The sequence below is a fragment of the Eublepharis macularius genome, chromosome 9 (genome assembly GCF_028583425.1).
Source record: "Eublepharis macularius isolate TG4126 chromosome 9, MPM_Emac_v1.0, whole genome shotgun sequence".
Lineage (NCBI taxonomy): Eukaryota > Metazoa > Chordata > Lepidosauria > Squamata > Eublepharidae > Eublepharis > Eublepharis macularius.
In genome coordinates, this window is record NC_072798.1 from 53,746,383 (window position 1) to 53,818,471 (window position 72,089).

At 42.4% G+C, this 72,089-nt stretch overlaps 1 protein-coding gene and 1 non-coding gene across 2 annotated transcripts; one reads left to right on the plus strand and one right to left on the minus strand.

The window, feature by feature from the left end:
* The first annotated feature begins 5,101 nt into the window (after positions 1-5,101).
* Positions 5,102-34,732, plus strand: SLC6A15 (solute carrier family 6 member 15). The gene is made up of 11 exons (XM_054988807.1): positions 5,102-5,390; positions 8,637-8,794; positions 9,731-9,857; positions 16,880-17,061; positions 23,229-23,339; positions 27,033-27,274; positions 27,384-27,576; positions 30,901-31,093; positions 31,991-32,150; positions 32,424-32,586; positions 34,260-34,732. Exons 1-11 carry the CDS (start codon positions 5,102-5,104, stop codon positions 34,629-34,631), a joined length of 2,190 nt encoding a protein of 729 aa, XP_054844782.1. The 3' UTR covers positions 34,632-34,732.
* A 6,880-nt stretch (positions 34,733-41,612) lies between these two features.
* TRNAW-CCA (transfer RNA tryptophan (anticodon CCA)) lies at positions 41,613-41,684 on the minus strand. The gene has a single exon. It is a non-coding gene; the product is annotated as a tRNA-Trp (tRNA).
* Positions 41,685-72,089: the final 30,405 nt, after the last annotated feature.

Genomic DNA, 72,089 nt, shown 5'->3' on the forward strand with positions numbered 1-72,089 from the left:
TTGCACTTAGTAATGTTGCTGAAATGAGGTTTGATTATGCAACATTATTTTCTTTTTCAATAGTGTTAAGAAAATTGCCTGATAGTTTTGGTAGGTGTCATTGTTGTAATTTCCTCTTACATTAATATGCCATGTTTTCTAAGCATCTCTTCAGTTGATATAATTCAGAAAAAACTCCTTTTGCGATACTGAATTTTATTATCTGACACCATCAAATAATGAAATCAGGTGTTTTATCCTACAGGGTCTAGTACTGAAAAACTGTGTTGGCTAACCCTGCTTCTGAATCTTCCAAGACAACTTTAATGGTCTAGAAATAGTATTGGATGAGTCTAGCTAATTTATCCTTGTCTTATCAAAGTAGGACTAAAGAAGAAACCTGAAAATGATTGGATTTCTTTAAAAACCAACTTTTTAAAAAAGATCAAGCCTGTGTATCTCAGTCCTGAATCTGATAGATGAATATATTTGTAAAATGTAAAGGTGATCCATTATTTTAGCATATGTATTATGAAAGAATCACTACAAGGTCAATGATACTGTCATTTCTATTTCTTGAAGAACATGAGTAAAAACAGCAAAGCTAACCTTCTGTGGAAAAGCTGGCTGTTCATACCCATCTTCCTGTTTAAAAATTTCTGTAGATTTGAAGATACCATGGCTCTCTATATAGATCTCATATAGTATTTCAGCTGAGTTTTCAGGTCTTGTGTGTGTTATGTGCCATCAAGTCACCTCCGACTTATGGCGACTAGAGGTGGGCACAGTCCGCAAAATGGACCTAAATTAGACATGGTCCAGCCTGGTTCATGGATCGTGAACACGCAGTTCACGGGACTCATGTTTTTCATGAACTTTGGTCCATTTGAGCCGGTCTGTCGGTCTGTGGTCTGTGAGTTCAGACATCCTGGTGCCAATCTATCAATTTCCTAGGCAATGGAATGGACACTCGCAGACCTTCTGCAGCCCTTGGAACACAACAATCCTAGCCCTTAAAAACTTGATAGTTGGCTCTGGCTGCCAACAAGAGAGCTCCCATTCTTCTCTATGTGAGCAAGGAGCAAGAATTAATTCCCTAGGCAATGGCTGGGAATGTGTCTGAGTGGTGAGTGAGGAGGCTCTTCCCTCACCCTTTTCTGTTTGATTTTGCTTCATTGCAACTTTTTGGTGCTGCAAGCTAATGCAAGTCAATTGGCATTTGCGACTTCTAGTATCTATTGGAAGTTTCCTGGGGGTGGCCACTTGGGGGGTCTGTAACTCAGCCTCCAAAACGCAATCTTGGCCAAACTTGGAGGGTAGGTGGAGGAGAGCCTGCTGAAGGCTTGCTGTGAGTTTGACATCTCTGAGAATGAAGGGGGTGGTCCTAGGGCCCCTGGAAGTGACAGACCATGGACCGATGAACTGGTCCGTGAAAGAGGTGGGTTCATGGTCTGTGGTCTGTGAAGCACAACGGACCATGGGCCAATGGTCTGTGGGGTTTTTCTAGTCCATGCCCACCTCTAATGGTGACCCTTTGAATGAAAGACCTCCAAAATGTCCTCTAAAACGATTTCAGGTCTTACATCCACCAAACTGAATAACATGGCAATGTGGAGGCACCTAGGCTGCTCCCCTACATACTCAAGACTGGAATAGTGTCTAGCCTTGCTCAGTAATACTCTCATTAGGGGATTAAAGTCAACTGTGTTATCTAGATTTGACTAATCTCAGCACTAAATCACATGATCAGAGTAGTGTAGTCACCATGTAAATTTTATGATTCAGTCACATAGCTTCTCATCTCTACCCCTTTTGGAAGTCAACATATATTCCCTGCAATGAAGCTATCCAACATTGATTAACGTATGGCTTTGATTGGATTGTCATTTAGGTAAATGACAAAGCAATTGTAGGTATATCCCACTACTTATTTGGCTGAGTCCCTTGCTATCATTTTATTTCCACATATAAACTGATAAAAACCGTCCCCAGGCAATGCTACTTTAGCTATAAATGTTTCTATGATCTCAGGAGTATATTTGTCATTGTCAAAGACTCTAACACTGCACAATATAGATGGCAAATATATTGGCCATGTCACATAAATTTCACATAGTATCTATCATCTAAGTAACTGATATATATGCATTATTAAAGATCTGGTGCAGTTTTACAGATTGCTCCAAGTACTTTATACCTTTTCCATTTTGCAGTTTGAATATAAAAATTTACTATGAAGCTCACTGGCTGACCTTAGGCCAATCACATTCTGTCAACTTATCTCACTTTACAGAGTTGCTGTAATTATGGATAGACATGGGCATGATCCAAAAAAAAAATACCGATCAAGCTGATCGTGGATCTGCGCTGGTGGCGACCCCAGATCACCGATTCACTCCGATCAAGTCCCGTTTCCGATCTGGGATTGGGATCGGAGGCCCCCCACACACACTTAGAGCAGATGGGGAAAACGTTTTTAACCAGGTGACGAGCCACCTCCTCTCAGGGAGGGGACGTTTTCACACACACACACACACACACACACACACACACACACACACACACACTTAGAGCAGAGGGGGGGAGTTTTTAACCCGGCGACGAGCCACCTCCCCTCAGGGAGGGAACGTTTTCTCTCTCACACACACATACACGCACGCACGCACTTAGAGCAGAGGGGGGGGGGAGTTTTTAACCTGTCCCTGCCCCTCCAAATAGAGAGAGAGAGAGACACCCCGTCAACAAGTTTCAGTCAGCTTTTTAAAAAAAGCAGGGATAGAATCCTCCATTCCTCCCCAACCAATTTTAAAAGCAAGCAGCCAGTCTTCCAAAAGCATATTTTAAACAGGAAGAAAGTAAAACCAGGATCCACACGGATCCTCGCGGATCCTATGGTTTTTTAAATAGGAAAAACACAAATGAGACATCAAATCACATATCACAGCCAGGTCCACAGACTGAAATATAAAAAACACAGATCCAAAAATATTTGGCGCTGCCACGGTGAAAAACCATGAATCTGAGACACGGATCCTCATGAATTCATATGATTTTTACATTGAAACAAAACAAAAAGGCTGTCATATTTTAGATCTTTGGGTCCTGTTTGTGGCATTAGACATGATCTGGGACAGTATACACTCCCGCTCAGCTCCTCTGAGCCCTCTATTTACCATTGACCCACTGGGCTGAGAAGCCAGGAGGAGAGAGAGATCTCTTTTCAGTGTTAACTCTTTCAACGCACTGAATGAACTCAGGACGGAGCGCAAAACAGCTTCAGTTGATAGCTGCTCCCAAAGCCAGGGGTTTTTGTTTTCTCTCTCTCTTAACCCCTTCCTCTCCCAATCACTTTGCTTATATTTTTCTCAGGAAGCCACCTTTTCACTCACAACTGTTTGCTTTTCCTCACTAAGGGAAATATTATCAAGTTTCAAACAGAGCTCAGGCATTCCCCTGCCTCCGTTGCCAGGGGAATAGATTGTTGGCGCCTGAATGTCTAGCTTCCCGATCCTATTACGATCGCCCCGTCCAGCCCCGGTCCAGCCCCCTCCCGACTGCTGGATTGTTTGCCGTGGAAGACAACGATCCACCAGGTCCCGATTGCGCGAATGCCATTATCATGGGGTTTTTTTGATCGTAATGCAGATCGTGCCCATCTCTAATTATGGATAACCCCATGTATGCTGCCCTTAGTGTATGGAAATGCAGGATATAAATGTGAATTGTAAGAATAATACTTGGCTTTATAAACCCATATAGCAATAGATTAGACCAGAAAAACAGCAAAAAGGAGTTAAAAGGTGCACACTGAAAAACATGTGATACATAGACATTTATTCTAAAAGCAGCTCAGTAAAAACACTTCTCATTCAATGATAATGTAGGGGAAGAACAAAACTGCAATTATTTAGATCTAAGTTAGACCGCCATTGTCTCATGAAAAACTTCAATATAAACATTTTTTTGTTCTTTAAAGACAGAGTTTTCTAATTTACCTCAAGTTGTATGCTTTCTTAGCTTTTAATTGTTCACTAAATATACCACAATGCCATAAAAGGGCTATGCTTTAAGATACTTCAGAAGTGTTAAACTCACAGCTGTTATGTAGGTAAATGATTGCGGAGAGTATAGAAATATACAGATAAACTTATAGGTTGCAGGTAGCTGCATTAATCTGAAGCAAAAGCCAAAAACTGAAGCCATACTTTTACTTCTGAGTCTTACATTTCATAATCATGTAAGAATTGTATTAACATTTTACCATTCTTTAACCATATAATGATAGTTGATAGTTAGATTTTGTGCCAATTCAAAAAATTAATGTTATTCTTAGATGTATCAGTAACAGTGTGTAACCTATCATAAAACTAGTTATCTGCATGTTAAATTTCTCAGCAGTTTTATTTTAAGCAAATATTTAACCTTTGAAATATTTAGATAAAGTAATACGATTGAACAGAAGTTGAACATGGAGGTTTAGCAATTGACCTTTTACATTTTATTTGTGTTAAGAAAAGCATTGAAAAGCAGAGCTATGAACTTTATGTTATAGAATGAAATAGATAAACTGCATATAGCCACTGAAGTTTGGTGAGCCAGTTTGGTGAGCCAGTTTGGTGTAGTGGTTAAGAGCGCGGGACTCTAATCTGGAGAACCGGGTTTGATTCCCCACTCCTCCATTTGAAGCCAGCTGGGTGACCTTGGGCTAGTCATGGCTTTCTGGAGCTCTCTCAGCCCCACCCACCTCATAGGGTGTTTTGTTGTCGGGATAATAATGACATACTTTGTAAACCACTCTGAGTGGGCATTAAGTTGTCCTGAAGGGTGGTATATAAATCGAATGTTGTTGTTGTTGTTGTTGTTATCATCATCATCATCATCATCTTTGGAGTTTCATGTAACTGCTAATTCTTTTACAGGTATTTTATGTTTAGAGCAAGCGCACACAGAAAAAAATTCTCCATTCTGTTGATCGTGCTACACAAAAGGACAAAGTTGACATTCTCTTCATTCAAGTGATTCAAACCAATTTCAAACATTTTTGACTTTGCAAAAGCAAGATACTGACTGAGTAGGCTATCTTAAGTGAACCTAACCTGGCATTGCCATTTCTTTATTGCAAATGCCTAAGAACAGCAAAGTTGTAAAAAGAGAAATAGATGATGATGTCATCGAGTCGGTTAAAGATCTCCTATCAAATGAAGACTCTGTTGAAGATGCTTTCAAGAAGAGTGAGCTGTCAGTTGATGATCAGGAGGATAAAGATGTAGATGTAGAAGAGGGATCTGATGTAGAAGATGAGAGACCAGCTTGGAACAGCAAACTTCAGTATATTCTTGCACAAGTTGGATTTTCTGTAGGGTTGGGGAATGTATGGCGATTTCCATATCTGTGTCAAAAAAACGGTGGAGGTAAGAGTCTGTATTTAATCATTGATCATGCTAGCTGAAGCTCATTTATGCTAGGTAGGCAGCTGATAGCCCTGACTTAGCTCAAGTGAGTCTGATCTCATCAGATCTTAGAAGATAAACAGGGTCGGCCTTGGTTAGTAATTGGATGGGAGATATCCAACGGATACCAGGGTTGCAGAGGCAGGCAGTGGCAAAGCACCTCTGTTAGTCTCTTGCCATGAAAATCCCACAGGGGTTGCCATAAGCCAGCTATGACTTGAGGGCACTCTCCGCTACAGGCTGCTAATAGGGTACAAGTGGAAGTCCCCTATTTTTTTTTCATTTAAGACCCTTTGGATTTTCTTCTTAAAATCCAAGAAGCAAGCATGTGTCAGGAAGAAAATTGCAGGCATCATGGTGCCATTTTAGTGATTGTTGACCAATAAATATGAAAAGTAAAGATGGCAAAGAGTGACTAGGATTTGGTAGTTAGAATTTCCTACTGTCCCAAATTACTTCTGAGAATTAAAAAAGATGCTCATACTTTAGGATTTTTGTTAAACACACACACACACATATTGCAAAAGGCAACTCTAAACCCCTTTCTCAGTAGAATTTTTCTTTGTCAATAAAATTTAAATATAAACACCCTCAAATAGTTTGGATTACTGACAAATATTATCCTGGTAGCTGCAAAACAGGCCTTTGGTAGCTTCCTGATGCTTCTTACTTATTAGATTTCTCATAATTACAGAATGTTCCTGCCTTTACAGCAAATGAGGGTATTTACAGATCATATTACTTTGCAAGCAACATAAATTTGTGAAAAAAATGTTATCTAGGTATCAGAAACAATGCATCCAAGTTGTGCTAGAAGAAAGTATATTTACATGTTCTAGATGTTCAGATATAATCCCTGCTTATATCTGTATGGGATAAGTTGTATGTTCATAATAGCAAGCTGAATTTTAAAAGATTTACAATGAAATCCTAAGCAGAGTTACTCTGGTCTAAGCCCATTGAAATCAGTGTTTAGGCTTGCACTGTTGGAGTACTTCCTATGATCTACACCAGCCTATTTTATAGAAGGAGAAAAAGGAGTAGGTTCTCTTGAGTTTGGTTTCACTCACTCGATAAATTTCTCTGCCCCTTTTTGCACATTCACAGATAAGGGGACAGTACAAGAATTTGGGTCTACTGGGGCACTCACTTGCATATTGATCTATAGTCAAATTTTAAGCAGCGCAACATCCTTCAAAGTCCATTGAAATCAATTAGTTTAGAATTGCTTAGGATTGGACTGCTAATTATAGGAAAGTAGGGTTGTCAACCTCCAGGTGAAATCCCCCAGAATTACAACTAATCTCCAGGCAATATAGAACACTTCCCCTGGAGAAAATGACAGTTTTGGAAGGTGGACTGTATGGCATTATACCCCTCTGAAGTCCCTCCCCTTCTCAAACCCTGCCCTCCCAAGGCTCCATGTTCCTAATTGCCAGGAATTTCCTAACCTAGAGTTGGCAACTGTATAGTAAAGGCCTCCAATTTGGCTCTTGCAACTGAAATATTTTCTCAAGGGAAGACAATGTGAAATGTCAGCCTTGAGATCTTTCCTGCTAAGAAAAGGATAAACAGCAGCACAAATGCATGCACACATAGAATTGGTGGCAGAGAGTGCCCTCAAGTCATAGCTGACTTATGGTGACCCCTGGTGAGGTTTTCATGGCAAGAGATTAGCAGAGGTGGTTTGTCATTGCCTTCCTCTGCAACCCTGGTCTTCGTTGGAGGTCCCCCATCCAATTATTAACCAAAGCCGACCCTGCTTAGCTTCTGAGATCAGGCTCACCTGGCCCATCCAGGTCAGGGAGCACACAGAATTATATCAATGTAAATTTACCTATTCAAATTTAATAACAAACACAATATTCATGGAAAGCTTTTTGGAGAGGGGGGTAAGAGTTCAAAATTGTTCACCTGCATAATCTCATCAATTGTTAAATCAGCCCTATAAAATAGGGCAGTATTATCTCTACATTATGAAATATATAAGGCCGGGGTGGTGGTGGTACTCAAAATACTGAATTGTCTACTGTACTTTGCATTGTTTATGTCACCTAGTCAGTGGTAAAGAACTAGTTTTTATTGTTAAAAAACTGAACAACGTAAATGGTAGTAGAGAACTGATATATAAATACAATGTGGGTAGAGGCTGCTTTTTATTCACTTGTGTCTTTTAATGGTTCATATCTGTCAGCAGTAATATAGAAGAGCTGATTAACAGTTCATACATAGCTGATTAACCATTCAGCCCTAAGCAGAGTCTCACCCTTCTAAGCTCATTGACTTCAGTGTAGAAGGATCTACTTAGAATATCACTGCAAATTTCACTGCAAATTATTATTTACTATAAAGATTCTTCTCTCTCTCTCTCTCTCTCTCTCTCTCTCACTCATACACACAAACACACACAGCCTAGCATCATTAGGCATTCTATGGTAAGATTTGTTTGGATCAAGATCATATACTTTAGCGTGTCTGGTTGGATTTAAACACTTGAAACTGTTTGATTGGTTGTTAGCTAGGAAGAGCTGTGACTGAGCCAAGGATATCTAGCTGGCTTCAAGTAGACGAGTGGGGAATCAAACCCGGCTCTCCAGATTAGAGTCATGCTTCTCTTAACCATGGCACTAAATTGGGAAAAGGGAGCAAAAAGTATTTCTAGTTTTCACTCTGGGTCCAGATACCATATTCCAGTTCCATAGAACTAGAGCACTGGCTTTTCTTTTGAGCAGAAACCCCAGGAATGAACTCCTTATTCCTGCTGTACTAGATAGTCTCTCTGCCTTTTTGCCAGTTGCAAAACATTCTTGATTCCAAAAGGACTCTGGACCATCTGTTTCAGAAAAGCGCAGGAAGGATTACACTTCTCAACTTTTATTTTGCAAGCTATTTTCCCATGCTTGGGTTGTTCATTTCACTCTGTTATTATCTTCTCTGTTGTTTTATGTGCAATTTCCACCTCTCAATGATCTTACCCATCTTGTTGCTGAACTAAGCTATGGATCTCAAAGTGATCTCTGATTTTCATGCCTTACTATTAAGAAGACTTGCCCCATGTACACTCTGATTTGGGCAGAGTAGGATTCCAGCACTGGCCGTTGTGGTTGACCAGCAAGCCTAGATGCTACCATAGCAGGCAGTTCTACAGATTTGCTATGCATTATATGTTATGTATCTTAATGATTACTCAACATCTTGTCTTGACAGGTGCCTACCTTGTGCCATATTTAATTTTGCTGTTGGTAATAGGGATACCACTCTTTTTCCTGGAGCTTTCAGTGGGCCAGAGAATCCGTCGTGGAAGTATTGGAGTATGGAATTATATCAGCCCCAAACTTGGTGGAATTGGATTTGCAAGCTGTGTAGTAAGTAGCTATAATTTACCTTAAAATGTTATTGGAACTTAAAGTTTGCTTTTCAAGTTGTTACAGGATAAGATTTGTGTTTTGCCGAGTATTGAAGATTTATGTTCTAATACAAAGGAAAGAATCTGTGAAAATACTCATGTAACAGTGAAACTAATTAACACACATTCCAGTTGTTTAGACTAAAGATTAAGGCACTACAGAATAAAACTCTAAAACAGCATGAGTGCCCACAGCAAAAAAAAAAAAAAGATTATGCAAATACTTCCCATTTTTTTTAGCCCTATTACCAGATCATGCGGCTATTATTTGGATTTACAACATGCTGTGCTATGGCAGCTAAAAGTCCACCCTATTCTCAGGAGGTGGAGCAAACCCAAAAAGCTCTTCTATATCTAAGATTAAACAGTCTAGAAGGATTTACTGAAAATACATCCATATACTGCGTATGCTGATGCTGCAGCTGTAGAGGCCACTGAATGGGCCTTTATTGGGCCTATCTCTACCCCCCTTTGTCTGCCATGTTATTTCTTGACTAAGCTTTCTAATTCCCTAACGGTGTTGCACTAGGACAACTACACTAATGATGTCAGTTGTGGCAGCTTTCAGCTCCAGCGCCTGTTCAAGGCAGCCAGTTTGCTCTTGCATTGTGCCTGGACTTCCTATTGGAGAACCAATAAGCTACTATATCAGTTCTGTGGACTGTAAGCTATTACATGTATAAGATTGACGTCCCAGCCATAAACGTTTGCACTTATATATCAACTTGAAACATGGGGTAAATTCATGGTTTTGTGACACGGTACGAGAATAGCCAATATGTTCTGTCCTAAGCTAATAATTGCTGAGGTTTCAGCAATTCTTTCAAAAATTATTTTGAATTTCTATATAGTTACAAAAATAATGATATTTTAAAATGTTCTGCATTTTCCATAGGTGTGCTTTTTTGTGGCACTTTACTACAATGTCATCATTGGCTGGAGTTTGTTTTACTTTTCTCAGTCCTTTCAGCACCCGTTACCATGGGACCAGTGTCCTTTGGTGAAAAATTCTTCTCATCCCTGTAAGTCCTGAATACAATAAATTTTAATTACATATTAATCCAGACTCATTTAATTCAATTTCTGGTTTTTTCCTAGGATTTTGTTTAAGATTTGAATAGTAATCTTTAGTTTTCCCACAGGTATTGTTAAAACATGTTTCTGTTCTTTCCTTCCAAACTACTGTCTGATATACAATGTAAATCGATGGTTGTTGTGGATTTTCCGGGCTGTATAGCCATGGTCTTGGCATTGTAGTTCCTGGCGTTTCGCCAGCAGCTGTGGCTGGCATCTTCAGAGGTGTAGCACCAAAAGACAGAGATCTCTCAGTGTCACAGTGTGACACTGTAATCCACAACAACCACCGTTCTCCGGCCGTGATAGCCTTCAACAATATACAATGTAAATCCTTTATCTAACTGAACAAAATAGAAAGTAGAAAAATGTATACCATTTCTGTTTTTCTAGTTTGTGGTTTGCTTTAAATGATAATATATATTTAAATATAGAGAGACTTTCATAGCTCCTCTGTGCAGTTACTCTTTGACCATTTCCCCTTCCGTGTGTTTTTCAAATAATAGCAACAGAGTTAAAACTATTAGCCTTATTTGATAAAGGTAGCAGTCCTAGGGAGTAAGTCCACTGAATAAGATAGGGCTTATTATTGAGAGCCAAACTGCAAGTTATACCCTGTTTCAGTACTAGATTGCCTGATTCTCCCATGCCATGGGATTTGTAAATGATTCTAATAAGGAAAATATTCATGGGTAATTAACAGTGCAATCCTAAACAGAGTTCCTCCAGTCTAGTGGACTTACAGTGCAATCCTAAGCAGAATTACTCCGGTCTAAGACCATTGAAATTGATGGGCTTAGACTGGAGTAACTCTGCTTAGGTTTGTAGAGTTACGCTGGAGTCACTCTGGTTAGAATTGCATTGCAAATGTGACTATTATTTACAGACAATGTCTTCATGGCATTTTTAAACGGCCAGATTTTTCTGTAAAATGATGTGGGCTGCCGTAACATGTAGTTTGCCTCTGAGTAAGCCTTCTTAGGATTCATCTCGAAGATGGGTATGATGGGACTCATGATAAAGTAAGTCTAAGAAAGCAAAATAAAATATGAGCAGTGCAAACCTAAGCAAAGTTGCAGCCTTCTAAATCCATGCAGGACAGTGCTCTCAAAATTGAGATCAGAGTGTTTATAACTCCAAAATGCTCAAAAGTGGAAACAGGGTAATTGAATAATGTTTATTTAAACTATCTCCAAAGGCAAAATTAAAATTTAAATTGTAAATTTACTTAGCTATTTTTAATAGTAACATTGTGTTGTTTTGCTTGAAATGGTAAGGAGCAAGCTATGAAATCTTTCTGTATTATCCTCCAAGCATTTCCTGTTGCTTTAGTTCACCATCTGAACAAAAGACATAGACGTCAGTAGGTAAAAGTTATATTTAATTTCCCTTGAATGCTTTCTTTATTATGATCAATGAGTTTTCCTGAAACCCTATATGGAACAGTGAAATACCTGTGAATAATCAGACTGTATTATGTTTGCCTAATTCTTGTTAATTTATGAAGCAATCGTTCACAGCCATAATGAAATAATCCTAGTTTGGCATATCATGAAACACAAGTACATGACATCTATCTCTGAGCTTTAATTATCTCTTGGCCACCACATGCTTTGATCTCTAAATAGTAAGAGAAACATCTTAATTGTAATTCTAATAATATTTTTCCTTTGCCTGAAGCAAATATGTAGATAAACATTAAACTGTTGCACAAACTCTCCTTGTGAGGTAATACACTCAAACAGTTTGTTATTCTAAACTGACAGACATTCCTTATATAATATACATAGATTCAGGAATAAGATTTAAGTTTTGGGTGTATTCCACTATCTTTTAAAAGTGACAACTCCTCTGTACATAGTCATTCACATCCTTTGTCTATTATCCTCGTACCATTTACTCTAGAGTATTTCTGTTGATATCATATTGCATAGGAGTTTTCTGTCACACCAGAATTGAACTTCATGTCTCTAAATAAATATAGTTCATTAAAACATTTCTATGCTTATTAGGGCTTTGCTTATCATTTGCATATAGGAGTTTTATAACATATTCCCAGCTCTTAGGAAAGGTTGTTTCCACATGGACGTTTTTCTCCACATTTAATTTAATTTAATTTAATTTAATTTAATTTATTATATTTATATTCCACCCTCCCCGCTTTCGCAGGCTCAGGGCGGATAACAAATACAAACATCACCCAACCATTAAAAACATTTAAAAGCATTAAATAATACATTAAAAACATTTAAAAGCATTAAATATTACAGTTCATACTGCATAGTAGTTCATACATGCCTCTGTGTTTGCATAGGGGCGATAGTTTAACCCCCCTCCACGGGGGGGGGGCACCGCCCGGCATCAACCATATGCCTGGCGGAATAGCTCTGTCTTACAGGCCTGGTGAAATGCAAGCAAATTTTGCCGGGCCCTTGTCTCGCAAGACAGAGCATTCCACCAGGCCGGGGCCAGGACTGAAAAGGCCCTGGCCCTGGTCGACACCAGGCGGGCCTCCCTAGGGCCAGGGACACTTAAAAGATGTTTTCCACCAGAGTGGAGAGTCCTCTGGGGCTCATAAGGTGAGAGACGGTCCCTCAGATACGTCGGTCCCAATCCGCGTAGGGCTTTGTAGGTTAACACCAAAACCTTGAACCTGATTCGGTACTCCACTGGCAGCCAATGCAGCTGGCGTAGCACCGGTGTAATATGCTCCCACACCGGTGCTCCAGCAATGACCCGCGCTGCTGCATTCTGTACCAGCTGTAACCGTTGGATCAGGCCCATGGGAAGCCCAGCGTAGGGCGCGTTACAGTAATCCAACCTAGAGGTGACCATTGCTTGGACCACTGTAGTCAAGTCACGGGGAGACAAATAAGGGGCAAGCTGCCTGGCCTGCCGAAGATGATAAAAGAAAGACCTGGCAACTGCAGTGATCTGGTCCTCCATCTTCAGGGAGGAATCCAGAATCACCCCCAGGCTCCTAACTCTCGGGGCCAGTGTAAGTACTGCCCCATCAAGTGTAGGAAGCCGGGATCCCAAAGCCATCTCCCCACGACCCACATACAGGACCTCCGTCTTCGTGGGATTCAATTTCAGCCGACTTTGTCTCAACCAACCAGCCACAACCTCAAAAGCACTCTCCAGGGCATCGGGGGCCGATCCAGGCCGCCCGTCCAACAGCAGATAAAGCTGGGTGTCATCCGCGTATTGGTGACACCCAAGCCCGAAACTCCGCACCAGCCGGGCGAGGGGGCGCATTTAGATATTAAACAATAATGGAGAGAGTATCACTCCCTGTGGCACACCACATACCAGTGGCCTACGAGATGACACTCTCTCCCCAAGCACCACCCTCTGTCCCCGATCATGGAGAAAGGAGACCAGCCACTGCAGTGCTGTCCCCTGAATCCCCACATCAGCAAGGCGGTGGGTCAAAAGCTCATGATCAACCGTATCAAACGCTGCTGACAGATCCAGCAAAATCAGCAGTGCTGATCCGCCCTGATCCAGATTGGCATCTGCTTTGGAGTGCGGCAACCCCACAATGTCATCCCCTCGTTATTCACTTTCTGAGTTTTCCCCTGCTTTGCTCTGATCTTCTTCAAACATGATTTGATATGATTTTCCAAAAAGATTATGGTAGTCAACTCTCAACTCTAGATTGCAAAATTCCTGGAAATTTGGGGGTGATGCCTGGGGGAGGGTGGGGTTTGGGGAATGGAGGGACCTCAGTGGGGTATAATGTCATAGAATCCACCCTCCAGAGCAGCCATATTCTCCAGGGGAACTGGTCTCTGTAGTCTGGAAATGAGTTGCAATTCTGGGAGATCTCCAGGCTCTACCTGGAAGTTAGCATCCCTACAGTTAATGTAGGGCATGCTGAAGGCTGTTTTCCCTGCCTTCTTGCATAAGCTCCCATGCAGCCATCATAACATTATACTGTCCTAATGATCTTTTCCCATGCTCTGACTTTCAGTTTTCATTAAAAAAAAATAATAAGTTTCTAGGCCTTTTTTGTGATACACTTTCCCCTTTATATTTCTTCAGCGAAATGGGCTAGAGTTATAATTAGAGATGGGCATGATAAAAAAAAAATTGCCAATCCAGCTGATCGTGGATCAGTGCCGGTGACAATCCTGACTAAACGATCCACACCGATCATCTCCCATTCCCGATTCGTGGATCGTGCATCATGAATCGTAGATTGTGGAGGCCAAAGCGGGGTGCGCTGCTATTCCCAGCTATGTGGGAAGGTGGGTGTTGGCAGCGGCCACCGGGCCTGGAGGGCATGGGGAGATGGTGACAAGCCGCCTCCCCTCAGGGGGCAGGGGGTCTGGCCGGTCGCCAGTGGCACCCCCCATGTGCCCACCCACCAGGCCAAAAAGGAGCACGCTGGTGAGAAAAGAACGGTGGGTGATGCCGGCTGCATCTGTGTTTGTGTTTGGCTGTCTGTGTTTGGCCGTCAGAGCTGCCTATCAGGGTTTGCAGGGATGAGATTGGAGTGCCCATGGCTACAGAACACCCCCTTCCCCCTCCCTCCCCTGGGTGTCTTCTCCCAACTGGTGACTGCTTTGCTGCTCCGTGGTTGGAAGGAAGCCCTGCTGATCAAGGAGAGCTGGGCTTCCATTTGGGTTTCCAGGGCGACAGAAGGAGGGGAAACACAGCTCAGGCATTCCCCTGGCTCCGTTGCCCCGGGAATAGATTACTGGCACCTGAGTGTCTGGCTTCCCGATCCGAACACGATCCAGCCTCGATCCAGCCCCCTCCCAATCGCTGGATCGTTGGCCGTGGCCGATCATGATCCGCTGAGTCACGATCACGCGATCCCCATTATCGTGGGTTTTTTTGGATCGTAATGCAGATCGTGCCCATCTCTAGTTATAACGTTATATCACTATAAAGGGGGAGGCTGTAAGGACTTGAAGGTGGAATCTCATTTTCCCTTGTATCCTCCTCTCACACTATTTCCTCGTTCCCTTTTCCTGCTTCCTTCTCTTTTTCCCACCTGCCAACCAAACTACCTTTATCTTCACCTCTGTCTTCAGCTTTCCCTCCTTCCCTCCCCCAGCCGCATTTCCCTGGAAATATCTTTGGCTGCAGGACTGGGCACAGTGGCAAAGTGGCTGCCACCAGGGCATGGCGGCTGCCAGTGGGACTGGGTCAGACTAGGGAAGCCAGGTACCCCTTGGTAAGCATGAGAATTGGGGGGGGGGCAGCAGGCACTTACCTGTGTTCTTGGTGCATATGTGCTCATGGCCCCAGTTGATGATGTCACTTCTGGCATGACTTGGAAGCAACCACATTGCACCAGGAATGATTCTTTAAGAATTGACTCAAAATATAATAGTTTCATTTTCTTTAAGAATTGGCCTTGGCACAATACCATTACATCCAGGTCACACTGGGAGTGACAGAACGGACTAGGACTGCAAACATGCCCATTTCCCCACTCTGCCTCCTCCTGCTGAAGGTCATGCCTCCTTCCACCAATCAGCTGGCAAACAGTGACAAGAGGCATGAATCACCAGGAGTTTGGCCATTGGCAAGCACCTGGCTTCTGTGGGCCACACCCAGTGGCATGTGCTGACCAGGCCCAGTTGCGCAGTGGCTGCTGGGCCAAGTGATGTGGGTAGTGCGTCTTCAGTGGTTGCTGCTAGGCTTGTCCTTAGTGAGTTGTCCTGAATCAAGGGACATGACAGCAGAAGGGGGGATAGGTCCACACTTGCTTTACAGAAACTTGCAAGACTCAGCAATATTGTTGTGGTTGCCTAGCACCCTCCACAATGGCCACTGAGAGCTCAGTTGGCATTTCCTTAAAGGTACAGGTGGTGTTTCTGTTATTTTGAAAAAATGTTAATTCACAGTTGATGGTTTTTTAAAAAAAAAAATCAGATTTTTCTGCAAACTTGAGACTTTTTTCAGGTTTGTAGAGAAATCCCCTGTCTGTCCCCATCTCCATTTTGTAATCTATTGATTCACATTGTATGGCCTAGGATTAGATATATGATAGTAATCTAGCAATTATTTTTTAAAAAGTGGTTTTGGCAGGGAAAATGGCACCTGATGGAGGAAAGTGAACACAAAACTCATGTGTGAATGCTCCATTGCCAGTGCGAATGCCTCTGCAATTTACAGTGACATTGACAAGGAAATGGAAAATCTTGTCCATGTAGATGAAGTCGAAGACTGGCTTATATTCATTACAAAAACTGTATTATCTACATTGAGATGTAACTTAATCCTTAATCCTTCACAATTACCCTAGTGTAAATTCATTGAATTCAGTGGAATTTACTTAATGATAAACGTTCATACAGATCAGGCTTCATGTTATGGTAAATACATGTAGATCAGTAATTGCTCCACAATTCAAAGAAATGACGCTGATAATTAGAGTCAATGCAATGAGAATCAAAAGCAAGGCTCACTTTCATTGCATTAATGCCTAATTGTATATAAATAAACCCTTCCCAAACTCTCATTTTAATAATAAAATAGACACACAGGAATCTCTTTCTTACACAAATAACGTTGCTGTACTAGAAATTTAATGTGTGAAAACAGTTGAAGTTTTCTATGGCATGAAGCTAAATAACATCCATCTGATAATTGCTTGCAGATGAAAGTGATATTAAGGGGAGTGCTAGAGGGGCCATTTTAAAAGATGGCTAATTTATACATGAATCTTAAAGGATTAGGAGCCCTGCTCTCCTATGCGTTTGCTTATTTTGCTACATGGGCATAGAAGGGTTGCATAGTATATTGCAGTTACTTTGCTATGCCAGCTTAGTAAAATAAAAGCTTCTTTAGTTTCCTGAGTTATTAAATTTATAAGTACACATATTTTGTAAATGAGGGCACTAAGCTTTGTAAGAACTTGTCTGAGTTTGCTCTGAATGCTTGGGTAATTACCTGTGTGTTATTTTCTGTCCGAAAGTAACAGATTCTGGGTTTGTTTCTATTTTGGCAGTTGTGGAGCCAGAGTGTGAAAAAAGCTCTGCTACCACCTATTACTGGTACCGAGAAGCACTCAATATCTCCAACTCTCTCTCAGAGAGCGGAGGTCTAAACTGGAAAATGACTATCTGCTTGTTGGCTGCCTGGGTGATGGTGTGCCTAGCAATGATAAAAGGCATCCAGTCTTCAGGCAAGGTGAGTCTGCCTAGGCCTTCTTCACATTTCCCACCTGAATTCTTACTCACCACACCCCTTTACCTAGCCTCTCGTAAAGTCTGTATGGGCAGGCTGGAAGCTATGACTCATTGTGCCTTTTTGTAATCCCAAGTCAGGAAATGTTGGTACATAAGCATTAAAATTGTAGTCTATTAAATACAGAAGTTATCCTTGGATAAAAAGAGTGAGGGAGTGTTGCGGTATGAGAACCTTTTTGTTTCCATTTGCTATAGATTCTGCTGATAATTATATCTCATTTTCAGTGTAATGCCTATACACACATGTAATTTAACAAAGAAGAATGGAATTGCTAGGTGGCTCTCCAAATTGTTTTTCTTTTATGTATCTGGGTTGGATCCACAAACCAATCAAATTGCCAGGTCAAGTGACAAAGATGTGTGTTCAGGATAACCAAGCCACAGGAGATCCCAAGAGAAATGAGGAGTCCATGTGTTGGGTTGTAATCCATAAGGGGATATGCAGGTAACTGACGGTGAACAATCAATTGAAATAACCCACTACCTTTAGACCAGCCACTTTGGACATGCAATTGGGAAGATGCACATGAAAATCCAGGGATCACACCAGAATAAGAAGGCAGGAAGTTATGCAAAGATGTGAGCCAAGGAGGGCTGTAATGTAGAAAGGTGATGTGGCTATACTTGAAGAAGATAGAAGCAGCAGAAATCAGGGCATGGAAAAAGAATAAGGGCTTAGAGCTCATAAGAGCCAGGAAGACGGGGCACAGCACAACAAAATCAAGATAAGAAATCCCACAAGCCTGTGTAAGGACTAATGACCAATTAACTGAATATTTCTCAGCTACTTCCAGGCATCCTAAGAATACTTCCCTGAGAATAAGCTGCATTGAGAATTATTTATTTACTTATTTATAGTATTTAATCTTTCTTCTCAATGAGAACCCACAGTGGCTTACATATTTCTCCTCCATTTTATCCTGACAACAATCCTGTGAGGTATTTTTGTATTTGTAATACAGCAATCTTTTAACTTTGTTCTTTCCTTTTGTAAGTGGATAACTTGAATTGCTGCTATATGCCAATAAAGGCTGACTTGACTTGACTTGACTGTGAGGTAGGCTAGGCTGTGTGTGAGTGGCTCAAGGTCACCCAGCAAGCTTCATGGCAGAGCAGGAATTTGAACCTGGTTCTCCCAGATCCTAGTCTAACACTTTAACCACTACACCAAACTGGTTCTCATGCGGACTTGAGTAGAATTCTGAGTAGAACTGCATAGGATGGTATGGCCCAACCTGCCTTTTGACTTTAAATGACACGAGAGGAATTTTAAAATTCAAAATATGTTACTTAACATAGAGGGAAAGTGTTAGGTGCAATCAGGTGTGGAAAATTTCTGAAGTAACTCAGTATAGATAACTCTGAGGTAAAATCTGTACATGCACAAACTGAGAGGCTTTTGTTCCAGTGTTTTCCCAAACACTCTAGTACACTTTCTTTGAGTATTCTCTTACTTTTTTTGGTTTCCAGAAGGCTTGGTTCCCTCTCTCCAGTACATAGATCCCTTCTATTGATACAGCAGTACTCATCTTGAGTTTTAACTGACCTTTAATATCTCCAAAGATAGTTTCTAACCATGCCAGACCAGGGATCTCTTCATTCTTCAGAGCTAACTCCCTGTTTGAAAGGGCTGGGAAATTCTCCTCTCACTAGATCTTTCCCCTTTCTTTGGCCCGAATGAGAGTCTTCACCTACTTCCAAAACTTCCTTGTCAGCTTTCCCCCAGTTCTCTTGTTTGTGTTATTCAGCCAGGGCTGAATTCTGAAAGTACTCAACTCTTCTCAGCTAGGGCTGAAATCAGACTCCCTTCTCCCCAGCATCCAGTTCAGAAGCCTCTCTCTGTTCAGCTCATGCTACCCAGTCAGATTCCATGGAGTAGCCTGTCACTCCAGGCTCTCTGTTTCTGTGAAGAATTAACCCTTCACAGTCTTTCAGCTGTTTGTATAACACTTCTAAGCTTTTAAAAGTGCAGTCAGAGTCTCTCCATGTGAGACAACTTGGTGTGTGTTTGTCAAGTGTAAGGAAATGAAATGTTAGCCAGAAAGCATAGTTTAAGAGCCAGAGCCAGCAGAGATCACTTCCCAGAGGGTTTATTAATTTAATCTTTGCCTCCCCGAAGGCTCTGTCAATTTCGCCTCTCCTGTCTAAAACTGTGTGGGATCACAACCAAAAGGCAGCGAGGAATGGAAATGGGTTGGAGCTGCCTTCCAGAGCTGGGCTTGGACCTGGAGAGGTTATAATGGACTGAAATTTTCTTTCTGGCATTTCACAGCCCCTTCACACAGCTCCAGTGTATAGCAAAGCCTTTGCCCTGCTGCCAGCTCTTTTTAAACTATCCTTCCCGGCTAACATTGCATCTCTCAACACGTGTTCTTCACATGTCAGATGTCTCGTGTAGAGAGACTCACATTCACAGATGACACTGTTGTCAATCTAAGAATGAGCAAATTGCTCTGGAGATAATTCCACACACATGTTTAAATGGCAGCTCCGTGATAGATAATAAGGTCCCTTCTGAAGCGATCCGTCCCTTCTGGAGCGATCTCCACCGGCTCCACCTTTCAAAACTTCGCTTCCCAGCTAACATTGCATCTCCCAACACTTGACGGCCATGTGCCCTAGCGTCTCATGTAGAGAGACTCTAAGTTACTGTATCTGTTATGACACCTATGGACTCTAAACAAGACAGGCATGCCAGACAAGTTGACAGTTCCAAATGCTTCTGAACCTTATAAACTTTTGTTATTTCTTCAATGTAGATTAATTATACCTATACCAATTGGTCGGGGGGTTGATTAGTTAATATCCAAAATGCACCTCCCTAGTAAATAACAGGAGAAAATGTTTCCAAGTAAGCCTCTCTTCCTAATTTCCCCTGTTCTTTTGTTTGCTTCTCACTTGGTAATGCATGTATACCATGCTAGATCCATCCATGACTGATCTCAACCATGTGGCAGTATGCCTAAAGTCTCGTATTTCGGTTTCCACTGTAATTGGAAAAGAGAATTCTTTAAGAGGCATGCACAAGATATATTTCTATTTGATTGACCTTTGCAGTAAGGTGTCCCAGGTTAAAAAGTAAATGATTGCAGAGGAAATTATATATGCTTCTTGTTCTTTTGCAAGTGGTCCTGACTTGTCAATCAAATGGTGATGTGTTCTCAGAACTATGCATTGAAGTTAACTACTCACATGGGAACTTCTACCATGACCTCCTGCCCTTGGGGCAAGAGAACTGAGTCATTCTGGTATGTGGACTAGTAAAAATAAATAAAGGAGGGTATTTTTTCTACAAAAGCTGCTCCAGCTAAGTACAGTGCATTGGTTGCTTCTCTTTTGCAAGCTTCATTACAGTGGGACTTGAACATGATTAATTCCCCGTGGCTTTCTAAGGATTGTTGGTTTTAGAAAAACTTGTTTCTAGCTTTCATCTTCCCAGGTGTTTAGGTTGTGCAAGAGATCATGGGACACTTCTTAAAATCTTATCTCAGCAATAGGAATGACTGAATATAGCGAGGAATGATTAAAATATAGCTAGTTCTGGAAGAGGATCTATTCAGGGCTTAGATGCAGAGCGTTCTGTGAGCCACCCTTGGGAACATGTTCCACTCTCTGCTCTTTCAAGCAATGCTCTCCTCTTTTCCCGTCCGTGCATTGGCTGTCGTTACATTTCTCTGTACACTGATGCAGATCACACTAAAGCACCAAGATTTCTTACAGTCTGTAAATGCACTTCAAAGTAACAAAGAGTCTCATGGCATCTTAGTGAATAACTTTATTGTGGCATAAGTTTTGGTGAGATTACACTGCACCAGATGAATGTAGTTTTTTCCTCTGCTCCCTCACAGCTTTGTGGTACATTTGTGCACCTCCCAAGGTTTCCCAAGCTTTCTTTCCAATCTTTCCCAAACCTGTTTTGCTGTGAAGTTTTGGGAAAGGTTGCAGCAAAGCTGGCAAGACTGGTATATGGATGGGAAAATCAGATGTTCCCAGTCCTGCCCACATGACGGCCATTTCCCCTCTCCCTGCTGCAGCCATTGCCTCTTCCAAACATGGGAAAGCTTTTTTTCTTTTTAAATCAGCAGTTGGATATTATTATACAATTATAATGATATAACTGTGTACTGAGTTCTCTGAAGCCTCAGCTTTCATGTTTTTAAAAGTAAATTCTAGCTTTTTTGTTGTTATGGAGATATGCATTTCCCCTTATAGCTTTGCAATGAAAGGTATTAGCAACTTTTCTTTTAAAATTACCGCTGGGAAGTCACAGAACCTGATACAGATTGTTATATGATGATAATGATATCCAATTGGCAATTAAAAAAACAACTGAAAAACCTTAGTGATGTGTGTGCTGGGGAGAGTGGCAGCTGCTGGAAGATTAAGCCAAGGAAATCACAGGGAAACCTGCCATGTAAAAGCCCCATTGCTATTGCACTGTATTGGCAACTCCCACAGCAATGGCGAAACTACCCAAGCCTGTCCCTACGTAGAAAAACACCATGTAAACAAAGCTACAAACAGCACGTGTGGGGGAGGGAGGGAATTACTAGAACACCTGATATCCCAGGTGATAGTGTATTATCTATTATTTATTATTAAATTGCACAGCACAATGTATTCATTTTAATTATTTCTAATCCACCTTTCTCACTGAGATTTAAGGCAGATTAGAAAACGTGAGAGTACAGTCAATTTCAAAGACATTTTAATAAACAACGTAATAGGATATATAACTGCAAATTTGCAAAGATTTAAAACTAGCAGGAATCTGATACAGAGTTGAAGAAGTGCTAAACAGAGCATAAGCAATTCTAATACTGACATATTAAACAACATATAAACAATCCAGTAGGATCATACTTACAGCAACAAACAGTACATAGAAGTAAAGTGAGTCTATAGTCCCTTTACTGATGCATCACTTGGGGACCTCTTCCCTACAGTACAGCCCTCCTATCGGAGTAAAAAAAACCCTTGAATAATTCAGTTTTGCATCTTTTGCAGAAAGTCAGGAGAGTGGAAGCCTTCCTGACCTCTTCAACTGGGCCATTCCATAGGGTGGGGGCCACCACAGAGGATGCATGTGTATGAGCAGCTGTTGAATTTACTCATGTGTGAGGTGGCACCTGCAGAAGGCCCTGTTCAGATGAGTGAAGTTGCTGTGGCAGAACATAGAGAAGAAGCAGTCCCATAGATATGCTGGACCAAGGCTATGAAGAGCTTTGTGTGTGATAGCTACACCTTGAATTGAGCTCAGTAGCTGATAGCCAGTGGAGTAACTGCAGAACGGACTAATATTCATGCTCCTCCTAGTTCCCAGTAACAACTGAGCTGCAGCATTCTGCACCAACTAAAGTTTCCAAGTTAACTTAGAGGGGAGATTTATGTACGGTATTACAGTAGTCAAGTCTAGAGGCCAGATTGGTAGGGTGGGGGGCACATCTTCCAGGATATACTGAGGTTGTAGAAAGCATTTTTGCAGCTGCCTAAATTTGTTTTTCCAGCAGTAGCACTGGATCCAGTATAACCCTCAGGCTCTTAATTGAGCCTGCAGGGTCAGAAGAAATCCATTGAAAGTGGGGAGTATGATGTCCTTCAAGATCTCTGCCTTCCCAATGACGATCACTTCTATCTTGTCTGGCTTCGGTTTCAGTTTGTTTGCTTTCAGCCATTTGAACAGCCATGCTGTTAGGTAGCTACGCTGGGTCTCCACAAGATCCAGTCAAAAGAATAAACAGCCTGGTCAGGGTGAGTGGGGACCTCTCTGAACTGCTGATGAATTAGCTAAAGATGGCAAATCTGAATAGTGTACATAATCTTGGAAGGTCCATTGCTGTCTCCTACCGAATCCAAGACTAACAGCATGGCATGGAGACTTCAGCTCAGCAGCTTCTCACTGGAGTCTCCCTTTGAAACTCTTCACTGAAGAATATCAGCTGCTAAGTATACTATTTCCTTTGAAGAATACAAGAAATAAATAATGATAGTTAACAGCATTATCATCTGTGGATTCAAGCTGACTCTATTTGTTGAGGTATCTGGATTTTATAAGCATGAATAGTCAAACGGCGAGAAACAAAGTAACATCCCTTTCATATTTTTCAGATCATGTATTTTAGCTCCCTTTTCCCTTATGTGGTACTTATATGCTTTCTAATCAGAGGGCTGCTCTTAAATGGTTCACTGGATGGCATTCGTCATATGTTCACCCCTAAGGTATGTACCTGGTTGCCACCAACGATTTGCCTTCATTTGACGTGGTTTTACATCTGAATGATTTCTGATCTTGCTTCAGGACCAAAATATATTTAAGTAGCTGAAGATAGGTTATTGATTTAGAGTGTACCTGCTGTGAGAAATTGTTTCAGATCAAGAAAAACTTCATCCTGTTTATACCATTAAACAAGCCTTCCTTCACAGGTAATAGGAACGTCCCTATACAGTGGGTGCTACCCAGGGATATGGGATCTCAGCAAGGAGAAGCAGCTCTTATGTGTGGAGTGCATGTTTAAAGCATCCACACACTTCAACCGTACATTTATGCATTTACCACTCTCCAGTCAAGATCACCATCAAAGCAATAGGATAGTTTACTATGGGATGACTTATCTTCATTAAGTGATCTCGAATATGTTTCCAGACAGCTCCATATGCCAAATAAAATAATTTATGTTAAGTGATACTGTTTTGGTTGTACAGCTGACCATAGTTCCTAAGTGGTACATATCAAAAGTGACAAATAACAAGAGCCATATAAAAGATCAAGCCACTACCATAATGTTCTGCTGTCTTCCGGTATCCTTTTCCCACCACTTCTTTCCTTTCCCAGCAGACATCCCATAACCAATACAATTTCATTTTCCTTAAGAGCCTCATGTTGCCTTGGGTACTGCTGTCCTTTTCCAGTTTGGTCTCCCCTCAGACCCTCCCCTCATGATCCTAGCTATAATTTTGAGAGAAGATTGGACTAGGATGCTTTTAAAAAAGTGGTTCTACATCAAAGAATAATTTCATTTTGACTATCTCTATCTGCATGACTATCTGCTATCTATTTGTAGTTCTAGTCTCTGTTGTCCCATATTGTATGCCTTCTAGATATTTTGACTTTTAAGACACTTTTATTGAACGGCTCAAGATATGCAATTTGTACTGTCTGAGAATCGCATATCCTCAGTTTCATGCATGTGCACACACATGCTTGTAGATTCAATGTGAACCTTCTCGTGTAACAAGGGAAATGAGTTCGTGTGAAAATATCAAGAGAAAGAGGTGGCAAGAGACCAGTGGGAAGTCATGAAATCTGACTCTGTGTTGGAATATTAGAGGAGTTGCTGGCATCTTCTAATAGGTTGTTTTTAGCCACGGTTCTAATTTTCATTGTGGATAGGTCATCTGTCCATAGTCAAGATCACATTTACAAAGTAGTTATAAATCCCTATTAAAAGACACTCCCTTTGTTAAAGACAAGGATTTAGTAGAAGAATGGAAATACTACTCGTTTTTAATGATGAAAAAGCTAGGGGCACGATTAAGAGATTTAGGAAAAGCCACACAGGAAGTCAAAAGCAGCGGCTGAATTGGGCTGAGTTAATCCTAATTCTTTGGCATGTGGGGAATCATGGCCATCTTTCCAACATTCTTTATAAATCTAAGATAACTTTGGCATTGGCTGTGCCTTATCAGATCTTAGGAAAGTTTTTTGGTTGGAAACATAGACAAATATCTATATAAGCACACTGTTACTATTATTATATATTTTATTAACAAATAGCTGATATTGAGGTTGCATAGGTAACGTTTCCTCCACAAAAGCCTTCTGTATCTTTTGTCATAAATTCACCTACCATAATTCTATGCGCCTGTTCCTCATGCTCCCTCATGCACACAATCCCAGAAGCACTAACAATACTAAAAGATCTGTTCCTGGGACTAGGCCTTCTCTGCTACTCTCCATGGCTTTTGGATGAGGCCTGTTCCTCCCTGGGGTATGTTATTCCCACAAGACAATTAGAGAGACGTTGGTAATTTCACTTCTCTTCAGATTTCCTCAAGAGTAACGTATAACAAAGCTCTATATTGTAACTTTTGTGTGTTGTTCAGTATTGAGACCTCGAGATAATTCCATATATGAGGCCTAAAATGAATAATACAATTGCTATGCAAAAAATCTCTATATAAAGAATTATGACTGTGATACAAATAATGTAAATTCCTATTTTTAATTAGTATTCTTTTTAATTATTTGCCTTTAATAATAGTTTGTGTTCTAATCTAAAAATAACCCAGTTGATAAGAAAGGAACGGGTGAGAATGGTGGTAATCCTATATCCTGCTCAACCCTCTTCTTTTGTAATTAGTGGGACTTGCATGCACATGACTGGACACGGGATTGGAGCCATTGCGTTTTAGAAATGAAGTTCTAACGCTGTCGCAAATTGTATGCAACTGTTTATATACAAACAGTGCTGGCTTGTCTGTTATCCGCTGTCACCTGTCCTCTGATTTTAGTTTACAGAATTATCTCATGTATGTTTCAACGGAAATAACCCACGTATTTCAGTGGGGGTAATAGCCCCACTGAAATATGTGGGTTATTTCCGTTTAAACAGAAATAGGTTATTTCCGTTTAAACAGAATAGGATTGCGCTTTTATTCAGTTAGATGGTAGATGGGATTTTAAGGCTTGATCCAAAGCACAGGGAAATAAATAAATTCCATTGAAATCAGTAGTAATTATTTCCATGTGTTTAGAGAATTTAGGAAAATTTTGCTAGGATGTAAATAAGTGCTTCAGAGCAACTGGCAAATAGAAGTATACTCTGTCCAGCAACGGGTGGAAATTCAGAAAGAATTAATAATGTACAGTTAGCGCCATCTAGTGAGCAAACACTTGTATGACCACATGTGTGAGGATTTGTATCTGGGGCACTGTAAATAGTGTCTCTATATTTCCGTGTAGATTTTTTATATTACTAAATGTTTCTATAGAATAATCTGTTTTTAGCTCTGCAAATATGTAGGAGAATATGTAGGAATAGTAGAGCCAAAACTTTTGCTTTCAGAAAAAAAACAGTAATAATGTAAATAACAGTGTTCAGCTTTTTGGTTATCTCTATATAGTACTACTGACACCTAAAATATATTCAAAATTTCACATCTCCTGTTCAAAATGAGTTGTCCCAGTTCCCTTTACTGGAGATTATTATACACAACAAGGGAAGAAGCGAAGCTACAGAAAAACAATTTGAATTTCCAAAAATATCAAGAAATTTTTATACAATTCCAATTTTACCTATTTAGAGGAAGAAATGTTCCAAATGACTAACAGTATTTTTCTCAAACTAATTGTACTGTAATTCTACTTCAAAGTGGTTCTCCTGTTTATCATTGTGTGCTTTCACACTAAAAATGAAGTTCAAGCAGATTTAAGCCCTTCGAAATCCTTTGTAGTCACAGATTGAAAAGAATGTAACTCTGTTTAGAATTGCAATACGGATGTATAATGTATACCACTTGATTTTGGTTACCCTGTCCATCTTGCTTTATCACATGTATTAGTTGCTAGTCTACCAAATAATTGTTGCCATTTCATAAACATTCCAACACTTGAAAGTCATGCAAACAAAAACATTCACAGAATTGGTGACTGTTAAGAAAGAGAAAAAATAATTGATTGTAGAGAACACTGATTGTCAAGAACAGGTGTTCTTGAACAACCTGTAATTCAGATAAAAAAAAAATAATGTCTCTTATTCAATGGTGTATATCTTATATTCAGTTTTGGACTAGACTCTTGGGATTAGGATTGAGGATGATGTGGGTTATCTTCCTGGATTATTTGTTGCCTCTCCATATGGGAGAAAATGCTGTATTTTGTAGCTGACATCTATTGTGTCTAATTTCAAACAGCTTGAAATAATGCTGGAGCCCAAGGTCTGGAGAGAAGCTGCTACTCAGGTGTTCTTTGCCTTAGGGCTTGGATTTGGTGGAGTCATTGCCTTTTCAAGCTACAACAAGAGAGACAACAACTGCCATTTCGATGCTGTTCTGGTGTCCTTCATCAATTTTTTCACTTCTGTGCTGGCAACTTTGGTGGTGTTTGCTGTTCTGGGCTTCAAAGCAAATATCATAAATGAGAAATGCATTATCCAGTATGAATATTCATTTCTTTATCCATTTTTATAGTCTATTTTGTGTAGGAATGTACACGGTGAGTTGTGGGACTGATTATGTGTATCTATATTTCCTTGTGTTTTCCAGAAATTCTGAAAAGATTGTCAAACTTCTGGAGATAGGCAATGTTAGCCGGGCTGTGATACCTCCTCATATTAATTTTGTTAACATCACAGCAGAAGATTATAATTTGGTATATGATATGATCAAGAAAGTAAAAGAAGAAGAGTTTTCTGTTCTTGATCTGAAACCCTGCCTAATTGAAGAGGAACTTGACAAGGTTAGAAAGATTCTTCAGTCTTTGGGGCAACAAGTACAAACAAAAGACAGTTCAAAGTCATTGTGGACCCATGTTTGTTGTAATTGTGTCCAGTTTAGGAAACCAGATATGGGCCCACAGATTATCAACTAACCCTGGCTTGTCTTACCAATTCCCGGTTTGAGCACCATCTCTTTTTCCTTCATTTTGCCACCATGGACCCACAAGCATAGATCCTGGCCTGCTCTATGGTGCCAAACTCAGGGCAAAGTCTTGCCTTGTCACAAACTCCCTTACCATTGGCTATTGGCAATGTGAGGATGGTGCAGCTGCATTCTGAGATCTTCCGCTGCTGGGTTGTTCTACCCGCACAAGCACCCAACCACATACCTGGAGTATTCAGACATGAAGTCCCAAGCCTCACTAATGCTTCTGCAAGAGTCCTTATGCATGCCCCCTTCCCCCCATTTCCACTCACCCAGTGAACACCGAGATGAATTGCATTAAAATAACTTCACTAAACATGCCCATTTTCTCTGTTGTGGCCTCCACCTTGTGGAAAGCCTGCCTGATAAGGTTAGGAAGGCTCCCGCTCTCCTGGCTTTCTGTAAACTATGCAAGAATGAATTATTCAGGATGGCTTTTTTGCACAGTTAGGATGGCTGTATTGTAAGGAAATGGTTCAGAGACAGTTAGGAGGGCTGTATGGTAAAAGAATGATTCAGAGGGATGCTTTGGTAAAGGGACAGGGACAGTCCATCTTTAGGGTCCCTTCCAGCTCTATGTTTCTATGTCTCTGTATGCTGTACATTTCTGCAAGTATGCTCCTACTGGGTAGCTACTGCATCATTTAAAATGGCACGTTTAATGGCTTATGCTTTGTCTCAGCATTGTTCCAGCTCTGTATTGGAATTCTGCTTGTTTTCGGATTTCTGAAATCTATACCCCATTACATTGTTTATTGAATGTCTTAGCTGCTGATCACATTGACTGAGGCTGTCTAATCCACCTTGAGTCCCAGTGAGAAAGGTGGGCCATAACGTAAATAAATAAACAGAGGAAGCAAATAACAAGAAAGAACATCTATGAATACTAACACAAGCACCTGCTGCTCGAAGTTACCAAGGGTTATTCCTAATGCACTCTCTCCTCTTAGAATCCGGCTGGCAAGGGCTGGTCCAATATGGTCCAGGTGGAACCACTGGCATGCTACTCTGATAAGTTTGTGCATCAGGCTGTGTTGGTTATGACTTTGTTTCAGATGAGGTGGGGGTTTGGATGAGGAGAGAGTCAAAAACAACACTCAGGTGCAATTGTGTCATTCTCACTCATGCCATGCCACCTGTTCCTCCTTCCTTTGCTTGTGAGTTGAAGGGGTGCCTTTGGTTTACCTTTCCACCCATCCCTCCACCTCCTGTGTATTGCAACAAGCCATAATTCTCATACAGGACAAAAACACCCTGCTACCTCCTGGAACCTGGTTCATGGTTGCAGAGGAGACGCTAACATTAACAGCCAGACAAAGGTCCTAAACTTGGATAGTGCTCATCTGCTATTAGAGAACTGTTCTTCCCCCATGCACTCATAGAAACAGATCGGTATCAGCTTACTACTTATCTGAGTGCACTGTCTCTGCAAAGAGGTCTTTGGCTAGCCGGACCTTTCTCCTCTTGCGTAATTGTGTTGCTTGCTGGGCATTAAGGACCTCTGCAGGCTCTGCAATGCTGTTCTTTTCTTCTTCTCAACCTTAGTGCAGTTTTCACTATTACTTGGCTGCCCTTCAGCACAGCCTCGAGCTTGGCCAACCGTGACACCCTGCCCTTTTTCCTAGCAGCTCTGAGTTTGTACCTTGGGCCTGGTGCATCCTTGGATTTAAGCACTGTTTTCCAGGGGCTGGTAGAGCCCAATGGCTGGGGGTGATGATAGTTCCTGCGATTCAAGATGCATGTGCTCTGGAAATGGGAGGTGACTGAACAAGAGGGGGGCTGCTTCCTTTACTATGGAGAGGGGGAAAGGGGTTGGACTCTCAAATGCAGCATTAATATGAGCTCCAGTGGTGATGTTTGAGCAGCAATGGAATACTCCATAGTGACATCCAAGTCTTTCATATGGCTAGATTGGCTTCCTCCATAAATTTTCATGTTTGTTTAGAAATATTACATATCTTGTGCCACTCACTGCCCCAATTCTGAATATCTAACTCCTTTGGGAGCTGGTTGAGCTTTCATTGCCTTTGCAGAAGCATAAGATATACTCATATGAAGCCATAAATTCCAAACTTCTTAGTCTTTCCCTTGCCAATGCCAAGCTTTGACTAGTAAGATGGAAGTTGGTAGTTTACTTCTCTATCTTTTCTGTCCTTGTTTTGGCAGAACACCAAAGATTATTAGACTGCTTTAATGTATATTTTCTAGAAGGTCATTTATTTGATGTTAGTTAGAAGAATGTGGGGAAAGATTTGGATTTCACTACTTGTCTTTGCCTAAAACTACATTATAGCCTCCATATTAGAGACATCTGATGACTTTCTCTTGGAATAATAAATGATTTTGATATGTATGCAAACTTCAGATCTCTAACGCTGGATTCCTACATATGGTTGCCACTCTTCAATTCCTTTTATTCTCTCAGTGTGATAATTCATATCACATATTGACACATCTGACGTATGCATATGTCAATATAAAATGAGATGCTATTAATGTGCCAGTAGAATGCAGCCTCATCTGTGGTTTCGGATGTTGCATTATTTGTGTGTAATTATTGTTATTATTTATTTGATTTATAATAAATCAAATTATTATTATTGTTATTATGATATGTGTAAGATGCACATCCATTGAGCTATGGGCTGGAGAAAACAAAAGCTACATAAATAGAGAAAGTAGGTGTATGAATCCCCTGTTCTTCTGAAGCAGCTGCACTGAAATCAGTAGAAATGTTCTATGGCCACTGGTACTTGTGGAGAGCCACATTCATAATTACTATCAGCCAAAAGAGCCACATTTACTCTCATCCCTGGCATGAAGACTGTACCCTAGGAAGACTTGCATCTTACCTGTACCTCTGGTGGCAGCTGTGTCAAGAAGGGAACTAACTGCAACCAAAGTCTCTGCCGGTCAAGGACTTTACCCACTTTCCTGAAACATGGGGCCGGTGTCAAATTGGGCACAGTGTTCAGAAGAGACACGGGTGGCTCTCGCCCCTGAACATCACTGTTGTACAGTGGCAGATGCAAAGATTCAAGCCTATGGTTCTTTGACAAGAAACAATATTTACAATATTCTGTATTAGTTTTGTTTTGCCTTATCATCCCACTTAATCATTCGGCTTGGTTTTTCACAGTCTGTTCAAGGAACTGGCTTAGCGTTCATTGCCTTTACAGAAGCCATGACCCACTTCCCCGCTTCTCCCTTCTGGTCCGTAATGTTCTTTCTCATGCTAGTCAATCTGGGGCTTGGCAGCATGTTTGGAACCATTGAAGGGATCACAACACCGATAGTAGACACCTTCAAAGTGAGAAAAGAAATTCTGACGGGTAAGTTGATGCAGGCATCTCTCTTTATTCTACATGAAAAGTCTTTGACAAAAAATAAGATAATTTTTGTGTTGAAAGTAAATACTAGAAAACAACTTGAATACAGCTTGGCTGTTACAGCTTACTCCTCTAACAGTTTTCCTGCTGTTGGTATTTCTAGTTTCCATTACCTGGAAAACCTTAACTTCCTAAACGTTTGGTTTGGATCCAAAGTATTGCAAATTGAGTGAGGCTCATGGGTGCTCTTTCCCCCTTGGTCCTGCTGCGGTCTTCTAAGTCACCCTCCATATTCTGTTCCTGGATTAGGGGACCCTCACGAAACACCTGGCCACAGAAGGGGAGGGGAGAACAGGAGCTGGGCCAGGAACCTGGGAACTTTAATTCCTGCTCTCACCCTCAGAGAGGAAGGAGGGGCAGCAAACACCCAAACTGCCCCCTTATTTTCCTTGCAAGACTATTTCTTTATTTTCAGATGTATAAAAATGCCCAGCCTTTCCTCTTGGGTTTACAGGTGATTTTCAAGTAATAATTAAAACATTACAAACTAGAAAAAAAGATGTCACTTGTTTATACCTTATCAAATGCCCTGGCAAACAAACAAGACCTGTAGTGTCTCCTGAAGACCTCCAATGAGGGGGGGTTTCCCTGACCTCTTGAGGACACCTGTCCCACCCAGTGGGGGCCCTGGGTCCTGACTGATGCTAGGCGGGCCACTCCAAGTAGTGAACAGTCAGAGGGCAGTGGCTCGAGAACCGTAGTGTGGGAGCAGACTGATCATATGTGAAAGTCATCCTCCTGCAAGGAAGATATATGTAGCAACAATTCATGAAGACTAAATAAATTATATCAAGAATATTAACTCCTCTGCCCTCTCCTTATTTCTGTGCTTTATTCCAGTTGTGTGCTGCCTTCTAGCATTTTGTATTGGCCTAATATTTGTGCAGCGATCTGGTAATTACTTTGTAACTATGTTTGATGACTACTCAGCTACATTGCCTCTGCTAATTGTCGTCATTTTGGAGAATATTGCCATGTCCTATGTTTATGGGATTGACAAGTAAGTATGCACAACCTGAGGAACAAAAATACTCAACACTGTTGACAATTAGAGCTGTTACAGTGCTATTGGTACAATAGATTCTTTCACAAAGGAAAACATTATATAGAACTACTTTAAACTTTCTTTATTACATATATTTAATGAAATTATATAATGTACCTGAGGATACATATTTCTTCAGTGTTTGCCAGTATATTAAATCCTTAAATTTGCTTGAAAGATACGTGAACCCAACAACGTCTGAGCTAATAAGTTTCATTTCTTCACCAGATTTATGGAAGACCTGAAAGATATGCTTGGCTTTTCTCCAAACTCATACTATTACTATGTTTGGAAATATATTTCTCCTATTGTTTTGCTGTCTTTGCTGGTAGCTAGCATTGTCCAAATGCTATTAAGCCCCCCTGGTTACAATGCATGGATTGAGGATAAGGTGAGTGAGCCTGAAACAGCACTAATCAAAAGAAGTTAATTCACAGCTTTCCTTTATGTATGGAAATAACTTTTTCCCAGCTTGTAAAACCTAAGCGTTTTGCCTGAGAAATACATTTCTCCTGAACAGCGAATAAGATCATTTTTGGAAAAGATGTAGCCAGTGTACACTGAAAGATTTTATTTTCTGTTCAGGAAAATATTTCCTAAGAACATTTTCATAGAAGTAAGCCTCACTGAATAGACTTGAATAGGATTCTGAGTAAACCTGCTTAGACTTTTTATGTCCTTCTAGTGATTGTATTTGGTCAATGGGTTTTATATCCTGCTTGCACTATTGTGGCTGTCTATGACCAAGCCACCATCATGTCTGGAAAGTAAGTAACTTGTCTGCGGACTTTGCTTTAGCATACATACTTGGGCCTCTTGGGTAATCTTTAGTCCTGTGTATTGACTGTGTGTTCGTTTGTGAGAGACATTTCTCCTCCTTATAACAGAGCTTGGCAGTAGATGTCCAAGGGAGGATTATTTATAATGTAGATTACCACATCAATTAAAAAGAAAATACACACTGCAGAGTGTATTATAATATATTTTAACAAATATTCTAACACGGAGAGGGGTCCAGCAGCATGTCTCTGAAGGAAGCCCTGCATTTGCCACAGAGTGGATTGATGCCTCTTCCACACTGGGAGTGGCCAAAGGCACTGGCCGTTCCATCCCTTTGTTAGGCTCAGATATGGAGGGGGGAGGGTTCAAGCCTCCTGGATCTTCTGCCTCTTGTTGGACTGCTCTCTGCCCCCTCTGATCTCTCTGGGGCTTTCTGGCAGCGAGAGGAACAGTCTCAACTGATTCTTCCTCAGCCAGGGGTTTCTGGGCCTTATATAGACCAGACCAGTCTCCTTAGGCTTTACCACCCCCAGTTCCCCTCCCACGAGGCCTCTCAACCTCACAAGTCTTTCTCTTCTCCCTGAGGCTAGGGATCAGGGCTGTCCAGTGCCCCCTGGTGGACTGTACTGCTGCTGTATCTGAGCAGCCCAGAAAGGTTACCTGATGGCTGGTGGGGGAGTTCCACCAGCCAGCTGATCAGTGTAGCCATTCTCTTCAGCAATGAAGGGCCTTGCTCCTGGCTTCTTTATGGATGGCACAAACATGAGTGAGGGGCTGATTGGGTGGCTGGCCTTTTGATGGTGCGCAGCAGTGGGGCATGCTCTCCTAACTGGGTGACAAAAACAAACTAGGCTACCCTCAGGTAAGACAGAAGTCTAAAATGGTAAGTAGCCAGAGGGTAAAGAAATATTAATAATCACTCTTGCTCAAGAATTCATGAATCTCTTATTAAGACTATAAGTCTAATAACACATACATGAGTTGTATGTGTTATTAGACTTATAGTCTTAATAAGAGATTCATGAATTCTTGAGCAAGAGTGATTATTAATATTTCTTTACCCTCTGGCTACTTACCATTTTAGACTCCTAAGTGGGTGAGCATCATCATCATCAATAGCGAGGCTGGAGCTAATGAGGGAGGGGGCACGTGTTTTGAATGGTGTGTTTTGGACTATTTGCTACTGCACCATTAATTTCATATTAAATGACAGCTGTGTCTTGCATAGGCTTAGGTAAAGATATACTGATAATGTTTTTTATATATGTCTCTTTAATTACACAGGCAACTGAGGAATTCCAGAACTATCCAAAATGGGGGCTGATTGTGTGTATATCTCTAATTGTTTTGGCTATGCTCCCTGTTCCAATAGTCTTCCTGATTCGCCGCTTCAACCTTATTGATGACAACTCCAATAGCTTAGCAGCTGTTTCGTACAAAAGAGGGCGCATTATAAAGGAGCCTGTGAATCTTGAGGGAGATGATACCAGTCTGATTCATGGCAAGAGTCCAAGTGAGGTGCCATCTCCAAGTTTTGGTAAAAACATATACCGAAAACAGACGGGTTCTCCAGCTGTGGATACTGCTCCTAATGGTCGCTATGGTATTGGTTATCTAATGACAAACATGTCAGACATGCCAGAGTCTGATTTGTAGCTGCAAATCAAAGTTGATGTCTCTCATACCGAACCACTGAACATTTTGTCTCTTAAGAGAAGCGAATAGCTTCACTTACTAGAGTGCAATCTCAGGTGCCCCATGACTATGTACGTCAAAACTTCATAACATGTGGTACAAATAGCTTGAAAATTCCCTTTGGCTCGATTGTCTGGTTTCCATTTTACTGAAGGGAATGCACATAAATACCAATCAATGATGGCCTAGCTTTGTCAAGATTGCCAATTTTTTTAAAAATTATTTTTGCATTTAATTTGAAAGTTTTCTATCTTTAAAGTACAGGTGTTACCTCAGTTTGTAGCAATTTTTTAAGTGAATTCATATTTCTCTACTGCTGTAACTAAAAGGTCCTTCTTTTGTCCCCTACAATTTAACTCCACCCAGTATTGGATGAATTAGCTCCAAAGACTTTGCCAAGCCTGTATTGACTGCACTTATTTGTACATATGTTTTGTAGATATCCTGTACTTTTTTTAAAGCACTCATATTCCCTTAGGCTACTAGCTGAGTAAAACACAAACAAATTGAAACCCTGCAGATTATTTTCTTACATGTAATAGCTGTATAGAGCAATAGTATTAGAAAACCAAGTATGATTATACTGGAAACACAAAATTCCTCAGACTCTGGGGATCTGTGTATGATGTGGTTATATTTTACATACTATATATTTGGTTTTCAGTGTGAAAATTATGTGAGTCAATCCAAGACTCTTCAAGATTGTGCAGATTCTGCATTTTTCTAAGATGTGTGCCTAAAAAATACAAAACAAGAACCCCTTTCCTAATATTTATTGTGGTTACACAATTACATATATTATATTTATATATAATATACTTGTAATGTACATATGTATAGTAATATTGTGTGTAATAGCTTCAAACCTTGAAGCAAGATGGCTTTTTACTTGTTTCTTTCTGTTTTGCTTCTGTTTTATGCAAAGAGGAAATCTTTTTTTCCCCCAGTCAGTGATAATTAAGAACTGTATGGTATTACATTTAATCCAAGAATAAAGAGAGTTGAAAGATTAATTCTATAGTTGTATGTCTATGAAAAGAGTTAGTGAGGAGGATAACAGCGGGGGGGGGGGGGAGTTGGGAAATTTAGAAAAATACTTGCTAAGGGTGTACACGAAGAACATTTTTGTTATAATTTTTGGTCCAGACTTTGGAGGGGGGTGGGAGGGAGGGAGTTTTACTGTGATTGCTTATTTCTGTGTAGGATATTACCTGTGCAGGAGTCAAATCTGCGTGGTTTGTGGGACCATTATTTTCAATGGGGAATATATTCAGGGATCTGTGGCAGCTGTTTATTAAGAGAATGGCTCCAAATTTGCAGATCATAGTCCTCCCTCTAATCTAGACCCCCCCCAACCAAGTTCAAGTAGATTGAACAAAGGGGGGGGGGGTCAATTTTACAAATCCCTGAAGTAGGTCCCTCTCTGCGCAGTTGTAATGCTCTCTCTATAGATTCCTAAAATGGCAGACGCCTGGCAGAAGAGTTCCAGATGGGCATTGGCATTAAAAAAAAAACCTCTGTCTGCATTCATTTGATTTTATTACTCTTACAGTGACTGACTGAACCCTCTGCTGAAAAGTCTCTGTTTACCACACTTCCTTGTTGTGCTCTGTTTGTTTAACAAAGGAAGAGAGGAAGGAGATTGGCAGCTTTTCCATTATTCCAGGGATGTGTGTGTGTGCTGTGTAGGCTGTTTTCCAACCAAATGACACCAACATTTCAGGAGAGCAACTACTGCTGGTCCACTAAAGACTAGACAAGGGCACGAACAGCATTACGAATGGAAAAAAACCACAAACAGCCCATTCGTCTGTTCGAGAACAAGCCATACATGAGGCTCCATTCTAAATGAACAAGTGGTCGTTTCAAGCCCCGTTAGCCATTCGTCAAGCCAGACAGTCTGGGGCCTTTCAATCAATTCCCCTGGCAATGCCAGGGACTGAACTCTGTCTGAACTCCTTCTGACTTCTGGCTTTAACCCTTCAAAGTACTTGCAGCAGAAAGTCTCGTTTTTGCCACTGTGAAGAGAAAATGACAACAAAGGGGGAGACTCATGCATCATGCCTTTCCCGGGGTGCAATCTCTCTGAAAGTTGGGGGGGGGTCTTCAGAGGACAGTGAGGACTATGTCCCATGAAAATTTGGTGGGTATTGGACATTGGGAAGGCCAGCTTGTGGGGTGTTTAAAGGGCCCCACCCCTTGCACCTGGCAGGAAAGGGCTCTTTAAACTATCAGCTGGCAGGCGGCAGGGGGGAATTCCCCCTGCCACCTGTCAGCTGATAGTTTAAAGGGATCTTTAAGGGGCAGTGAACAACAAACATGTTTGTGAACAAGGTCATGGTTGTTACTGTTCGTTGTTCATGGATGGCAACGAACAACGAACAGCTTGTTCAGGTTTTTTATCCATTCGTGCCCATATCTACTAAAGATCACTCAAGTTTCAAGCAAATTGGACCTAGTGTTTCAGTTCTTTGGCCACTGGTTCCTCTGGGCTTTTTACTTTCAGAGGAAAATCCCTGCAAAGGAGGGGGGAAGAAGAAGGCAGTTCTCTGCAGCTTATGATTAGCTGAGATTGGCTGTATGTGCTCTGTGCTCCTCCCTTGAAAGGATCCAATGGGATGGAAGAAATGCTATTGTCCAGGAAATCAGTAGAATCAAAGAAAAACCAATGCTCATGCTGCATGGCTGGTAAGGTAAGGGACTTGAAAAAAAACCACTTTTTTCTCAGAGGGAGTTCTGTAATTCCCAAGCATCTTGGATTTGTGTTACCACTCCAGAAAATCAAGGTAATGACTCAGAACAGTGATTTATATCTTTGGCTCAGGAATTTCTTAACATACACGTTTAATACTTACAATCTCAAATAAACAATTGTTTGTGTGGATCAATGAGAGATTTTTTTTTTACTTACTGTGTGGGTCCTAGCAGTTCTGATTTAGGATAATAGGGTTGGAAGGTACTCTAGGGTCATCTAGTCCAACCCCCTGCACAATGCAGGAAATTCACAGTTACACCCCCCCCCCCCAAACACACCCAGTGACCCTTACTGCATGCCCAGAAGATGGCAAAACACCATCAGTAATTTAAAGCAGAAAAAAAGCTTGGTTCAATATGGTGGCACAGAGTCCACTTGCTCTTTTAAAAGAAAGAAAAATACATGTTCACTCACACAGAGGATGGGAAGCATTTTACAAGGAAAATTTTTTTTCCAATAAATTGTTTTTAATGGTAGATTATGACAACAGAGGAACAGGTAAACTTACATTGTTTCTGCCCTTTTAAAATTGGTATGACCTCTCCAATAGAGAAATTCCTATCCTTAAATGTACTAGCAAAAGAAAAATGTAGAAAATATTAATAAATAAGCAAATGTGCAGGTGTTGTGCTCATATATATCAATTCAATAGAATACTACACTCAAAAGAATTCTCTACCTCAACACTATCTAGAAATCACTCTCTAAACACTCAATGAAAGAGAATTTTAAAAATGGTAGAGTTGAAGCTTTATTATCTGGGAGTCTTACGGAATGAGGGTTGCCAGTTAATCAAATATGCTGGAAGCTCAAACTTAATTTTCTGCCCCACTGAAAGAAATCTGGGAATGCCATGAAAAAAGCCTCCATGTCTGGCATAACCCTTCCTTTTGAACTGTATAGGGGTGTGCACCAATTTTTTTAAATTTTGGATCTGGATCCAGATATTAGGGATAACAAAAAAATCCCTAATATGGTTTGACAAGATTAGAGAATCCCAAATGTATCCCTTTATTCCCAATGTGGAAAACTATCCAGGTGGCAGGGTGTGTGTGTGCATTTTTCAAGCAAACTGCACCAAATATGCAGGGAATCTACTCCTGGCTGTCCACTAAAGAACTCCCAAGTTTCAGGAAGATTGGACCCAGGAACAATTCTATGGGCCCCCAAACAAGGTGCCCCAGCCACTCTCAATTCTTTCCTATTGGGGAAACATTTCCAAGGCTTTCCAGGCAAAAAGAACCTTAAGCAAAGGCAACTCCCAAGCAAAAGCCAGTTCCAATACAAGCCCCTCTCCTAATGCAAGTTGAACCAACAAAGTCCAACAGAACCAAATTACAGCAAGAGAACTAATGTCAGGCCATAGAATCCCAGTGTTGAACCAGAGAATCCCAAACTGAAGTAGTGGTGAGTGGGAGATCACTGGTGCTGAACAAGCTGCAGAGTTTAAAAGGGGGGGCTGTGGCAGTGGCATGAAGGGCTCTTTTGGAGCTTGGGGCCCAGGAGTGAAAGTGGGATGGAAATCCCTCACAGAGAAAATCAGGCCCAGCAACAGAGATGGAGCAGCAGCAAGAGAGCAGTGGCACTAATTGCAAAGAAACTGGTGGTGGCTTGAAGTGCCGAGGCAAGTTCTGTGGCGGGGGTTAGGGGGCAGCAGGCAGAGAGGCTGGCAGAGGAGCCAGCTAGGAGCATGAGTGCAACAGGCTGAGGGAGATGGTCTTGCCTTCCTCCCCATACCTGGAAAGGCCACAAAAGTTGGAGAAGAAGCCAGCCAATGGCTGCAGCTGTGCTTGCCAGGTTCAACCAAATAAACTTAGGGCCAAGCTACACATGACGAATGACACTTGAACGGCAAGTGGATTGAGTGGAGGGCAAGTGAACAGGGAGAAATACACTTGCTGTTCAAGTGTCATTCGTCATGTGTAGCTTGGCCCTTAGTTTAATCTGACCCATAAGAACCTGGCTTCCCAGTTCTGATCCATGATTATCTAATGTGATCCAGTATAGCTGGATTATGCCAGATCGCACACTCCTACTCTATACCTCTGGATTCTGTTGCCTCATTCTGCAAATATGTAGACCTGGCCTTTCTTCCCAATCACTGTAACGTTTTACTTAAGTTATTTATTTATGTACTAGATGCAGAGGAGTTAGCCGTGTTAGTCTGTGGTAGCAAAATCAAAAAGAGTCCAGTAGCACCTTTAAGACTAACCAATTTTATTGTAGCATAAGCTTTCGAGAATCAAGTTCTCTTTGTCAGATGCCTGATACAGAGACTGGTCAAACACAGAAGAGCAGGAGAGGGAAGAGGCAATTAGTGTGGGGGGGGGAGCAATCAAAACATTCCTTTGCTAGTATATGTAAACATCTCCTTTTGGTGTGTGTATCAGTTGGCTTCAAAGGAGTTTGCCCTGTTAGTTTGTAGAAGCCAAACAGCTAGACCATCCAATTCCAAAGCAGTATGGGCCTTCGATAACCACAGCCCTCCCTGCCAGATCTCTTTGTCAGATGCATCTGGCAGGGAGAGCTGTGGTTATCGAAGGCCCATACTGCATTGGAATTGGATGGTCTAGCTGTTTGGCTTCTACAAACTAACAGGGCAAACTCCTTTGAAGCCAACTGATACACACACCAAAAGGAGATGTTTACATATACTAGCAAAGGAATGTTTTGATTGCTCCCTCCCCCTCCCCCCCTAATTGCCTCTTCCCTCTCCTGCTCTTCTGTGTTTGACCAGTCTCTGTATCAGGCATCTGACGAAGAGAACTTGATTCTCGAAAGCTTATGCTACAATAAAATTGGTTAGTCTTAAAGGTGCTACTGGACTCTTTTTTATTTATGTACTGTCTTTCCACCCAAATAAGGTCCCAAATAAGGTCCCCAACATATATTAAAACAGGCAAACAACATATATTAAAACATTTAAAACATATATACGTTTAAGTGTTATTTTAAATACAATAAAATACAGAAATATAAACAGACATCAAACGCATAGGTTTTAAAGATTCCAGGATGCGAAGTAGGCCATATCGCCACTAGGGTGGTCAACCTCCAGGTGGGCCTGGTGGGAATTACAACTGATTTCTCTTACAGAGCTCAGTTCTTCTGGAACAGATGGTTCCTTTGGAGGGTTGATTCTATGGCATCATACCATGCTGAAGACCAGGAACTTCCCTACCTGGAGCTGGCAACCCTACTTGCCACAGAAAAACCAGTCTGGCTTGGAACAAACATAGCTGGTTAACAGGCCTCCCAGCACTGCCTCAGCAAATGCAGGAGATCATGAGGGTGGTGCCAGGGGAAGGTGGAGTTCAAGGAAGATGCAATATCACTTCTGGGTAATGCTCTAGGAATTCCCCTTAATTTCTACGGTAAAGATTATAAAGATCTGAGGGAATTCCTAGAAAATCACCATGGAGGCCACTTCCCCCCTCAGATTGGTGCTGAGGGCAGGAGTTTAACTGCCATGAACAGGAAAAAGCAATCCTAATAATTAAGGCATGTGGTGGAACGTCAACTCTAGTAAAGCACAGTATTGCTGGTCTCGGAGGTTCCCCTCATTTTAAAACAAACAGCAGTTAAAAACCAAAAAACCCAAAATTACCTATCAGGGAAGAAGCTATAGCTCAGTCTGCTCCTTGCACTTCTACTTTTCTATCTGTAGATGGTTTTCACACAGCAGATTATTAAGAATATAATCTTCTAAATGCAATCTGAAATTTCACAGTATATGCTACCACATCTGTACTCTAATACATTATTCTGTTGTCTTAAGCTGAAGAAGAGGAAGGGCGAAACAATCCCTCCCACTGAGAGTCTTTGTTGAGCTGTCTTTTCTATCAATGTAGAGATCACCTTTACTTCAGTATGCGAGTGCTCAGAATGTTTTCAAAAGTACCCCAATATGCAGAATTGTGTTGAAAATTTTGCACATTTGCTAAAGAATGTACAGGGCACAATGATAAAGAATGTAAAGCAGGGACAGCTGAAGGCAACCACCAAGTAGGGCTCAAAGCAGTGAGCTCCAGCCTGCCAAGCAACATAACAGAGTCACTAAAGGGATGGGCAATTTCAGGTCTGATTTCAGCCCGGCAGGCAGTTTCAGCATTTTGCTCAGAGCTAAGAAAAGGCTGCCTTCTGTGGGGAGCAACTCATTGCTGAAAGAACAAAACCCTCAAAATGCCTGACCTTGGTGTGATTTGAACACACAGCCTTCTGATCTGGAGTCAGATGCACTACCATTGTGCTACAAGGTCACTAGCTTTGTCTAGCATGGAGGCCATAAGACCCAAGAGGAAGTCATGTGGATTCCCCACACTCTTGGCCTGTGTCCAGCTGACAGCAAAAAGTGCAGGAGGGTACAGCAGGTATGGCTCTGTGATGCAATGGATAGCACACTGAATTCTGACAGACCAAGGCAAGGCTTCAGTCAGGTACTCAACTGTTGTGGGTTCAAGTGCTGCCAGAATCATTTTTGCATCACTTGCTCCAAAACGGTACTGTCTCTCATTGGCTCCCACCCTTAAAGCTTGAAGCAGGAGAAAAATATAAATCTTCAGAGGCGTCCTTGCTTCCACCATCCTGAACCAGGCCAAGGACCCATGTGGGAGAGCTAGAAGGAAAAGCTTTTGGCAGTGGCAAGTATTGAAAGGATGGTGCTTGGTGATAAAAAATCCCACCATTACTGAGTTTGCTTCTTCTAGTCCAAAAGTGAAGTGTGCTCTGGCCCATATCCCAACACAGCGAGGAGCAATGCCAAAATATTCAGTAGTACAACTTTCTTAACCCAAGCAAGGCTCAAACCATGAACCCACAATGCACTAAACAATATAATATAACAGAAAGAGCCACAGAGGAGTCTGCCCTGGAAAGGGAGCCTGAATTCTTAAGCTTAGTCTCCAGTAACAGCCCTTTTCTTTGCATGCACAAATCCCAATGTGTATTTGCAGAATCAGGGGTGGCCTTTGGCAGCCTCTTTGGGCCAGTGGTGCAAAAGATACTACGTGTGTTTTTGGATCAGAAGACTGCAGGTTTGAGTCCTCCCAAGCTCAAGGCACTAGAATTTTGCTCTGAGGTGAAACAGCTCTGCCTCCTGTGACAAGCAACGTGGTGCAACCATTTGCTGAAAGAAAGAAAAAAAACCTCAAGGTGTTTGACCTTGGTATGATTTGAACAGACAGCCTTCTGGTCTGAACCATCATACTACATACCATCATACTATATACAAGGCTGGTAGCTTGTCTACTAGGAGGGCTACTAGCCACCCAGGACCAAGACATGGAATGAAGTGCCTGGAGATTTGCAGTTTGGGCCTGCATGCTGCTTAGGGAGACTAGGTCTCCCACATCAGTAGAAGACCTCCAGACCCACCCAAGGGTGACAGCCAGAAAAATGTCTTTAAAAGTGGCACCACCCCACTGGCACCATATCACACTTCCAGTTAGGTTTGCCAGTGCTGAGTGGAGAAATTCCTGGATATTTGGGGGTGGAGCCTGGAGAGGGGAGGGACCTCAAGTGGGGTATAATCCTATATAGTCCACCCTCCAAAGCAGGGGAATGGATTTCTGTCACCTGGAGATTAGTTGCAATTCCAGGATACCTCCAGGCCCCACCTGGATATTGACAACCCTACTTCCAATGAATATTCAGACATGACATCATATCAGTGATGTAGTTCCAACACAATGATCTAGGATTCATATAAAACTCTTAAGGTTTTCTATCGCATTGATGTCACACAAGGCATGTGACATCACTTCCAGGTATTCACTGGAAGTAATGACATGCCATTGGTGTGATGTCATTCCCTTTGTTCTGCAACCTCCCTCTTGTGCTGGTTGTCAATGGCTGGCAACCCTAACTGGTGTGTGTGTGTGGGGAGGGCAGGGAGTAGTAGCTTCTGTGACACAATGGAGAGCATGCCGTACCTCTAAGCGACTAAGGCAAGACTGTAGTCAGGCATTCAAAGATTGTTCATTTGAGTGCTGCCAGAATAGCTTTTGCATCATTTACTCTGAAAAAGGATTACATCTCATTGACTCCCTTCTCTCAGCCATGTCATCTGAAGCAGGAGCAAATTTCAAAGCTTCAGCGGTATCTGTGTTAAATGGGGAGAAAGGTTAGCATGTTCAGTGGAGGAGTGGGGAAATCAAACCCAGTTTTCCGTCCAGATTAGAGTCCTGCCACTCTTAACCACTACACGAAAGTGGCTCTTGTGTAGCCTCAGGAACTTAATCCAATAAGCTAAGCAATATAGCTGTTTATGCGTTGTTTCCAGTGGCATGTATTGTGTAGGTTTGTAGCTTGAAATATTTTCAAACTGTAGGCCTTCAGATTACCTATGGCACATGGTTTTTGCCAAATTTGATTGACATGTTCAACCTCCACACAACTGTAGTAACATTTCAGGGAGAATCATAGCTCAGTGGCAAGGACTATGCTCAATTATTAGCAGCAGGTAGTAAATGTTTAGTCCTGACCTGGATGGCCCAAGCTAGCCAGATCTTATCATATGTTGGAAGCTAAGTAGGGTTATCCCAGGCTAATACTTGGATGAGAGTCCATGAGGGAAGTCCAGGGTCACTACCCAGAAGCAAGCAATGGCAAACCACCTCTGCAGGGCCAGATTGAGGGGGGGCAGGGGTGGTGGTCTGCCCCCGGCACTGCCAAAGAGGGGGCGCTGGGCGCAGCTGCCAGCCACCGGGAGCATGCCAGTGGCAGTGCGGGCAGCTGAGCAGCCGCCTGTGCAATTCACCTGCCCCACAGGACAGGGAGCATGTGGCAAGCTGGCTGCCCTCTCAGCTGGGCAGGTGAATGACACAGAGGGCTGGGAGGCCGCCCAAGCCACTTGCCTTCCCCACTGAGGGGGTGGCTGGCTTGCCGTGCACTCCCTGTCCTGCTGGGCAAGCAAGTGGCATGGAGGGCTGGGAGGCCGCCTGCACCATTTGCCTGCCCTGCAGGACAGGGAACACACGGCAAGCTGGCCGCCCCCTCAGTGGGGCAGGCGAGTGGCACGTGTGGCCTCCCAGCTGCCCGCACTGCCACCACTCAGCTGGTGGCCCACCTGCCCTGCATGATGATGTCATGGAAGTGATGTCATCATGCAGTGCTGGGAGTGTGCATGCACTGCACGCATGCGTGAGAGCGGCCGAACTTTGGTTGTCCTGGCCGCTGACAACCCTAGATCCAGCCCTGCACCTCTGTTTGCCTCTTGCTTTTAAAATCCTCTGGGGTTGATGTAAATTAGTTTTGACTTGAATACACTTCACACACACAGAACACCTTACCCAGCCTAGGAACTGTAGCCAATACTTAGCTAGGTGGACCAATGCATTGACTCAATCTGAAATTACTTGTAAAACACAAGGAGAAAATAAGATTGCATACCACCTTTTATCAAGCCTATCAATTGGTTCAAAAATCATTGTACATACATAATTAAAACTGCCTTTCTGTTTTCATATGTTCATATCAACAGCAGGAGTAGGGCTGAAAAGCAGTTTAAGAGGCACGTGTCATTTTAGTCTCAGTAAAATGTAGCTTCTTGTGTCAGATTAGAATGCTGCCGTTACTATGCAGCGTTTCTTACAGTGCCATACTAAGCAGAGCTTCCTTCCAAATCCATCAAAAGGCATATTCATTTACTTCATTTCTACTTCATTCTTCTCTCTGAAGTGGCTTACTCGTCTCCTCCGTTTTATCCACACAACAACCCTTTGAAGTGGGTTCGACTGAGTGTGACCAGCTCAAGGTCATCCAGCAAGCTTCCAAGGCAAAGTGGGGATTTGAACCTGGATCTCCGATCACGCTTCAATGTTCTAACCATTACACCTAATAAATTTTAACAGGGCAAGTTGAATAGGCCATATGAGCCCTTCTCCAGTAATTCTGCAACAGTATACATTATAGATTTTAACCAACGGTTCATTTTCCATATGCCAAGTGGATTTAAGTGCTAAATATTATTAAATCATTGCTTGTCTAACGGCAAAGTGCTTCTCATCATTCAATATTTAAAGCTGATGTTTTCCCCACAGTCATCAGCCATCTCTTATTACTAAATATTTTACAAAAGTCATTGCTTTGCCCTTACTTCATTTTTAACACCCACTGAAACACCCACTGAATGGTTTTAGAATGTAACTGTTTTGCACAATCTGAATTCATTTTGCAGAGAGAACTTTCGACATTAAATATTTACTAACAATCTGTTTCCGTACCTAGCAAGACCGGTTAAGCCATAATTAGGGATGGCAGCTTTGGTGGGAATAGGGTAGCTTGCTCCTTTTAGGGAGAATAAATTGGCGAGCATCATGGGGAGTCATGTGATGAAGAGGCATTCCCTTCATTCATTGCACGGCAGTGATATGGAGTTACTTCCACCTATAGGGGGCATTACTTAAGACAGGCACATGGAAACCAAAAGTTTCTTTGATCGTTTTAAAACAACATATTCACCAAATATTCACCACAAAACCACAAGGCTGAGGGAAGAATGTGGCAACCCCGACCACAGACATCAGCTGCTATGGCTGGGTGCTGTCCTTTGCTGCCCTGGAAGGAGAAGGGGCAGCCTCTCCTTCCTGGGCATTCAGGCATTGTGAAAGGGGGCAGAGCCGAATGCTTTATAAGGCAGCTCCGCCCCCCTCAGTGCTCTCAGTCTGCGCCTCATGCTCAGTCCACCCACCGCACCTTGTAGCAGGGCAGGTTTAGCCAGTCGCCACTTACAGGGCCAGGTAGGAATTTTTTCCACCTTCTCCAAATTGGCTTGTGGTGAGGGGTGGTTTTTTGCCTACTTTGCACTGCAGAGGTTGTGGTAATTGGACTTGCTGGAGCTGTAAATAATTTGACAGCTGGCAGGTTAGAGTTTGGAAAATGAGAGCGAACGGGTGAGCATCCTTGGCATCTCCCCATTGGTGGGCAATGCGGTGAAGCCACAGGAGCAGCTGTGGCTTCATGGCCAAGCTGTGAGGGCAGACTGCCAGATGGGACCTCCTGGACAAGTCCTTCCCTCAGGCTCCACGGCTTAGGGTATTTGGAGCTTTAAGGGGGGAACCATTTTGCCTGGGCAGCCGGGCCCAAGCCATGTCTCATGGATGGCTCGCACCTGGGGCAGTGGGTCTCGCCCAGACAGGTTCAAGGAGGAGGTCCCCGTGCAACTGCTGGCTTGACCTGTTCCACTAGTTAGGCCACTAGTTAGGCCCCCTTTGCCATGTTAACTGTTTATGCTGCTGCTGTAATAAAGTGGCCCTTTAGTACCCAGGCCTTGTGTCTGCCTCTTCATTCCAACTAGGGTGGCAATGAGCAGTTTCTTCAATGATCATTCTGTACAGGTACCAATCTTCTGACTGAAGAGAACTCAAAAGTTTATTTTTTCAAGGTCCCCAGCCCTAAGGAAGCCTGCCTCGCTTCAATCAGGGCCAGGGCCTTTTCAGTCCTGGCCCCAGCCTGGTGGAACGCTCTGTCAATGGAGACCCGGGCCCAGCAGGACATATTATCGTTCCACCAGGCCTGTAAGACAGACCTGTTCCGCCAGGCATTCGGTGGTTGAAGGGGGCGGTGCCATGTTGGTCTCCCACCTTTGGTGTGTGTGTGTGTGGGGGGGTTCTCCCCACCATTGCACTTGGTTAATTTATTTCATTATTGTTTTGTATGTTGATTTTAGTATTGTTGTTTTCTTGTTTTTCTTGATTTTAACTTGTTCACCGCCCATAGCCCCTGAGGATGGGTGGTATATAAATTGAAATATAAATTAAAATAAAAAATAAGGTCTTGGCAAAAATCTTGTACCCAGCCAATGATCACTCAGTGTTGTCTTTTAAGAACTTTTTAGAAAATCACTCTAGTTATCCTTGAACAGATTAACTATACAAGAATCATATTTATGAAGAAAACACTAGCATATGCAAAAGAGTTTATAAATAAAAAGTATAGATATCATCCCTTCTCCTACCTAGCCTGCATTTAAAAACACAATTTCTAATGGAATTTTTCTTTATTTAAACTATAAACAATAACATAAAAGCTATAGACAACAAACATAGAAGATAAAAAAACAACATTCTAAAAAGAAGACACACTAACAATACATAAACAAGTGAAAAAAGGAGAGAAAAGAAAAAAGAAAAAAAACCTCTTAAACTAAACTACAGATTGAGTTCCAATTTTCTCTGCCACAAATACGGATCATTTTCAGAGTCTCACATATTCTAAGTTAAAATGTCCCTTCTTGTTTAGCACATTTCCAACATACATTTGAAGCATCGTTATGCATTCTAGCCAGTTTTTCAGGAGTCATATACCAATGATACATCATCTTGTAGAAATTTTCTTTGATACTAGAGGTTAATATAAATTTCAACCCCCTTGTCCACATATTTTGCCATTGCTCCATTAATATGTCATGTCCACAATTATTTGCCCATTTAATCATACATTCTTTTATTTGCTCTTCTTGTCTCAAACCTCAACAAAAGTTTATACATTTCTAAAATATTTCTAAAAACACAATTTCTAAAATTCTTACTAATATTTTTTAGAAAAGTTAAAGAAGTCTCACCACAACTCAGATTTGAGGGGTTCCGGGTGTGGCTATGTCATATAGATGTAATTACATAACCATCCTAGGAGTTTATTAAACTATCTAATTAATTTTTTAAATAAAGACATGATGTAGGACATCTCTGAGCATCCTAAAGAATAATTGTTGAAAAAACTGTTCCATTTGTTCTGGACGTATTCTAGGCATAAAGCTGCTGAGTAAAATCTGGACCAAGGGAGGGAGATGGGTCCTGCTTCACCCACAGGGCCCGCTGGTTCCATGCTGCTTCTTTGGAGGACTTGATCTGCCACCAGTCTTTTGCTTCCCAGCCCACATCTCTTTTCTAGCCATGCAAACTGTGGTGGTATTGCCTGTGCAGCCGATGATAGTGCCTTGTCAGCTCTGGCCTGGCAGAGTTTACTTCCAACCAGGGGTCATTTTGTAGAAAAAGAGCTGGAGGAACTCATTAGCATAGCTCATTAGCATAAATCATTAGCATATGCCACACTCCTTGACATCACCGGAAGTGTGTCATTGCCATAACTGATTTGCATATGCCACACCCCTTGATATTACTTATCTTGGCTGTTTTGGACCCAATCCTGGCCATTCAGGGCTGAAATTGGGCCAAAAATGGCAAAAAGGGGCTGAAAATGGCCGAAAAGGGGCACAAAATAGTCAGGATCGGGCCGCTGCTGAGTGGGAGAGTGATCCACCACCTGTCAGAGGCCCGATCCGGGCTGTTTTGGCCCCAATCCAGGCTGAAACGGGCCCAAAATGGCTGAGAATCAGATGGGCAGGGCCACCTGACATGTGACCTCTTTGGGGAACTGCCGGAACTGCGTTCCTGCGCGTTCCCCCTCGAAATGACCCCTGCTTCCAACCAAGCTAAGGGAAATGTCATGCCAATGCCCTGCAGCCACTGGGATGATGATGATGATGATGATGATGATGATGATGATGATAATAATAACAACAACAACAACAACAACAACTGCACTTATATACCGCTCTTCTAGACAGATTAGTGCCTTACTCAGAGCGATGAACAAGTGACTGTTATTATTATCACCACAATACAGCTGGGGAGCTGAGGCTGAGAGGAGTGAATTAGAATCATATCATAGAATCATATCACAGAATCATAGAGTTGGAAGGGGCCATACAGACCATCTAGTCCAACCCCCTGCCCAGTGCAGGATCAGCCTAAAGCATCTCTGACAAGTATTCATCCAGCCTCATCTTGAAAACTGCCAGTGAGGGGGAGCTCATCACCTCCCTAGGCAGCTGATTCCACTTTTGAACTACTCTGACGGTGAAAAGGTTTTTCCTAATATCCAGTCGGTACCTTTGTGCATGTAGTTTTAGCCCATTGCTTCGCGTCCTACCCTCTGCTGCCAACTGGAACAGCTCTTTGCCCTCCTCCAAATGACAGCCTTTCAAATATTTAAAGAGAGCAATCATGTCCCCCCTCAACCTCCTCTTCTCCAAACTAAACATTCCCAAGGCAGCCTTTCCTCGTAGGGCTCAGTCTCCAGACCCCTGATCATCCTTGTCGCTCTCTTCTGCACCCTCTCGATTTTGTCCACATCCTTTTTGAAGTGAGGCCTCCAGAACTGCACACAATACTCCAGGTGTGGCCTGACCAAGGCAGTATAGAGAGGGGCTATGACCTCCTGCGATTTCGATGCTATGGCCCCTTTGATACAACCCAGGATTGAATTAGCCTTTTTTGCCACCGCATCACACTGACTGCTCATATTCAGTTTACAGTCCTCTCTTACCCCAAGATCCCTTTCACATATACTACTGCCCAGAAGTGTATCCCCCATCCAGTATTTGTGCTTCTCATTTTTGTGGCCCAGATGTAATACTGTGCACTTGTCTTTGTTGAATTGCATCCTATTCACAGCTGCCCACTTCTCCAGAGTATTCAGGTTTTGTTGAATTTTAATTCTATCTTCTTGGGTGTTTGCTACCCCTCCCGATTTGGTATCATCAGCAAATTTAATGAGCAGCCCTTCCACTCCTTCATCCAGATCATTGATAAAAATATTGAAAAGTACCGGGCCCAAAACCGAGCCCTGTGGCACCCCACTGGACACCTCCTGCCAATCTGATGAAACGCCATTGACCACCACTCTTTGAGTGCGGTCCTCCAACCAGTTCCCTATCCACCGAACTGTCCTATAGTCTACTCCACAGTCTTCCAGTTTGCCCATCAGAATGTCATGGGGGACCTTATCAAAAGCTTTACTGAAATCCAGATAAATCACGTCAACAGAGTTCCCCTGATCCAGTAAGCTGGTCACTCGATCAAAGAAGGAAACCAGGTTGGTCTGGCAAGATCTGTTAGGAACAAAACCATGCTGACTTCCCCGGATCACTGAGCGGTCCTTCAGATGCTTACAGATTGATCCCTTTAAAATCTGTTCTAATATCTTCCCAGCAACAGAAGTCAGACTGACCGGCCTGTAGTTTCCCGGGTCATCCTTCCTCCCTTTCTTAAAGATTGGGATAACATTCGCTCTTCTCCAATCTTGTGGCACATCCCCAATCCTCCAGGAGGCCTTGAAGATGATGGACAGGGGTTCTGCAAGTTCTCTGGAAAGTTCTTTCAGCACTCTTGGGTGCACCCCATCCGGCCCAGGGGATTTGTATTCATCCAGTGCAGCCAGATGCCTCTCCACTAGCTCTCTGTCAATGTCAATTAGCCACTCAGGTGTCCTGCCACATTTTCTACTATCTCTAGATGTGCCTGAGTTCTTCAGGGAGAAAACAGAGGCAAAAAAATCATTAAGCCTGTCTGCTTTTTCTCTGTCCTGCATCAGAGTTTCTCCATCTACTCCCAACAGTGGTCCAATAGCCTCTTTTACCTTGCGTTTGCTTCTCACATATCTGTAGAAGTTTTTCTTGTTGTAGCGAGCCCTCCTGGCCAGACCCAGCTCGTACTGAGCTTTGGCCTCTCTGATGGCTGATCTGCAGTACCTAGTAACCCTCATATACTCCTCTTTAGAGGTCTGTCCTTCTCTCCATTTCCTGAACATTTCCTTTTTCTCCCTTAGCTTATTCTGGAGCTATCTGTGCATCCACATCGGTTTCTTGGAGCCCTTACCATGTTTCTGTCTTGCTGGGATAGTGAGGGCTTGAGCTTGCAAAAGCTCGTGTTTGAGAATGGCCCACCCTTCACTCGCTCCTTTTTCTTCCAGCACACTCCCCCACGGAATGACTCTCATCAAGCCTCTGAGTTCATCGAAGTTGGCCCTATGAAAATCTAACCTACGAGTCTGGCTACGAACTTCCTTGGCTCCCCACAGCAACTGGAATTCAAGAAGGACATGGTCACTTCCCCCTAAGGTCCCCACCACCTTCATCTCACTTGGGTAGTGGCAGTAGTGGGATTTGAATCAGAGTGTTGATTCACAGCTGAACCACTTAACCACTGTGCTACAGCAGTGCTACAGCAGGGTGATGGCCACCTCACAAACAGCTGCCATGTGCTACCAAAATCATTTCCCCCTTGTGATACTTTGTCATAGATCTCCCATTTAAATAAGCTAGTTAAACTACTTATGGGTTGTCTTGTCATTTGCGGGGGGATGCTGGAGACAATGTAATATGTAATATGAAAGCTATTGGGCAAAACTTATCTCCATCACGTCAGTATTTCAGCAAAAGATTCACATACAAAGAGAGGTACAATGAAAAATCCATGTGTCCTGACTAGAGAATGATGTCAGTACCAACTTGGGAAGTCACTGGAGATTTGGGGCAGAGCCTGAGAAGGGCAGAGTTTGGAAAGGGAAGGTTGCTCAGCAGGGAGGTGATTCCATACAGTCTCCTCCCCAGAGTCTACCCTACCATTTATTCCAGTGGAACTGATTTCTGTGGTCTGGCGATCATTGGTAATTCCAAAAGTACTCCAGGCCCCACCTTGACAACAACAGACCTGGTAAGTATACCTTCATACATGAAAATGACTGCTGGTTTTCCTACATTTACTCAACTTCTTCCATACATTCAAGTCCATGATTACATGGGAGAGTTTGGTAGGCTAAGACAGCCCTATGTTTCTAAAGGCACTGTGAAATCTGAATCCTTAATCCTTTTTTAATTAACCTTTTCCTTTGAAGAACATGATAATTACTCCAAAGAAGACCTGCTTAGGATTGCTCTCTAAACATGGTTAACCTCAAACAGACCAAGCCATGATGAAGGATTATGGAGCTATCACTAAAAACATCTCCTTTCCTTAAAGGAATGGAAACACACAACACAAATGGAATGCCTGTTCTTGATCCTGCTGTATGTCATTGGCTGCTGGCAGACAACACAAGACAAGACAATGTCTCAGATTTCTATAACTATGCTTTATAAAGGAGAGGAGAAGGAACTTCATACAGCTTTCCCAGTTTCAGTGGCAGCTCTATGTTATTTCTCACATTTAGTCCCACTCAGAGTTGTCTTTATTTTTCTTTAGTTATCTTCTCTTTGGGGCTTAAACATCATCAGATTCAGGGACAGTACTATTGGTCTGTGTATGAAATATCAAAATTTCTTTTGTATGCTCTAAAGACAAATGTTGTGAAGAATGTAGAGTTTGGGGGAAAGTTGCAATCTGAAATAACCTAAAAGTTGCCGTTTGATTGGCTTCAAGTTCTCATTAGTTTTCTAAGAAACAAATACACTCAGATTTTAAGGTTAACCCTGCCACCTCCCAAAGAACAATACTAAACGAATTCCTAGAAAACCAGAACCTCTTTTGAAATAACTTACATATACAGACAGCTGATAATGTAAAACTCTCAGATGCTTCTTATGAATGCTCCTTCAACTTAAGTATGTACATAGTAACTGAAACATGAGGTGGTCAGCCACAAATATTGAGGTTCACATGAGTGTATGTGGTAAACCTCAGGCTGTAAAATGTAGACACAAACTCTGAAAATACTTTCCCTGGATAACAACAATTGAGTGTGGCGCCATAGGGGTGATGGGTATACATTAAAAAATCAAATTGGTTGTTTTTCTTTGGCCTGCTATAAATAACACCATTTTGAATTTTACTAGCTATTATTTCTTCACCAAAATAGAAAACAAAGCAATTGACCTAACATTCTTTTGGTGTTATTTTATAGTGCCATTTAATCTAAGAAATGTTAAGATCTCAGAAAGAAACACTAGGAGGACCAAAAGCTTCTCAAAAGAGGATGCATATTAGATGTATATAGCCACTGTATTACACATACATGGAAGGAACAGGACGGCATTCTGCCTTGAGACTATTCAGTGTATTCAAAGAAAAAAATGATGAGGAGATGGCACTTAACACTAGACATGGGCATGAACCGGAAAAAAACCTGGATCATGGGGTTTGTGGTTTGTGGGGTTTACATGAACCACGAACCACGAACTGGCACAGAACTGGCCCAGTTGTGAACCAGTTCATGGTTCGTGGTTCGTGGGGTTTAAATGCCCCTTTCCGGCTGGGAAAGGGGCATTTAATCATTTAAAGGGCCCTTTCCTGCTGCTTGCAAGGGGCAGGACCCTTTAAATGATAAGCTGGCAGGCAGCAGGGGGGATCCTCCTCTCACCGACTGCCAGCTGATAGTTTAAAGGGACCTGCCCCTTGCAAGCAGCAGGGCCCTTTAAACGGCCCAACACCCAGCCCTCACCCCCCAGCCCCCAGCCCCTCACCCCCCCAACCCCCAGCCCCCCACTTACCTTCCCTCTGATGCTGGGATGGTGGAGGCCTCCTTTGCTACCTGTGCAGAAGAGGAGAAGGCCAAAAATGCCCTTTCTGCTCCTCAAATGGCAGCCGCGGCTGCCATTTGAGGGTTGGAAAGGCTGTTTTCGGCTTCCTCTGCTTCCCTGTGTGCCCACAGGCCAGTGAACAAGGAGGAGGGCCTCCCACCCTTTTAAACTATATAGCCTTTAGAAGTCTTATCATTTAGTGTTCAAGGTTATGTTAGCATTGAGGTTATTTTGCATAAGCATTTTTTTCACACTGGCCAAATCCACACTTCCCTACCTTCTGCTTTTCATATGTAATAATTGTGCTGGATTCTATCCCACAATGTCCCAGTCTGTGTTCACATCCCCTCTTTTACTACGCCAGCGTCGCCCTATGCTCCGTTCACATCCCTGGGAGAATCACGCGATACAGGGCGGGTTTAGATCCGCCGTCACCGATGACAACATCATGTAGCCTTTTAAAAAAAAATAATAATACTAGATTACCGTTATAGTGATTTTCTGCTCAATTGCAATGGTGGGGCCACACCCCCATTGATGCTTGTGGTTGGTTAATGTTACTGTTCAACTATAATGATAGGATAATGATTTTTCGCTATACCGATAATTTTAATATTTTTTTTTAAAATAAAAAAATGGAAAGAGTCAACCTTTGCAGGCACAGTCCGCTTATCAGAAATTATCTAGGCTCTTCTTTGGCAGTGAAACATTATTTACTGTAAAAAAAAAAATGGCAACCCCCCACCCCCCTTGATGCCTCTATGGACTTTTTACAACACTACTTCCGAAACCGCTTGTGGGTGATCTTTATGAACGGGATTGCACAATAGCCCTAGGAATGCCCCCCCCTTTTTAAAAAAGAACAAGACAGGGGTGTGGGCGTGCCTCGAACAGAGTTGGGACCATAAGAATTGCTTGGCATAGAGGGACGGTGTTCCGGAAAGGCAAGAAACAAGGAAGTGGGGGTGGTTAAGAGGGGGCGGTCTCTTTGGGAACTGCTTGTATTTGTTCACATTCATAGTGAGAACTGCACAAGAGAAGCGTTTGAAAGCATGACAACCTCGTCTGAGGCGCAGCGCAACAGATACGATAGAATGGCGGGATTGAGATAAGAGTATGTGAACAGCCCTCTGAGAAGCGCATAAATGGCAGGAAAATAGCGGCAAACTCGAGCTGTGTGGATTCGACCTCTGTCTCATGGGAAGTGTAGTACCTTTAATAGGCACTATTAATGACTCTGGAGGAAGGACAATTTCACCTACTGTGCAGCAGCTTGCAAGGGAGAAGAAAGTGAAGCTCAGCTGCCACAACTAATTCGCAGCCACAAAACTGTTCTTGTTTAAGGTAGATGGTAAATGAGCATACCCATCTGAGGCTTGGATTATGGGGATAACAGCTGGTGAACAGGGCATGTTTGCCTGCTAAACCTGTTTGCTGTGAAATCTGTGGCATCCCTATTTAGTTTATAGAAAAGTTCTATGGTACTTACCATATGCTTCATTGAAAGGCCCTCCCATTCTATATACTTAGCTTAGTTACTCCATCGTTATTACTGCTCTTCAACTATTCATTCTTTGATAATTTTTCACCTGGTTCTCATTCTACTCTAAATAGAGCCAGCTGCAGCATTCTAATTCCTCTATGCCCCTTCTGTACCTTTCTTACCCCTTGGTGGTATCCACATAGTGATGGCTCTGTGTTGTAAATTCCTTGTTGCTGAAATTGCAGAACCACGCACAGTGACACCAGACCATCCCCAGGGAAATTTCCTCCGTAGTCATTTCCTCAAGGCCACTATTTCCCTCCCTGCATCACTGGAGGGCTTTCCCACAACTATTTAAAAAAATAGTAATTGCTATATTGGTACAGCAATTATCAGTTCTTTGTAAAATGCCAGCAAAGTAACCTCTGGTGACACAGTGAGGAAAATGGTGGCCTTGAGGGGACAGCAGCAGTAAAATGGCACCAGTGTATGTGGGAGTTTAGAAAATATGCAACTTTCCCTTAGGAAAGATCAAAGCAAAGCATGCGAATCTGTGGGAAGTGGACAACTGAAGGACAATATTATGCAGGTGCTCTGAAAAACAAAACCAGTCTAGCTGGATAGCCAAGGTAGAGCAAACATTCATCTTCACATTCCCTCTTTCTACCAATAACAAAGATTTAATTCCTTAATCATATTTCTTTGGAACTATAGCTTTAGCTCTATCTGTGGCTCTTAAAAAGTCTTAAGGCTGTTTTTGTAAATGATGCCCTTGAAGTCAAAATACATAGTTTTGAATATTCTTAATGCACTCCAGTGCAGGGAGGCTGTTTTAAAATTAAATCTGCATTCTGCTACATGTTGTCTTTTGCATTCTGTACAGTAAATCTGCATTCTATCAACATGTCATTTACATGTTTTTCATTCAGTTTAGCAGTATTTTGAGTGTAAGAGTTTTTTTTTAAAAAAAAATCATGGGTGAAGATGAAAAACCGAGGGAGACAACAAAATGGGGAAACTCAAGTAGCTTTGAATAAGGCAGCCTGAAGTCAGAAGAAATATAAATAGGAAGGAAAACCTACATTCAGATAGGTCCCATGTTCTAAACTATGCCTCCAAAGTCCATTGTTATTATATCTTTTCATTATCAGCGAAGTAAGCACGAAATTAGGGCATGTGATTTTTCTCACAACATTGGATGTTGTGTGTGTGTGTGTGTGTGTGAGAGAGAGAGAGAGAGAGAGAGAAGAGATGGTTCTTTTCCATGCTTTCACTTCATTGTGGTAGGAATCTGGGCTCTTTGTGAGCCATATTTTGTTCCTCAGTTGGTGGCAGTATTGCCATGCATCTACTGTACAGAGATTGTTAGGCTCAATGTATACACCTTATCTGTTCACTTCTCCTTTACTGAAAGCCACCGAAATAATATGAAGAGGCTCTTGTTTCAGAGGGCTTTGTGTAACCAAATGCCACCTGCTCCATTCCATTATATTCAGCTATGCAACACATGCACCCCACAACTAGGTTCTCTCACCTAGGGTTTGGTTATGCCTGGCATTCAGCTCCCACCGCCCCCGATCTGATAAAAGTTGGTCTGGCTAGTTTACTAATTGGTTAGAAAAATGGATGATAGGTCTCAACCAAGACAAATTCTTTTCCTTTGGAGATCTTGTCATTGTTATAGCAGTCAGAGTTTCAGAGAAGAGGGTCAGGGGCCATATATCAAGAGCAGACAATGTTCTCTCACTGCTGTCCAAGCTATGGCAGGTGCCTTTATCTCCTGTTCTTATATCACATGTTTGGCTCTTTCTGCACAATCAAAATACGTCTATGTGGTGTTCAAATTGCTTTGAATTCTTGAAAGGGGACTTCATGGGAGAAGGCTGCATCTGCAGCAGGATCGATCTTTCCACAGCTTTTGTGTCTTTTCTCACTGTGGTTATACCCCAATGTTTAAGATGGCTTCTATGAAGTGCAGAGTGTTTACTTCAGTGTAAGTCCTGGCCCTGCTTTTCACCCTCCCCTTTCCTATCCCAGTTCCTGATTTGTTGAACTGCAATGTGTGTCACTCCCCTTCAACCCCCTTTTCCTTCTTGCCGATCTCGTCCCATTTCAGTGTTTGTTATTATGGATGGTAGTTTTGGTTTGTTAACTTTTGCAATGTGCATGAGATCCCTGGGCAACAGAATCTATGCAGAATCTCAGCATAAGGCCACCTGAAGTTATTGTATCAGCTGAGACTGGGCTGTGTATATCTGAAGTAGTCTTTTGCCACTCCATCTTCTGTACACATACAGAGGCAGGAGAAGTTTTCATCCCTTCCTTTCACTCCCCACACTTGCATCAACTGGCTGAGAAAGGCTATGGGGGGAAGGCTGCTTGCATTACTGACAATTCCACATGTTTGCCAAGGATCTTCTTGTACCATCTAATCATGCCCAGGCAGATATGTAGCACCATCAGCAATGCAATCAGCCTCTCTCGCAGCCATTTTTGGCTAACTAAAGCATGAAAAGGGGGTGAAAGAGGGGAGATGATAACTCTCCGCCTGCCTCTGCATAGGCATGGGTGATTATTTTCTCCTCCCCCCTGTTTTGAAGGTAAGCTTACAGTCACACATGAAACATGAGGTGGGTTGGGATTTAGTCCAAAGCAAACCTGAGTTCATGTAACATGTGACCTCGTTTGTGTAACATTCTGGTGAATATAAGCATTACCTATTCTGGTGTTCAGTAGCTTAGGATGGAGGAAAACTGCATGCTCTGGTCTCTCTTTTTGCTTAATACTGTCTCTTCCCTCCTTTGAAGGTGTCTACATTTGTGTGTTGCATCATAGGTGCCAAAGTGTCCAAGGCTGGCACAACATTGGTGCTCTCATTATTGAGTGGAGTAGTTGTGTCCTTAACAATAAACCCTTGAGTCCTCCATAACCTTCTAGAAATAGGAAGTGGGAATCTTGCCCCATCTAATTCAGTTACACAGGATATTGCTATTAACACAGCGCATCAGTTCCCTGAATATGCTCCCCCTTTACAGATCAAATACAGCCTTATATACATGCAGCTCCACACTCTTTATGTACGCCCACATCATTCTCCTTTTGTACTGGCAGCATTTTTAATGATTATTGGTGCAAAAACATTATAGATGTATTTTTACCTGAGCAAAGTAAAGAGTTCCTTCATACAATATCTGAAATCCATCTCCTTGTTTGACTCCGTGATAATGGCTTGCATATGCAAAATCTGGATATTTTCTCCATTCAATTATGTATGTAGGTACATGTGCAGAAATGATAGTGGAAATCAGCTAGTACCTGGAGAGAGCTATTTCTGGATTTGTGGTTAAATACTAAATATAAGTTGGAGAATGAACTGAATATAAGAATTTATCCAGTTTCTTTGAACTTAATAAAGAAAAAAATCAGTTGTATGGAGAAGAAAGTGTGCAGGCTGAAGGGTGCATACTTTGGAATGCAATATTATGGACCAAAAACATATGTGAATGAATTTAGAAATTCCAATAAAAAGCAAGATTTTTAAAGCATACACAGATGCTACTCACTCTATTGGCAAGGTATTTACACATCAAGAAGAAGGTTTTTTTTCCCCAAGACACCCCCCTCTCATGAAATTATGATCACAAGAATTTTCATGTGCACTGCCTAATCTTTCTAGGCGCAAACACACTCATTAACATAATTCTATGGACAAAATAAGCTGGGTTGATTTACACAACCTAAGGCTGAATCCACACTCACCCGGCATAGTGCCAAACAGACAGAGTGAGAGCATCTTTCTGGTGTGTTTTATGACATCATTGTCAGGGCTTGTCATTGCTGCCACTGGGCAGGGCGCCGGCTGGGCTGGCCCTGACATCAGAGGGGCGCCAGGGATGCTGCAGGACCCTGCTCTGTGGAAGGAGGGGCGGTATACATCACCCAGACTCCCTCTCAGTCCACTCGCTGGCCTGCTCAACCTGGCCTGCTCACCCCCTGCATCCTCCATCATCTCCTCCTCCCAGAACTCTCCTCCAAGCCTCCACTCTCACACTGCTCTGATCTCACTCCACACCATCACTGCTTACTCACACCCACCACCACAGAGCTCTTCCTAGCCTCCCTTTATAGGGTTTCCTTTCTCCGCCCTGCCCTCCTTCCATGCTTGTTCCCTCTCCTGACTTGGCCCAGCTGTGGCTTCCCTCAGGTGTTTCCCTCCTATCACTAACCGCTTCTAGGCTTCCTTGCCTTGCTGGCAGGGTGGGGTTGAATGCGAGCCATCCCCAGCTGAGGTCTCCTTGGCCTTGCTCACGAGGAGCTGCCCCAGTAGGCCTTTGAGCTGCTGAGCTTGCCTGGCCTTGCTCACGAGGAGCTGCCCCAGCCAGCTTCTGTGCTGCTGAGCTTCCCTGGCCTTGCTCATGAGGAATTGCCCTGGCCAGCTTCTGGGCTGCCTGCTCATTGATGCTGGGCGGGGCTACCCATCTCCTCCCCCAGAATGCCTGTGGCAGCTCCACCTGGAGGGGCTTGGCTCCTGGCAACTCCTGAGCCAGGCTACTGTCCTCTAGCCAGGGTGTGGCTCTGGGCTGTAGTGGCTGCTTCTCTTCCTTGGCTGGTAAGGGCTCTGTTTGGGCTGCTGCTGGGTCCCTATTCCCCCTGTCTTGGCCCTTTTCCTCTGGCCTACTTAACCCACTCTCTTCCCCCTGGACAGTGGGACTAGCTGGTCTCTCCCTGCTCCCTCCAGCCCTCTGAGGCTTTGGTCTTTCGCCCCTTCCCCCTGGAGTAGGCAGGTTTTGGACCTGGTTGCTGGCTGGGGTAGCAGGGCCGCTGCCTCCCTGTTGCCTTCCACTGTTCCCTCCTGGCAAGTCTGGGGGCTGGGACTCAGACCTCAGATAGTCATCGCACCACGAGAGAGGCATCATGGGGCGATGACATCATAAAATGCACCAGAAAGACGCTCTCACTCCGTCTGTTTAGCGTTGTGCCGGTAAGTGTGGATTTAGCCCAGGTTTTTGATTAGGAAATGGAACAATCCTGAAGTGTGAATTATCTTCTCCTGTATGCCAGAGTTTATGATGTGTGAATGACCTCAAGCATCTATCCTTGTTTCATTGGTGGCTGAGTACCACCATATGTAGGTTTTTAGAGCTGGGTCCAGGTTCCCTGGACTAGTTTTTGTCCCCCACAGCCACACAGCAGCTGAAGGGAATGACTAGCTATTAAAAAAATTAAGCAGAGCCTGCTTAGGCTCAGAACGCCACCATGAAGGGAGGAAGGGCTAACCGTCCTCAACAAGCCATTTTCTCCTGCTGAAACAACATGGGTGGGGGGAAGGTATTTTCCTTTTTTGCTGTTCCACGTGGCCAGACTCAACTTTTTAAAAACCTACATGTCTAGTTTGGCCTTTTGCTTCTCTTGAATTTTGAGCCTATAGCAATGAAATGGCAGGAAGCACACAAACATCTCAATTTTCCTTCCCTTAGAGTATGTCATTTTCATTGTCAAAGCTATCTTACCAAATGTGACCCATTAAATGCTGCAATCCTTTAAAAGATCAATTTCTACTAGACAGAACAAAATGAAGTGAAAATAACACGATGCTTAAGGAATAGCTCAGTGTGACACGTGCTAACAATTTTAGTAAGGCATTTGATATATTGTCTTGTTGAATCTTATTCTCCACATTCTTTGAAGTGGTATAGATATGATCCCTGTCATCAGACTGGAAAATTGTTAGGAAGACAAAAAGCAGCAGTGGCGGGATATAGTGTTGCATTGCAACTTCAGGGGTGGATAGGAGGTATTTAGAAATATTGTACTCCTTATCATTAAAGGCTCATTCACTGGGTTATATTTTTACAGGATAATTGCAACTACATTCCCTTGACCACTTCAGCTGTTCCCACTGACCAAGGATAGGCCTTATTTTCTGATCTCTGTCCCTGGTGAATAACTGCCCATACTTGTTAGCTTTTGAGGGTGGCTTTTGAACTGGTGTTAGTGTGAGCTGCCAGAGTCCTTCTGCCGGTCCTTCCTAGCGAAGTTTCAAGAGCGGATGGAGACATCTGTGACTCTGGTGCTCGTGCACATTTTTTTGTTACATTTTTATCCTGCCCTCCCTCCCTCCCTCCCTCCAAGGAGCTCAGGGTGGCCCGCATTGTTCTCCCCTCTTCATAACCAAAGACTGAGTTGCACCACAAGCAGAGATTTGGACCAGCTCCCAGCATGCTCATCCCGTGAGCTCTCACATAAATGCAGGCGTATAACACTAACGGCCACACTAGAAGTGCACGTGTTTAAAGAGTTGGGTCTCAGTTCCCCAGAGCCAACTCGAGTTCTCTGCGGCTACACAGCAGCTTAAAAATAAAGGAGACCCTAAATGGCTTCAAAATGCTTCCATGGGGGGAGCAGGGGCTTCTCCCCCCCATCTGTTTCCCTGTGTCAAAATAGTAGGGGAGGCAGTTTTTTCACCTGTTTTTTATGCTCCACATGAAGTGTTGTGTGCACATGGAACAGTAAAAATGGCGGGGGGGGGGGAGATTCCCCCTGTGCTATTGGGACACAAGGAAATGGCTTGAGGGGGAGGGAGGAGCCCCTCCTTCCCCCGTGGAGCCATTCTGAGGCCACTTGGAATCTCTTTTATTTTTAACAGCCATATATTTAATTGCCATATGGCTGCGGAAACCAGAGTTGGGTCTGGAGAATTAGGAATCCAGACCCAACTCTTTAAAAACCTGCACATCTAGCTTGGCCCTAAGGCAGCATACACTATACAGCCTGCCATTTTCCACACTGCAACTGATTACATTTTTATCGGGTTAGTAATGTTCTGTAAGACAATTTGCTGCATCTTTCTATTTTGGCTTGGAGCACAAATGACTTCTTGGCTTCTCAACACCTGCTGCTTGCAATGCTTTACCTACAGCTGCAAATGAGGCTTTTAGCTATAGAGGTAAAGCTGATATAATGTAATGTGGCTAAGAGGCTAGTTAGGACATCTCTGGTTCAAATCTTACCTCCATTATGAATTTGGCATGTAGCCTGTGGGACATGGCCTCATCTGTTGCATGGGATAAATATTACATGCAGGATTGTTGAAGGGATTCCAAAAAGATAACGTATGCCAAGCACTTTGAACGTTCAAAACTGCTCAGCATTATTATTATATCAGTAGAGGGCAGTAAATGAATACAGCATACAGCAAATGGAATGCAGCTTTCAGCAAAATGCATTGGTGTGTGGGAAGTCCTGGGCAGTGAATTTACTATGAGAATAGATGTGTTGAGCGTGTGTTCTTATAGTAATTTGTGATGTGTTGAAAGCTATGCTATTATAGGTGAGGTATTCTTTTCCTCACATGAAAAATATCATCTATGGGGAGAAAAATGACATGTGATAAATGTTTTATATGTTAGTCACCTCCTTTGAAATGCTTGTTTGAGTTTAAGGCATAGAACCACTGATGCACAATAATTATAGTTTGGTTCTTTATGCTACTTTTTATATACCTCTGGCCAGGGCAGGCAAGAGTTCTTGACAGATCACAGTTAAAAGCCACATGCCATTAGCAGAACAGACAATGGCCAACTGGAGTACTAAAATTATTGTTAAAAGGAGAAAAGACAGAAGGCAGTGCAAGTCTGAGTCATAAGTCTATAGAGGCTCAGGAAAACCTAGGCTGAGAAACAGGCAAGTGTTCAGAGAGGTATCTAAGTCATAGAATAGTATAAGTAATCAACATTCTTAGGCAAAAGTTGCGGACTCTGTGTTCTGTGTAGATGGTGAGTTCCAAAGACTTCCAAGATGCAAATCAAGCCCCCCGCCCCCACCCTACAACTAGCTCTACTTATGCAAAATGATTATTTTTAACGGCACAGCACTTGCAACCTATATGCTTGTAACCATATAGGATATTATTTAGATTAAAGAACACATGAGTTCAGGCATGGAAAACTGATGCATGTGTCACGAAATTTCAGGCTGGGGCAATTACAAAATGCAGATCCAGCATTAAGGAGGGGGGGCAACAAGGTGACAGAAAACACACTGACACAGATTGGAGTTAAGAAGGGCCATAATAACTTTATTGGTACACACAGTTTATGGAGCATTGGCACAGCATAGGGCACGGATCCCAGCATTGACTGACCCGCCTGTCAGCCAATGACACTCCCACCCCTCAGCCTGCCTGCTGAGGGGGAAACCACAGGATGACAGCTAGTGAGATGCCATGTGGGCACACACCTCTGTGAGGAATCCCCTGCCACCTGGGAGTGAGGGTATCCCCTTCCTTGTTGTGATTAGAGATGGGCACGAACAGCAATACGAACTTAAAAACCCCACAGAAAATGGTAATGCAAGAGATTAAACATATTTTTCAGAAAGGCATAGATCCTTTTCAAGAATAGGCCTGGAGTTGTTTTTTAACCAAACATCACCAAAATTGCAGCAGTCTCTTCTGCTTGCTCTTCAAGGAACTCCAAGTTTCAAGCAAATTAGTAAAGAATTTGAATTTGAGAGGCCCCTGAGCAAGCCTCCCCCCCATTAAGCTTTTCTACTTTTACAAAAAAAGTCCATCTGCAGCCCACAAGGAGAGAGAAAGGGGAAAGGAGGAGGGGAAGGAGACTGGCAGTTCTCTTTGGGATTGGCTTGGAAGGCTCTTTGCTCCTCCCTTGCAATGATCTGATTGGAAGTAAGAAATTCAGTACAGATTCAAAGTGAAATGTAAGCTTATGCTTCATTGCTGGTAGATGCATGAACTTCAAGAGGGAAGGCTTTTCTGACTACCAAGTCACCAGGACTAGCATTTTCATTTATTTCATACATCCCTAATTATTATTGAATATCCAAGCCATGGTCCTATTGATTAACACTCTGTAATCCACCTTGAGTCTCAGTCAGAAATGTGGGCTATAAATAACATAAATAAAATAGGTAAAAAAGAAATAAAATTATGAAATGGTTGAGCTTATCTACCATCTGCTGTGCTGGTTGGCTGTTAGGCACAATTATAAAGCATCGCATCCTTCTAGTCCCAAGAAAACTTAGTGGTGATGAAGCCAGATTTCAAAACTGGGACGTTGCATTACCCCATATTCCATGTATGGTCTCAATGATGGATTAGAGGACAGAGAGTTGGAACAGAGAAAGGACTGGAAGCTCCTCCATCCATCAAATTTGACAGGTCTTTAGATAGTCAGTAATTTAGATTAATGGAAGTCCGTCTTTCTTTTCCATTTATTCCAACCCTATAGCATTATAAAAGGTGAATAGACATGAGACTATATGCAGCAATGTATAATAAATGTAAGACATTGGAACATAAGCATTATTCTATTAATGTCACTAGGACAAATATTCATTTCAGACAAACAAATAATACAAATAGAAAACAATAATATTATTGAAGAATACCAATCAATTCAATATTAACCAAGTAAATAATCAAAAGTCCATAGGCAGACATGGAAAATATAACATATAGGAAAAGAATTTTACTTGCTTCTAACAGCTGTAAACTTAATCACTTCGCCTCAACAATGAAAACAAATCAAACCATGAATGAATGGAAGTGTTTGATGTATTGTCGAAGGCTTTCACGGCCGGAGAACGATGGTTGTTGTGGGTTTTCCGGGCTGTATTGCCGTGGTCTTGGCATTGTAGTTCCTGACGTTTCGCCAGCAGCTGTGGCTGGCATCTTCAGAGGTGTAGCACCAAAAGACAGAGACTGTCTCAGTGTCTCAGTGACACTGAGAGATCTCTGTCTTTTGGTGCTACACCTCTGAAGATGCCAGCCACAGCTGCTGGCGAAACGTCAGGAACTACAATGCCAAGACCACGGCAATACAGCCCGGAAAACCCACAACAACCAATGGAAGTGTTTGCTTTTTATGAATATGTATGAAATTACTTCAGAGACATAGTAGCTGTGGTCCATGGGTGCAGTTTAATGCAAAAATGGCTCTGTCAGAATATCAGGGTGGAACTGCTTGTCTATTCAAGGAGCCATGGCTGCTATAGGGAACCATCTGTGCATGCAAGACAGCCCCTTCCTGGCAGCCACGTAGTGGCTTAAACTGGGGGCTGAGATTTGCCTCCCCAGAAGGAGGAGCAGGCAGATGTCTCTTCCCAGGCATCCGGGCTTCAAGTCAGGGGCAGAGACAAGCGCTGTAGGAGGTATCTCTGCCCCCATGGCTTCAGTTGCTCCGTGTGATGGGCCCACCCTTCTCACCCTGTTTCAGTGCAAGGTTAGACAGCTGCTGTTCCAGAGCCAGGTAGGATTTTTTTCTGATTATCCCAAATTGGCAAAGGGGGGAAAGGTTTTTTTGCCTACCTTATACTGCAGCAGGGATTTGAGGCACTTTATGGTGTGGTGCCTAGTAGGTTGTCCTGGCAGGAGAAAGTTGGGGAATAGGGAGCGAGCCGGTGAGCACCCCTTTTGGCAATTCCCCATCGGTGGGGAAATGGGGTCTGTCAGGAGGGATGGTATGCTTCATGGCTACCACCACCTGTGCAGATCACCTCCAGGGAACCCCAGGTGCGAGTCCTTACATCATGCTGTTCTGCTGAGGCTTTAGAAGCTTGATGGGGGGCAACCCTTTGCCTGGTCGGCCAGGTTGACTCCATTCCAAGAATGGCTCATGCCCGGGGCAGTGGGGCTTGTCCAGACAGGTCAAGACGGAGATCTTGGAGTGACGCTGTGGCTTGACCTGGACTGCCAGTTTGCCTTTTCCTCAGTTTAGAGTTGATGTTGTATTTAATAAAGCAGCCCTTAGTTCCAGTGCCTTGTGTCTGTCTCATTCTTCCGACGGGGGAGGGGGGGGCAAGCCTCTAGCCCATGGCCAATGGGCTTAGACACAGTCACCAAAAATCCAGCAATTCCTTATAAATGAAGAATTTATGGCATATGTATGAGGCTTCCTTGACCTCAGGGACTTTCTCATTTGCATGGCACTGATAGTGACAGTTACTGAAGATATTTCCTTCCCATAAAAATTAATTGCAGAATGTACCTGTGGATTAAAGACTATGGTTGGTTGCAATGGATTTTTTTTTAAAGTTTCATCTTGAGCTAAATCAATACTTTGGATAAATTATGTGAAAAGTTATGAAAGCTTTTTCAAAGCATTCAGCCAAAACTGTTCAATTTTTTTGTGCGTGTATGAGGGGGAAATCAAGGGATGTCACATTTCATCATATGTTTTCATCCTGCAAAGTTAATGTAAAGGGTCACAGCCTGTAAGTTTGATGTTTAAATGTTGTTTTCTTCCAAAGTTTTCCATTCCCCTATCTGCCAGGCAGAAAACAAAGTTAAATCACCTATGTCTCTGTGAAGTCTTTGGAAGTTTAACAATCCTCAGAACTTTTTCCAGTATTTTAAACTCTCTTATGTGATGTCAAATGTACATTTCTGTGACAGATGAATTAAACATCCTGTCAAGTTACTACATTAAAGTTAATACATCAAACTAACTTTTAAAACAATAGATTTTAACTACTCCAGCACTGCAAAGAAAAAAATTCATATAATCTTACTGTAAAAATTTTTTAAACTTCTCAGCCAGCTTCAAAGCAGAAACTCTGTACAAGTGCAAATAAATGTCGGCTCACCCAGCGGCAGCGTAACTGTCATGCCAGGAGCCTTCCTTTTGCAGCCCCGCCAGGAGGGAGAAACAGGCTTCCTTCCCAGGCATCCGAAGCTTTGGCTGGGGGCGGAGCCAAGGGGCCATTTTCAGGCATTCAGTTGCTTTGCTTGCTCGGCTCACCCACCTCACCCTGTTTTTGTTCAGTATTAGCCAGCTGCTGTATCCAGAGCCAGGTAGGAATTTTTTAACTTTTTTCCTGACTGGCTTTTGGGAAAGGTTTTTTTTGGCCTACCTTGTACTAATGGCAGAGTTTTGAGGTGTTGGCTGGGTGGTGCTGTTTAGTCATGTCACTGGCAGGAGAGTTTTGGGAATAGGGTGTGGCCTGGTGAGCACCCAGTGGCACTTCCCCATGGGTGGGGAACAGGGCCTGCCATCAGTGCGGTATGCTTGACGTGGCTACCATAGCGCAGGCAGATGCCTGTGGGGATCCCCAGGGACAAGGCCTTCCCTCATGCTGTACGGCTGGGGCATTAGGTGCTTGATGGGGGATCCATTGCCTGGCTGGCTGGGTTGCAGCCATTCTAGGGATGGCCTACACCCGGGGCTTTGGGGTTCACCCAGGCAAGTCAAGGTGGAGGTCTGGGAATGACCCCGTGGCTTGACCTGTACCGCTTAGTTGGCCCTTGCTGTGGTTTATGTTGTCATGTTAATAAATGGCTCTTTAATTCCAATCCTGTGTCTGTCTCTTCATTCTGGCTGGAGCTGCAATAGAAGACATTTCTTAAATTGCCCCCCCCAAAAGGGGGGGGGGAAATGGTGTGATACAAGTTCACCCAGTATCACCTTAACTATTTAACAACATTTATCCTAGTACATTATATGTAATCCTTTTAATTTCTTTTTTATGATTAACAGGAGGAAGGAAAGTGAATGTTAGTAACAATAGCCCAGGCTAATCTCATCAAATCCCAAATGCTAAGCAGCTCAGGCCTGGTTAGTACTGGGATGGGAGACTATCAAGAAAGTCCAGCGTCACTATGCAGAGGCAGGCAATGGCAAAACACCTCTGAAAGTCTCTTGCCTTGAAAACCACACAGTCACCATAAGCCAACTGACTTGATGGCAAGAAAGAAAGAAAGAAAGAAAGAAAGAAAACAAAATAAAAGAAGCAACCAAACTCAGAGTCAGATTTTTTTCACTTCTATCACTTCTTTATTGTTTTCAGGGTTGTTACATACCATTAAGAGACTGTTTTCATTTGGGATTGGAAAGTAGATATACCGAAGGCATATGACTAAAATACCAAATAGCAAACCAGCAAGTTAACACACATAGAGGTAGGTAGCTATGAATTAAACCACCAGAAGACATTTTGCACAACATGCACAAGGCAATCCAGGCAATATATATATATATATATATATATATATGCACAATCAAATGGGGCTCACCATTTATTAAAGATTCTGCACACGTTGGATAATGCACTTTCAATGCACTTTATCAATCATTTGAGGTGTATTGTTTGTTCCGCACACACAAAAAATCCGTTCCAAATGATCTATAACGAGGATTGGAAGTGCATTATTCAACGTGTGTGGAATTAAAGTATATAATATGAATAATTTGGACATGTAGTATGGCTTTTGTAGTAGCAGACGCCAACACTGGATCCCTCTTATTTATTTTATTATTTTATTTATTTAGATTTCTATTCCGCCCTCCCCATGAAGGGCTCAGGGTGGATTTCAGCATATTAAAACACATTAAAGTTAATTTATACAGTTAAAACCATAACAGATTGATAAAAAATATAATATATAATATACTCACATATAAAAATATAAAATTATGTATTCAGATGGCAGCAATCAATAGCAGCAGACACAATGACACGATAAGGTGGTAGACAACCTTAGTTGGGAGGGGTTAAGATTTTATTCTTCTCCATTTTTCTCCATTTTTCAGCTGGTGGAGGCCAAGCCTGACCTCAACCATATGCCTGGCGGAACATCTCTGTCTTACAGGCCCGGCAAAAGGATAACACATCCTGCCGGGCCCTGGTCTCAGTAGACTGAGAGTTCCACCAGGCTGGGGCCAGGACCAAAAATGCCCTGGCTCTGGTTGTGGCCAGGCGGGCCTCCTTGGGACCAGGGACCACCAATAGATGTTTCTTTCCTGATTGGAGCATCCTCTGGGGCACATATGGGGAGAGGCGGTCTCGTAGATACACTGGTCCCAGTCCGCATAGGGCTTTATAGGTTAGTACCAAAACCTTGAACCTGATCCGGTACTCCACTGGCAGCCAATGTGACTGGTGCAATATAGGTGTTATATGTGCTCCAGTTGGCGCTCCTACAATAACACACACTGCTGCATTTTGAACCAGCTGCAGTTTCCAGGTCAGGCTCAAGGGAAGCTGGCAATTCATGAGGAAAAGGTCACTAAATAGAGTGTGAAATAACAATAACAATAAAGGAAAAGACAAATGGGTAGTTTGATTGTACTGTCTGCCTGCCCCATCCAAGCACTCTGCCCATACCCTTTTCATAGGTGGGTGGTATGAAGCATAGGCATCAATTAATATAGAATGTTCTGTTCATGGGGTTGGGGGTGCATTGGTTTATCATTTCCATGAGAATCAGTTTATCATTGCAAGTAAATCCGGATATTTGCTATCCAAGGCCTATATTAATGAAAGGATTTAACTGGATTATGATATCATGGAAGTGAGAGCAAGCATGGTAAGGAGGGACCATTTATGTTATGATTCCATAAGAACAATTGTCTGCTTGTTTCTGATCCTCCACCTGCATCTGAGGTTGCTTGTGACCGCTGGCAATTCATGAGGATAAGGTCACCAAACAGAGTGTGCAATAACAATAAAGAAAAAGACAAAAAGAACAACTGGGAAAAGAATAAAAATCAAGTAATATGTGACCTTATGAAAGCCACAAGTGGTTTCCTAAAGAAAGTTGAGTACTGCATGGAGGTGTCAAGTGAATTTTGAAGTTGATAGGACTGTATTGAGGATGTTTGTGACCTGATTTCCACACAAACTGCATATTGTACATTATTGTGAGCACACACTTTTGGACATATCTCTTTTCTTCCTGTCAGAGAATTCCTCCTGCAAGTTAACCAGATTAGGAACTTTGTAAATGTTGTCTGGAACAACTACAGTTCACAAGAAAAATATCAGATAATGAGTCTTTGCAATGTTTGTTAATTTTAAAAAATGGTATTTCTGATTATTTGCTTTGTAGTCTAGTTCAGAAGTAAACAAATACCTTATTAGGACAACCCATTGATTTATAAAGAAATATTTTAAAAACAATACTGTATATTAGGAAACATCTTGAAAGACCAAGGTTAGATAAGGAAAGAAAAAAAAGAAAATGATGATCAATAATAGCAAAAGCAAAGGGAATGTCAGGAAGAAGAATGAGAGGAAGCCTCTATGAGACTGGGTCCATATACAAAAAAAAATTAAAGTAACAGCAGTCTCAGTTGAAAAATGAACATGGATGCTACTTAAAGAAATCAGAAGAAAAAAATTAAGATGCTGAAAGTGCAAGAATACTTCTTCAGGGTTTAAATATAAGCAGGATATATGAGTATAAATGCCCTGACTTGGATAGCCCAGGCAGGCCTGATCTCACCACTTCTCAGAAGCTAAATAGGGTTGGCCTTGGAAGACCTGGAGTTGCTATGCAGAGGTAGGCAATGACAAACAACTTCTATTAGTCTCTCGCCTTACAAATACCAGCAGGAGGTATCATAAGTCAGCTACAACTTGATTGTATTTTCCACCACCATGAGTGCATATGCAAGTTTGTTTCATATAGGAAAATCAAAATGTGAAGCAACCATTATACAGTTGATTGTTATATTTCACTGCAGCAACGTTCAGACTAATTTGTGTAATGTGATACTCAGACTTCCAGTGCAATCCTATGAGAGAAATCAGTGGGCTTACATTGTAGTAACCCTGTTTAGGATTACTGAACCATCCTTGCTTCTCTCCCAGTAAACCCTCGGGACATATATTAATTGAGTAGGGCCTCAGAGAATTCTCAACATCCTCACTGAACTACAACTATCAGGATAGTTTGGGGAAGCCATAATAGTTAAACTGGCACAAAATGATATACATTTGTAGTGCAGAAACACCATTAATGTACAGCCTCACAGTAAAATCCAATGTGTTGTGGCCAATTAACTTTTGAAAATGGAAAGTCTTTTAAGAATGTCACACTTTTTATCATAATAAGCACTTGTTCACCCATAACAAATTATTTTGAATTCCTCATTAAGATATCCAAATCGAACTTGTAAAAGGCACATCTTGCCTAAAAAGTCTTCTGTTTATTATTCATGTGGATGTTGTATTATGTTCAAGCCATTTCTGTACTACGGAACTGAGTCACTGAGCAACCTGATTACTCTTACGCTGTGAGTTGATGTGAGATCCTTCTATGGGAAATGATTTTTCCAGAGGTTTTGGTTTATAGCTGAACACTGTGAACGCTTATACACACATGGATACAGAGGTAGGAGAGAGAGACAGATCTTGTATAGAAATAGAATGTTCTGATCAGTCACTTTTTGAGAGAAGAAATGGTCTATTTTTTACCATTCTTTAAAAAGCGCTTATTCTTGAAATATCAGAGCACTGTTTGAAGACGTATTTTTTAAGTTTTTTAAAAAGTCTTCTTGGTAAATTGAATATTGAAAGTCTGGATGCAAGATCGTTTTGATGGAATATTGCATGATTTTTAATATCACTGTAATCTAACAAAAACCTCCTTTTAGCATATTCCTTAGAAATTTACTAAATGATTTTTTTTGTTAAAAATATGATAATGGTAAAACAATATGTCGATTAAATAAATATGAAAATGTAGTAGAAGTAGAAAAATGAAAAACATTGAAAATAATACCCTAATCACCCAGTAAAGAAAAATGCAATTGCCCTCCTAGTTGGAATGAAGAGACAGACACAGGTGTTGGATCTAAGGGCCACTTTTATTAAATTAACCTCAACGACAACATTAACCATAACTGCGGCAAGGGTAAAGTGGTACAGGCCAAGCCACGGGGTCCTACCTAGACCTCCACCTTGACCTGCCTGGGCGAGCCCCGAAGCCCTGGGTGCGAGTCCTCCATGTGGATGGCTAGGAGACCCGGCTGGCCAGGCAAATGGGTTCCCCCCTTTCAAGCTCCTAAGCCTCAGCCGTACAGCAGTGAGGGAAGGACTTGCATGTGGGGTTCCCCCAGGCAATCTGCCCACGCGCGCTGGCAG

What these genes read in the sequence shown, in the direction of transcription:
- SLC6A15 (XM_054988807.1), top strand. Translation starts at nt 5,102, where the DNA reads ATGCCTAAGAACAGCAAAGTTGTAAAAAGAGAAATAGATGATGATGTC. An exon ending in TATGTTTATGGGATTGACAA is followed by an intron (nt 32,151 to 32,423) that starts GTAAGTATGCAC and finishes TTTCTTCACCAG; the next exon opens with ATTTATGGAAGACCTGAAAG. An exon ending in ATGCATGGATTGAGGATAAG is followed by an intron (nt 32,587 to 34,259) that starts GTGAGTGAGCCT and finishes TTAATTACACAG; the next exon opens with GCAACTGAGGAATTCCAGAA.